The sequence below is a fragment of the Pipra filicauda genome, unplaced genomic scaffold (genome assembly GCF_003945595.2).
Source record: "Pipra filicauda isolate LSUMZ 115617 unplaced genomic scaffold, ASM394559v2 scaffold264_size1072897_pilon, whole genome shotgun sequence".
Classification (NCBI taxonomy): Eukaryota; Metazoa; Chordata; class Aves; order Passeriformes; family Pipridae; genus Pipra; species Pipra filicauda.
Window position 1 is genome coordinate 728,835 of NW_024104381.1, and position 58,843 is coordinate 787,677.

At 55.4% G+C, this 58,843-nt stretch overlaps 5 protein-coding genes across 7 annotated transcripts; 3 read left to right on the forward strand and 2 right to left on the reverse strand.

Annotated features, from left to right (window-relative positions):
- The first annotated feature begins 1,221 nt into the window (after positions 1–1,221).
- Positions 1,222–21,522, forward strand: USP49 (ubiquitin specific peptidase 49). 2 transcript variants are annotated; one of them, XM_039382306.1, is made up of 7 exons: positions 1,222–3,332; positions 10,079–10,221; positions 11,175–12,582; positions 13,221–13,425; positions 15,250–15,358; positions 16,051–16,256; positions 17,224–21,522. In XM_039382306.1, exons 3-7 carry the CDS (start codon positions 11,203–11,205, stop codon positions 17,412–17,414), a joined length of 2,091 nt encoding a protein of 696 aa, XP_039238240.1. In that variant the 5' UTR covers positions 1,222–3,332; positions 10,079–10,221; positions 11,175–11,202; the 3' UTR covers positions 17,415–21,522. The 2 variants fall into 2 exon arrangements, with proteins under 2 accessions (XP_039238240.1, XP_039238241.1); XM_039382307.1 differs by lacking the exon at positions 1,222–3,332 and having other exon boundaries at positions 8,906–10,221; positions 16,051–16,105; positions 17,224–17,340.
- A 1,240-nt stretch (positions 21,523–22,762) lies between these two features.
- TOMM6 (translocase of outer mitochondrial membrane 6) lies at positions 22,763–24,906 on the reverse strand. Its single transcript, XM_027746951.1, has 3 exons — positions 24,764–24,906; positions 23,691–23,792; positions 22,763–23,064 (listed from the first exon to the last, which is right to left on the reverse strand). Exons 1-2 carry the CDS (start codon positions 24,901–24,903, stop codon positions 23,696–23,698), a joined length of 237 nt encoding a protein of 78 aa, XP_027602752.1. The 5' UTR covers positions 24,904–24,906; the 3' UTR covers positions 22,763–23,064; positions 23,691–23,695.
- A 1,732-nt stretch (positions 24,907–26,638) lies between these two features.
- LOC114001693 (basic salivary proline-rich protein 1-like) lies at positions 26,639–34,762 on the forward strand. Of its 2 annotated transcripts, none has more exons than XM_039382301.1 (14): positions 26,639–27,048; positions 29,187–29,306; positions 29,570–29,689; positions 30,705–30,872; positions 30,961–31,113; positions 31,306–31,385; positions 31,572–31,726; positions 31,826–31,965; positions 32,061–32,180; positions 32,449–32,565; positions 32,763–32,975; positions 33,133–33,291; positions 33,814–33,921; positions 34,226–34,762. In XM_039382301.1, exons 1-14 carry the CDS (start codon positions 27,037–27,039, stop codon positions 34,406–34,408), a joined length of 1,848 nt encoding a protein of 615 aa, XP_039238235.1. In that variant the 5' UTR covers positions 26,639–27,036; the 3' UTR covers positions 34,409–34,762. The 2 variants fall into 2 exon arrangements, with proteins under 2 accessions (XP_039238235.1, XP_039238236.1); XM_039382302.1 differs by lacking the exon at positions 26,639–27,048 and adding an exon at positions 27,774–27,975 and having other exon boundaries at positions 32,763–33,023; positions 33,115–33,291.
- A 162-nt stretch (positions 34,763–34,924) lies between these two features.
- PRICKLE4 (prickle planar cell polarity protein 4) lies at positions 34,925–42,175 on the reverse strand. Its single transcript, XM_039382305.1, has 8 exons — positions 41,989–42,175; positions 37,865–38,017; positions 37,607–37,714; positions 37,393–37,530; positions 37,101–37,301; positions 36,664–36,850; positions 36,171–36,494; positions 34,925–35,895 (listed from the first exon to the last, which is right to left on the reverse strand). Exons 2-8 carry the CDS (start codon positions 38,012–38,014, stop codon positions 35,411–35,413), a joined length of 1,593 nt encoding a protein of 530 aa, XP_039238239.1. The 5' UTR covers positions 38,015–38,017; positions 41,989–42,175; the 3' UTR covers positions 34,925–35,410.
- A 2,154-nt stretch (positions 42,176–44,329) lies between these two features.
- Positions 44,330–54,905, forward strand: FRS3 (fibroblast growth factor receptor substrate 3). Its single transcript, XM_027747020.2, has 7 exons — positions 44,330–44,479; positions 46,620–46,748; positions 46,930–47,018; positions 48,009–48,195; positions 50,154–50,315; positions 50,831–50,988; positions 51,954–54,905. The coding sequence occupies exons 3-7, from the start codon at positions 46,953–46,955 to the stop codon at positions 52,815–52,817; spliced, it is 1,437 nt and encodes a 478-aa protein (XP_027602821.1). The 5' UTR covers positions 44,330–44,479; positions 46,620–46,748; positions 46,930–46,952; the 3' UTR covers positions 52,818–54,905.
- Positions 54,906–58,843: the final 3,938 nt, after the last annotated feature.

Sequence of the window (58,843 nt, forward strand, 5' to 3'; positions counted from 1 at the left end):
TTGTAACTCTGCTGACTGGAGTGCAAGAGGGAAAAACACATCCTGGGGCACAGGAATCCCTGCAGAGGGGTGGAATTGCTAAATAGCCTGCTCCAGCTTGGACTTTAAAAAGCAAATAATAGTTTGGGGTGTGGTGTAGATTCGGGAAAACTTTCACACTCAACCTCTGAGCAAGTGCACTGAAAAAGAAACTCCTTCCCCCCCTCCCTCCCCGGGCGCAGCCAGGGCCGGCTTTTCAAAGCCCCAATTTACTGGAGCAGAAGCTTTAGAGCATTTCTGGGCTTTTCAGGCCTTTCAGGCAAACCATGGAAGATCGAGTCAAGAGTTATGGGCCACAGCTGTGGCCCTGCATTGAGGGTTCTGTGGGAGATCAGCTGAGCTGATTAGGGAACGGGGAGCACGGCTCCCGGCCCTCATTCCCTGTGAAAGGCAGGTCCATGCCCTCATCCCGGCCCTCATTCCCTGTGAAAGGCAGATCCATGCCCTCATCCCGGCCCTCATTCCCTGTGAAAGGCAGATCCATGCCCTCATCCCGGCCCTCATTCCCTGTGAAAGGCAGGTCCATGCCCTCATCCCGGCCCTCATTCCCTGTGAAAGGCAGGTCCATGCCCTCATCCCGGCCCTCATTCCCTGTGAAAGGCAGATCCATGCCCTCATCCCGGCCCTCATTCCCTGTGAAAGGCAGATCCATGCCCTCCGTGGAGGAGCACTGCCTTGGGACCATATTTTCCCATTCACTTGCAGTGGGCGGCTGAGATTTGATTAAGAAATACTGTCCTCTAATTCCATTCTGCCCCTTCTCTCTCAGGCTTTGAAAAGCCTCTGGAGACAATCCCGGGGTTTGAAGTTGGGACACAAGTGGTGTGGAAGGAGGGCCTGGGAGGGGAGGTGATGAAGATAAGTGGATTTTAGCTGGAAATGCTGAAAGAGTGGCCTAAGGAGGGCACTCAGAGCTGGCTCCTGGTTCTGCACTGCTGGGGCTTTGTTCCCTTTTCCCTGGGAGGGATCAGTGTCTCTAAGACCCACTCCATGCCAGTAAGTTCCTGACAAACGTGCTTTCCTGTTCTTCAAACAGCAAAACTCTGTTTTATATTAAATCGCAGAATGGTTTGAGTTGGAGGGACCTTAAAGCCCATCCAGTGCCACCCCCTGCCATGGGCATGGGCACTGTCCCAGGTGGCTCCAAGCCCCGTCCAACCTGGCCTTGGACACTTCCAGGGATGGGGCAGCCACAGCTTCTCTGGGCAACACAAACACGAAAAGCATGTTTTGATTTTAAAGACAAACATTCTAGACTTAGAATGGTATTAATTACACCGAAAAAAATCCATGTTAACAGTGTGCTGTTCTTAAAAGAAAAAGAAAGTTAAATCAGCTGTTTATTCACTGGAGTTGTGAGAAACAGCCCTTAGCTTGGATTTAATGATGTTTAATCATTCTTTCAGAAACACAAAGGAGGTACTAAAAGCTGTTCAGCTGAGCTATAAAGAACTAAAAGCTATAACTCAGATTCAAAAGTGATTTAGTTCCAGAGGTAAGTCCATAATCCGACCAGTCATGAGTTAATCTGTCATCAGACTAAGACTAGAAGCAAATCTATTTAACTAAGAATAGTTAATTCACCTGAATCAGAGCAAGGCTGAAGATCCTTCTCACAAGAGTTTATTTTGAGAAAATATAATATTCATGCTAGAGAGTAAAAATAGTGAGTGGCTTTCAAAGGGAAAAAACGTGCTTTGGAATTTGCACTGCTCTTCTTCTGCACTTTTGAGGATGGTTTGACCTGCTGGTTGGACACAGTGGAAGTGAGGCAGCGAATAAGGAAGAAAATACCCTGTTTATCATAAAATTGGAGGGGTTTAGGAGCAGCTTTTTGTGGCATCAAACCCAAATTCACCTCTCCCTCTTTGCTTTCCTTGTCCTGTTGTTCCATCTCAAGGCAAATTGAAGGGATGAACTCTAACCTCTTAGTAGGATAATTTATTAAAATAACAGCTGCTCTAGAATCGGGCCTGGGTTGATCTTCAGTTCTTAAGGAAGATTAACAACCTGAGGGTTCACAAATGGGGTTCTCAGTTCCGACCTCGTGCTGTGGGGAGGACAAAGGCACCCCTCAGATCCTGCCTGGAATTCCTAAAAAAAAAAAGGATTTTGGCCAGAACAGGATTCAAAATATTCAAATTAGGAATAATTCCATGGGGGGGGGGGGGAAGGTGCATTTGGGCAAGTGAAATTCTCCCTCATGTGACAGAAACAGAGGCGTGAACCCCGTGTGAGGCTGGGAAGGTTTGGGACTGAAAACACAAATCTTAGTTTTGTTGATGCCACTTCAGGTCCCCGTTTGCACACTGAGGAAGAGGAGGGTTTGCTGGATAAATTTGGTTTTCCCAGCACAAAACAGGCCCATCAGTCGAGCAGGGGAAGAGGATGTGTAAATCCCTCTAATTCTTTGTTGACAAGAAAACAGAGGAGCCCTTGGTCGAGCCCCATGGTCTGAGTGTGGGGGGTCAGAGATTTGCTATTTCCAGAGCTGGGGATGTGGGAATGCTTATGGATACTATACAGATAAATACCATGGAGCATCCTGGGCTGATGTCTGGGGTTTGTTAGTCAGACAAATGAAATAACAAAGTCCTGGCTGCATTTGGATAAATTGGTCGCTGTGTTTCGCTCCATCGACCCATTTATACATTTATATATAAAACCCAGAGAAAATTTATTGCTGTTCTGTCTCACTCATTTGGGGTTAAAAAAAAAAAACCCACCAATAAATTGATTGGCAAGTGAAGGAGAAGGAAATGATGGAGAGGTGTGTCAAAACCCTTCGTTATTTTTGTCTTGTTGTAATCGCTGCTCCTCAAACATATTAGAGGCACCTTCCCTGCTTAAACCACAGCCTGTGGAATATTGCACTTCTATTTAATGCTCTTTGCCTGTTCATTATGGCTGTGAAGATAATAAGGCACAGCCTGCTGGGGTTGTCTGGTGCTTTATTGCTCTGGAGATGGCTCTGACATATTCGTTTGACTGATGGCTCTCGGCGCTGTATCAGCTGCGGTTTGGGGTGGGTTTGTTAATAGTCTGTCGGAGATTCTGCCAAGATGGATATGAATTAAAATGTGGGAGGAAGAACAGCAGAGGACTACCCAGAACTTAGCAAGTCTTCACTCTGTGCCGTAATCCCTCTTTGTGTCTGTCACAAAGGGATCCTGGAGGAGGCTGTTATTCCGCTGAATCCCGGGGCTGCTCACGGATCCCTGCGGCAGCGCCAGGACCCCGACGCGCCGGAGCTGCCAAACTTCCCCTCGTCCCTGGGCCACCGAGGGCTCTGGGTTTGTTTGCTCCGAAATTCCCTGTGTTTTGATACGGAATTAGTCAGGTTTGGGAACGCTGGGGGGGGACGGGGCGAGGTGCTCCGGGGTCAAAACGTGACCGGCTCTGCCCTTGCAGTCCCAGAGTCACGGAATCGTTTAGGCTGGGAAAGACTTTAAGATCATCAGTCCAAAAATGATCAGCAGTCCAACAATTGCTGATGTTATTGTGAAGGCGGGTGGGAATTGATGGGATTTTCCCTGTCAAAAGGCTGAGTGTGCGATTTGTAATATTTTTAATGTATGATCTCTGAACTGTTGCCGTGAACTCAACTCTGAATGTGCTGTTCCTGTGACAATTGGTAGTAAATGTGATGTACTGAACATGAAAATAATGGTTAAAGAGCGTGGGCAAAAGAAAAAAAATGCTTTCTGCAATCTGGAAAAATGTGGGGTTTTGTGTGGTTGGCTGTGATCAAAAGGATTGATAAGGCAGGGAAAGTGGGAAGCCAAGGGAAAGGCTCTCAATCCCTGTTCCTGCTTTGTCAGGCCACGCTGGGATGGACGGGGCTGCTTTGGTTTAACCTGCTCCTTGGTAATGGTTCTGGAGCTGCCACGTGAACCTGGGCACAGCCCTGGGCCCTCCCTGTGCCTGGAGCAGGAGTGGTGCCCCGGGCAGGGGAAGTGGGGAGGGAAGCAAAGCCCCAGGTTTTGCTGTGAGTCCTGACAGTTTTGGGACGGGAAGGGGTGAAAAAGTGAATTTCCCCCTGATTGGGAGGCAGTGCCACTGATTTTGTGCCCCTTAAAGCTCCTACCCTGGCTGAGGTGTTTCAGGAGGAATGTTTGGAGGCAAACAGGTAGAAAGCTTTAGGACACTATTACATGTAACTCTCTGTCACAGCTGTGGAGACAATTCTTGGGGAATTCGTGGATTCTGTCAAGTTGGTCGCTTGACTGGTGAAGTGAAATTATAACTTTGCGTCGGGCAGTCGGTGTCTCCTTCCAGCCTGTTCTGATTCTGCTCTCTTTCCTGTTTGAGTCTGATAATTCAAATTGTATGTGTTTGCTGTAATTGCTTCAGGCTTCTCCAGATGGAAAAGCCAGGGAATTGCTGCGCTGATTCCTTCCCTTTCGGGCTGGTTCACGAGGACCGGAGGAAACTCTGGGAATTGTTTTAATGTCCAGAGAGGGCCTCTGTGCACAGGGTGTGCAGGTTGTGTTTCTCAGCTTACTGACACTGCAAAAAGCCAGCCCAAAAATAAAACCTCGAAGCCTATGGAAAGAGAGGGGAGGAGGGATTTTATGTGTTGTAATAAATGAAGAAGCATTAACTTCTAGAAAGCTGTGAGCTAAGGTGTATATAGCATTTTAATAATGCTTTTTAACATCCAGAGTAGTTAAATAGTAATTCCCACATTTTCAGGGACCTGTAGCACATGGATCTTGTTTGTTTGTGTGTTTTACAGTGACTCTAAAGAATATATAGTCAATATTGCACATGGACATTGATTCTTAGAGCTAAAGAGGTGAAATTAAAAATACAGGTAGCTGGGATGTTACCTGAGGTTTTAGTCAATTATTTCTATTTATCTCTTAGATGAGAGACAGTGTGAGTTTGGCTCGATAAGAATATTCCTATTTCATCTTTAAAATACTTTAAATTATAAAAACTTCCAAGTTTAGACTGGTGTGGCTGGGTTTGAGTGGCAGTGTGAGCACAGAGCAGCCCAGTCCCGGGGGGAGGGAGGGATTGCACCTTCCCTCTGCCTTGCCAGGATTGTTTGCAACCCCTGAGCTGCAGCTCCATTTGTAGGGAATGTTGGACTGGCTCCGGTTTAATGGGATCTTCCTTGGGAAGGAATGTGGATAGAAGACACATGTGTAGGGATTTGTTGGCCTGTGTGAAGTTGGAATTATGGCTCTTGGAGGACACAGCAGTGCCAAGTCTTTTGTTGGAGTCATAAATTTATTCCAACCCAACCAAAGGAGTTTGGTGGCTTTTCTGGCTCCTTGGAGTTCACCAGAAAGCAGAGAGAGTGTGTGTGTGTGTGTGTGTGTGCCTGCAGGGAGGTTGTTCTGGGGAGTGCAGCTAAACCAGTTCACCAGGACTGAGAAGAGCAAAAAAAGGCAGGATAAGGTTATTTCATCCATTCCAGGCACTGACTTGCTTTAGGAATGGGGAATATTCCTCTAAGGACAGAGGATGGGGACGTGGTGGTGACGTTTTTTGGTGCAGCACTTCCTTTTTTCTAACAGAATATCAATGATATGAGTTTTTCTGCTTGAAAAAATGTCGTTGCCAGAGTCTTTGAGTGGTGAGGAAGAATTCAGGAGGAATTTCCTCATGGAAAGGGCACTCAGGCATTGGAAGGGGCTGCCCAGGGAGGTGGTGGAGTCTTCACTCCTGGAGGTGTCCAGGGAAGGACTGGAGGTGGCCCCCAGTGCTCTGGGCTGGGGGACAAGGTGGGGATGGGGCACTGGGTGGACTCCATGGCCCTGGAGGGATTTTCCAACCTCAGGGATTCTGGGATTCTGTAAATACAGGGCTTTGCTGTGAGTACACCCTTAGAACTGGAACATGAATGCTTGAGCAGGAGTTTTTTTCCCCCATCTCCAGTGCAGCTCAAATTACATGTTTTCATTAGACATCTGGTTCAATAATTGGTTCCTCACAAACGGGGAGGTTAAAACAATCACAGGAATAACGGGTTGGAGTCGTTGTGTGCAATTTTGGAGATCTCTCCTCTCTGCTATCGCCATGTTTGCGTTTTTGGGTGTTTGCAGCAGGGTGGAAAATCCAGAGTTCCACATAAAAATGGGTTATTGGGCAGGGGGGAGTGGAAAGTACTTGGGGTTTTGCATCTAAATTTTTAAACCTATTTCACAGTATCATAGAATCACAGGATGGTTTGAGTTGGAAGGGACCTTAAAGTGCCACCAGTGCCACCCCCTGCTGTGGGCAGGGACACCTTCCACTGGCCCAGGTTGCTCCAAACCCCGTCCAACCTGGCCTTGGACACTTCCAGGGATGGGGCAGCCACAGCTTCTCTGGGCACCCTGTGCCAGGGCCTCACCTCCCTCACAGGGAAGAATTTCTTCCCAGTATCCCATCTAACCTTCCCTCTTGCAGTTTGAACCCATCCCCCTTGTCCTGTCACTGCAGTTTGACCAAATGCTGGATATTCTTTAGGTAGTTTTGATGGAAACCAGGAATACCCAAGGATATTTTTTCCTACAGTGTTTTAAAACAAAGTGAGAAGTTAAAAAAAAAGGCAAGTGTGCTTTATTTAATGTGGGACCAATTCCCACTGGGCTGGTGAAATGCTGCTGTGTTTCACTTCTGCCATTCCCAGGAGAGGGAGGAAGGAATGAATGAAAGAATCATTCAGGCTGAGCTTCCCACCTGTCCTGAAAGATGATTTCCAGGAGTTTGTGCCAGTACTGAACACTCTTGGACAAGAGTGGAATCAACTGTTGGACAAATAAAAGATGCATCATTCCAAGGCCAAACGTGCAGCACCTCTCCTGAGCCCTGAACTGTTCTTTTTGCTTCCTGCAGATTGATTTAGAAACAGAAAGTAGCTGGTGTCAACAGATCCCTACAGATGTCTTTAATCAGGTTCCAAATGTGTAACAATGGGACAAAGAAACGTAATGAAATCATGTGGTTTATTTTAACACTCTTTTGGGGTCAGGAGCCAAATTGTTTCTGCTGCATTTGGTTCTTGAAGTTGTTAGAGGTTCTTGCCATGAGTTTTTCCAGGGTTATGAGCCATGCAAGGAAAGAAAGTAGGGTTTGACCCAGTGTTTAAGTGATTTGCAATGTGAGAAATACTCAAAATGTCTCTAAAATATCATTGGCTAAACTAATGTCCTTATTTTTCTTTTATTTCCTATTACTTTGTTGCAGTTGTATTCATCTTTAGTGCATTGCAGTGCAGCTCCTCCTGCTGCTGGTGCCTCTTCTCCATGCAGAGCAATCAAGTCACCCCTCCTCCCTCCTTTCCTTCCCCCAGCCCTTATCAGGGAAAGATCTAAGTAGGTGAGAAAGGAGGAGTTTATAGAGATTCTTTAAAATGCCATCTACCTTAATGGGAAAAAAAAAATTTGTAAACCCAAGAATGAAACGTGCTGACCTGTAATTGCAGAGAGCAGAGCTCTGTGTGTTTGTTTCCAAGGCTTTTAAAATCCAAGGTGTTGATTCTCCATCATCAAACCCTCGTGTTGCTCATGGTCTGTCACACCAACCACAGCAATTTGTGCTCAGGGCCTGCAGCCTCTGAGGCAGCTCCAGCCCTGTGATCTCAGCCAGCTTTGTTTTCCCCCTTGTTTACAGGTTCTGACTCATGGTTGTGTCCTCCTTTAATCCCAGCCCTGTCATTCCTCCTGGGAGCCTGTTCTTGGAGGAGGTTGTGGCAAAACTGCTTGTGTACCTGTGGAGAAGAGAGGGGGAAACTTCTGTTCTTAGTCATGTGCCAGTGTTTGGTGGCTCATTCTGCTCTCTGGGGTGTGGGGGCTGCAGGGCTGGACCTGCACCCGCTCCAGCTGCCTTTGGATCGTGGGAGAGCCAGTTTTAATCCTTTTTTTTTTTTCATGGAAGGGCTCAAAAATACGAGTCAGTAATAGAAACCTTTAATGTGAGGGTGAACTCTGAAGTGTGGTGGGTGGAGAAGCCCCTCTCTGAGGAGAAATGTATCATTCAAGTGGTTTGGGGTTAAATAAACACCGTTTCTTTCTAACTTTGAGAGCAGCCCAAGGTACAGGGAATTAGGGCTTGGATTTGCAAGGGAATTATCCGTGGATACCTAAAGAGAACCAGGTGGGGAGTATCACATGCAGCATCAAAGATGCTTTTGTGCTGAGAATTACTGACTTAAGGTGTAACAAAGCTGCTCTGTCAACTGACCCACCGTGTCCAGGGTCTCTTTCCCTTTCCAAGCAGGAAATCTCCCGGCCCACACAGGAAAAGCAAAAGCAGTTGACAAAAGGCTGGTGATTTATCTCCTGACAGCCTCCTGCATTGTCAAACACGGTTCCCTAATGCTCTGGCTCTGGTGTGGGATTGATTTCCTGGTAGCCTGTTACCCAGCTGGAACCAGCACCACTGCTTCTTCTTCCTTGGAAACTGGGGATAAATTCGGTGTTTTTTGAAAACCCTGTGTCCTGAGAGCTTGCAGGGCTGGTGAGCAACTGGCTGTTTGATTATTCTCTAGCAAACTGGGTGTATAAGGCCCATTTTTTGTTCCTCAGAACACGCTGGTGAGACTCAAGGGTTAAATTCCCCACACTGTCGCATATGGCAGTGAGCAGAATCACAGATGTTGATGATACAACATAATTAGTATTCTTTTATGTAAATGAAGGCTGTCAATGTTACCATAGTGTCTATACTCTCTCAAGCTGGAATCTCTGCCACTTGGTCTCACCAAGGCTAGACAGGATTATTCCAACAATTTTTTTATCCAGAGCTGAGGAGAGAAATAAAGAAAGAGAGGGGGGGAAAGAGTCAGGGAGGAAGGTGGGGAGGGAGGAAGGAAGGTGGGAAGGGATGTTTCCAACTTGGAAGGAGGAGACCAAACCGATCCTTTGTTTAGCTTAGGATTTCCAAAAGTGCCTTTCCAGGTCCTGGGGTCTGGGAGGGAATGAGCCCAGCCCAGAGGAGGGGTGGGGAGGTTTCTGAGCTGGTTTAATAAACAGCTCCAATGGTTCTTTAGGCACCGTGGGTCCCCCCAGGAGGTGGGGGCTGAAGTGGCCACTTGAGCTTTAATCTGGAGTGGAGGAAAGAACTGAAGAGCTTTGATTTTTTTTTCCTTGAGAGATTCCATCTTTAACAGCAATATCACTGAAAAAGGCAGTGATTAAAGCAAACTTGCATGATTTAGGACCACTAAAAATCTATTTTCTTAGCCTGGGCCAGGTCTCTGCCCACCCATCCAGGTGAGAGCTCAGTACCTGTGCCAAAGCTTTGGCAGCATTGTGCTGGGGCCTTTGTCGTGTTAAACTTTGCCCCTTATGAAATGATTTTTTAACCAAATATTCTGTGTGCCAGGTCCCACACTCTCTGTGCCATCTGTAACCACTTTGTGCCTGGGATTGCTGTCCCCTGTCACTACTTTCTGTGTGCTCAATACCATAGTCGTAGCTGTGGAAGCAACTTAATTCAGTCTCTCCTGGATTATTCCAACAGATCTGTTTTTACAACCTCTTCTACCTTTTGGCAGGTTTTTACCCATTTTTCTCTCCTCTGTAGTTCTTATTTTGCTGCAGTTCACACTTGACAACTCTCCATTACTTCCTTTTTATTGTTTGAAGAATCACCTAGAAATGAAATGTATTCAGCACAGCTCTTTTTTTTTTTTTTTTAATCTTTCCCCCCTCTCCTCCCCCCTCGTTCACCGAGTGATCGAAGCCGCCAAAATCCAAGTGATCACAGGAGGGGCACGTTTTTCCTCACTTTTTTTAAACTCCCATTTTTCCTCTGCCATATGTTGGGTCATCCACTACAAAAGCCTCACGATGGAGAGGCTCCATGTGATCAGCAGATCTACAGCTCGCCCAAAAATGAAAGCAGAAAATGAAATTCCAGAGTGCCTCTTGCGTGTGACGTGCCTGAACATCTGAGAATTTGGGTTCCTGGCTGTGAGCAGGCTTTGGCTCCCAGATAATTCTGGTGTCTGTAATAAAAGTGTGCTGAGGGGGTTAATGGTGCTCCAAAGCAGCCCTGCCTGGGTTTGTTCCCGTGCATCACCAGGATATTCTCTCTCCAGGGCTTTGAAGATGGGCTGCCTTGCAGTGAAGACTTAACTGGTAATTAAATTCTCCCAGAAGCGCCAGGACTGCCGTGGACCATGGGGCTGCCCCGTGCCCGGGATGCTGCGTGGCGGAGGAAAGGATGTGTGACCAGGACTGCGTGAGTGGGGGGGTGGGGCTGAGCTCCTGCCCTGGCATCAGAGCCCTGGAGGGACTGCCCAGCACTGGCACACCAGGGTTCAGCTGGGCCTTTGGCAGGGCTGAGTGTCTTTTGCCAAAATGGGGACACTCTTTGCACTCCTCGGATCCCTGCCTGGGTTTCCCCGCAGTTCCGGTGGTCGCTGAGTAAATCTGCTGCTTTCTCTGTTTGTGTCTCTCTCTTGGACACACACAGATTTTCCTTTAGGTTTCCCCTACACGTTGAATTTTTTTTTCCCATGCTGATTTTTTTTCCAGCACCGGAATGTTTGGGAGGCTGTGGGAAATCAGGGAATTCGGGGGCAGAATGAAAAAGCCTGAGGACAAACGCTCTGGTTACCACCATTAGCTGATATTTCAGTGGCTTCTGCCTGAAGTCGGTAACCTCAGCCTGGTTGCTGATGACATGCATTCCAATTCCAAATTCCTTTTGAGTGTATCAATTTCAAGGGGGCAGCAAAAGATCAAACGTGTGTGTGTGGACTGAATGAATCCTTCTCTCCGTGGATTGGGTCAGACGTGCTGGCAGCTGCCTGGGCCGGCCTTAGGAGACAGATAGAGCTTTATTCTCTAGACCTGGTCCATCCAATATCTTTCACTGGTGCTAAAAACTGCTTTAAAAAAAAACTGTGCACGGAAATAATGTCGTTGGCTGAGGGGTTGACAAGACACGACATCGGTGTTTTCATAGGTCTGGTACAGAAGGAGGGCAGTGGGCACGGCCCCAAGGCTGCTCAAGGAGAGTTTGGACAATGCTCTCAGGCACAGGGTGGGATTTGGGGGCATCCTGTGCGGGGCCAGGAGTTGGGCTTTGATCCTTGTGGGTCCCTCCCACGATGAAAGGAAATCTTACACGCGTGTCGTGGCTCTAAAATCCTTCTCCTTTCCGTTTTTTTTTTTTTCTTGCCTCCCCAGGTCAGAGCGGCGACGACTCCTGTGAGACATGGATAGATGCAAACATGTCGGGCGGCTACGACTCGCCCAGGACCACTCGATCCTGAACCCCCAGAAGTGGCAGTGCGTGGACTGCCAGACCACGGAGTCGCTCTGGGCCTGCCTCAAGTGCTCGCACGTGGCGTGCGGGCGGTACCTGGAGGAGCACGCGCTGCGCCACTTCCAGGAGACGCGGCACCCGCTGGCCATGGAGGTGCATGACCTGTACGTGTTCTGTTACCTGTGCCAGGACTACGTGCTCAACGACAACCCCGAGGGGGACCTGAAGCTGCTGCGGAGCTCGCTGTCGGCCATCCAGGGCCAGCGGCGGGAGCCCCTGGCGCGCAGCGGGAGGACCCTGCGCTCCATGGCGCTGGGCGAGGGCGCGCGCGGCCGCCGCGGGAGCCCCCCGGGGCAGTCCCAGATGCTCACGGCGCTCTGGCACCGGCGCCAGGCCCTGCTGGCGAGGGCGCTGCGGACCTGGTTCCACAAGAGCTCTCGGGGGCAGCTGAAATTGCAGCAGGAGAGGCAAATGGAGGAGCTGGAGAAGAAGAAGGAGGCGGCTCGGCGGCGGCGGCAGGAGATGAAGAGGCAGCTCCTGGAGGAGCTGGCGAACACCCCCCCCAGGAAGAGCGCGAGGCTGTTGTCTCACGTGCACGGGGAGAACTTGATTCCAAGGAAATTCAGGGAGGTGGCCTCCTCCCCTACCTCAAGGCAGGTGCAGAGCAGCAGGTTCAGACAGTTCTACTCCATCCGGCGCCAGCCCCTCATGACCCCCGGGGTCACGGGGCTGAGGAACCTGGGGAACACGTGTTACATGAACTCCATCCTGCAAGTGCTGAGTCACCTCCAGAAGTTCAGAGAATGTTTTTTGACACTTGATCTCTGCGAAACAGAAGAACTCTTGGCTAAAACTGTGAACGGGAGGGCCAGGATCCCTGGCAAACTGGCAAATGGGTCTGCTGCTAATGAGTCAGGGAAGACTGACAAAGTGGGATCATCTGGCACGCAGAGCTCGCCAGCTGGCTTGAATGGGAGCTCCTCCATAAGCCGGAGCTTAGAACTGATCCAGCCCAAGGAGCCGAGCTCAAAGCACATCTCCCTCTGCCACGAACTGCACACCCTCTTCAGAGTGATGTGGTCTGGCAAGTGGGCCCTCGTGTCCCCCTTTGCCATGCTGCACTCCGTGTGGAGCCTGATCCCGGCCTTCCGGGGCTACGATCAGCAGGACGCTCAGGAATTCCTCTGCGAGCTGTTGGATAAAGTCCAGCAGGAGCTGGAGTCGGAAGGAACGAAGCGCAGGATCCTCATCCCCTTCTCGCAGAGGAAGCTCACCAAGCAGGTCCTCAAGGTGGTCAACACCATCTTCCATGGGCAGTTGCTCAGCCAGGTACGGACCTGCTGTGGCACAGGGATCAGTTGGAGCCGTTCACACTGAGGAGCAAAGGCTCTGCGTGTTGAGGACCCCCAGATATGTGAGGAGTGGCTCAGGAGCAACTCCTGGGGAAGAAATCCCTTGGGTTGCTGTGCAGGTGTCAGCATTTCCATATTTGTCACATGCATTATAAATTCACTTGGCTTCTGTCACTTCAGGGTGAAATCTGCACAAGTACAGAAGTTCTGACCCCTTAGATTGAAGTTTTGAGTGTGATTTTTAAAGTGTTTTTCCTTTGGTTTGTCCCTTTTTGGTGGTGTTTCCATGCCTAGGAAGAATACGATGAGGGTCACAAGCTCTGTGACAATTTTTTTGCCAGCATATGAAAGTCATCTTGGGACACCAAATGTGCCAGCTGTGAGTTGGTGTTTCACCTGTAAAGGTGTTTATCTGAGGAAGGAAGTAAATCCCAGAAAGGTGAAGAGAGAAAGAAGTTTTAAATGATTTGCTTTCAGACTGGACATGAGAAGTGTTTCTCTTGTCTCACAGGTCTTTGTGGAACTGCTCTGCCTTTTGGGCACGAAGCTGCCCCGTGGCTGTGACACCCAGTGTGCAGGTACAGAGCAGTGTTTGTGTGTTTGTCCCATCCCCAGGTCACCTGCATCACGTGCAACTACAAATCCAACACCGTGGAGCCCTTCTGGGACCTTTCCTTGGAGTTCCCCGAGCGCTACCACTCCCTGGAGAAGGGCATTGTGCCCGTGCAGCAGGCAGAGTGCCTGCTCACCGAGATGCTGGCCAAGTTCACCGAGACCGAGGCGCTGGAGGGGAGGATCTACGCCTGCGACCAGTGCAACAGTGAGTGGGCTCTGAGGCACCAGCTCTGCGTCTGAGGGGGGGTTTGTGTGCCTGGAAACGTGTCTGGGTGGGAAAACTCTGTCCTTCCGTGCTGCTTTGGTTCCTGCCATTGGTAGATGCTGCTCCTTTGGGCTCCAGCTGGGACCTGACATGTCATTTTTGCATCTGATGTGTCATTTTTTCTCTCATCTCTGCCATTCAGCAGCACAATTCACTACAGGTTTGATACAAGCCTGGTCAGAACTGCCCTCGCTTGTGTTAGAGGGGACTTCCAAGAATTTTTTGGGAGAGAGGGGGTTGGATTTAGAGGCAAAAGAAGGGCTTTGTCCCCCGTGCTTTACTCATCTCTGCGTGGCAGGAAAGCTCTTCTAACACATCCTCTCTATGCTGCTTGTTCTTGATTGAATCCTTGACCCAGAAATCAGAGTTCTCAAGGTTTGTAGCTGTGCTAGGTGAGAGTTTCATCCCTGTGTGGGCATTTGTTGGGAAGCACTGACCTGGCATTATCCAGGGAGGCTCAGGTAATGTGTTATTACCTGTGAGGTGATGCACAGATTTTGCTGTGCTCAGCTAGTAGATGACTTTGCTTTCCTGCAGCAGCTCTGAGTGAAAGGTCATTATATCCCTGAAAATCACTTTAGCCTGTGTATTACCATTCAGCTCAGCTACTCTGATAAGCTGGATTTGGATTCTTTTTCATGCAGGTATTTATGGCAAACGTTCATTCCCTTGGGAGGAAAATGCCAGCGATTTGACTTGCATTGCAACTAAGCAGCTGGAGTAGCAAATACTTGTAGAGATCTGTTCTCTATCAACTGGCAAATCTGTTACCAAACATCTTCTCAGAGTGTTAGGAAATAATCCTTGACTGGATGTTCTTGGAAAAAAGCCAAATATGATTTGAATGGATTCTGATTCACAAATAACGTTCACAAATTGTCGATGCGGATGAGTTCAGCTTCATCTTAACTCAGTTTGCTTTGATTCTTTGTGAAAGCTGAATTTTAATGGTTACTTCAGAATTAAATGGCTCGGGAAGCATTAACCAGCTGGAAAGAGCCAGGGAAAGGCACCAGCCTGAGTCCAGGTGCCAGGAATGATCTGGGCAGTGCGTGTCAGACGTGCCGGAGGAGGAGGCACCCATCTGCTCTGAGCTGGTGCACTGAGGTGCAGAAATCTAATTAACAGGTACATTTCCTATTGGAAGCTCTGACAGCCACCTGTCTTCCTCCTGGGACAGTCATATGTTCAGTGTCCTGCAAAGAGCAAGCCCTGGGAAGAGGAACCGTTCTCCCTCTTCTCCAGCTTTGGTTCAGGGGCTGTTTGCTGTTGGTGGGACTTTGATGGAAGCATTTTCTGCCTTGTATTAATACCCTTGAGCTAGTGCAGGCTGCTACAAGCCTCATTCTAGTGCTGTAAGGAGCTCAAAGTAGCAGACAGAATAAAATATCAGGTACTGCTATTTGTGTGCTGGAGTTGCCCTGTGGGAACTGGAACTGCTGCAGCCTCAGATGTCTCTGGCCTTGGCTCTATCTTAATATTCCTGCTGTATTTCTCAGGGCAAAACATCAGCACGAGCAGCTTGAAGGTGACAACTGATTGTGTGATTATGAGCATCACAAAAGGGGGAGTTTTGGTCCTAGAGAAGTTCCTGTGAAGGAATTCATGAGTATTTACCTGCGTGTCCCTCCCCAGCACACCTGAGCTCGACTGCTGCTGGAGTAAAGAGGCCATCACGTGCTGTTCTTCTCTTCTGGGAATTAATCAAATCCTAACAGTCTTTCCCTTGATTTTTTGGTGGTTTTTTTTTTTTTTTTTTGTCAGGCAAACGGCGAAAGTCTTCTCCTAAACCTCTTGTTCTGAGTGAAGCTAAAAAGCAGTTGCTGATCTACAGACTACCTCAGGTCCTCCGGCTGCACCTTAAACGCTTCAGGTGAGGGGACACGCCCTGGGGTCAGCAGAGACACTGCCCTCTGCTTTTTGGGAAGAACTGTGGGCCCATAACTTCTCCCATGTCCTGCTGAGTGCAGGTGGATCACCTCTTACCCATCAGACGTGTGAAACCCTCTCACCTTGCAACCAGGGGCAGTTTTGTGGCGTGCAGATTTGTTTCTGGCATCTTTTCTGCCACGGCACCCCGTGTAATGTTTTGTAAATATTAGTCCTGATTTCCTTGAATTGTCCTCGAGGGCCTTTGCTGGGTTTGCAGACAGCTTGGGAGGATGGCTGGGAGATGATCAGTGGATGAGCTGAGAGATTTGTTAAAGGTGGGAGGTTGTGAGAGTTAAATGCCAGTATTGTGTATTTACCTGTTGAATAAATGGCAGACAAAGCTCAAAATATTATGAAAAGCTTCTAAAATGGTTAGACCAGGTGTGTGGGGGGGGTTTATTGACAGAGCTGAGGATTTTAAAGGCTGTTTGGCTGTTGTGATCTCAACAGTACCCCCGCTAATGCCATCAGTGACGGAAGGAGCTGTGTGTGAAAGGTGGCTGTAGGAGATTTTCAAGTGAAAACAAGGGAAACAGTTAGTGATGCTTCACTGGGGGGTTGTGGAGCAGTGTCTGCCTGTGCACCCCCCCAGCCCCGAGCAGACCCCGAGTCTCTGATCCCTTGTGTTTGCAGGTGGTCTGAGCGCAATCACCGCGAGAAGATCGGGGTCCATGTCCTCTTTGACCAGGTATTAAACATGGAACCTTACTGCTGCAGGGACTCCCTCTCCTCCCTTGGCAAGGAGACCCTTGTGTATGACCTCTCGGCTGTGGTGATGCATCACGGGAAGGGGTTTGGCTCAGGACACTACACAGCTTATTGCTACAACACGGAGGGAGGTGCGTGTGCCTGGGGACGGGGGACCCCACCCCACAAACTCCCCTTTGATCCCACAGGCGGGGCCTGGCGTGAAGCTTTGTGCTTCCAGAGCTCCTCGGGGCCGAGCTCAGCAGTTTGTTTGCCCCCGGGTTGTGGTTCCTCGTGGCACAGGGGTTGGGTTGTGGTTCCTTGTGGCACAAGGTTTGGGTTGTGGTTCCTCGTGGCACAGGGGTTGGGTTGTGACTCCTCGTGGCACAGGGGTTGGGTTGTGGTTCCTCGTGGCACAGGGGTTGGGTTGTGACTCCTCGTGGCACAGGGGTTGGGTTGTGGTTCCTCGTGGCACAGGGGTTGGGTTGTGGTTCCTCGTGGCACAGGGGTTGGGTTGTGACTCCCCGTGGCACAGGGGTTGGGTTGTGGTTCCTGGTCGCACAAAGCCCCCGCTGCGGCTCCGCGGCCCTCGGGGATCCTTTTCCTGCCCCCTGGGAGCACCATGAATGCTCCATTTTCTCAGGCAGAGTCACTCCGTGGAGCTGCTCCAGCTGGGTGTCTTTGCTCAGTATCCTTGGGACGAGGAGATAAACAGAAAGTGTTTTGAGCCTGGACAGGAACTATTCATGAATAACATCCGCAGGGGGTGGTGAGGCTCCAGCAGCTGAATTAGCATCCACTCTGCCTGCTGGCTGGAGGAAGGGGGACAAATTGGCCATCTCCAGGGGATTCTTGTCTGCCTAATTGAGCTTTTGGGATGTTATATATCACTGATGAAATTAATATTTGGTATTTGTAAAGCACAAAAAAAAAAAAAAAGGGAAAAAAAAAAAGGCTCAGAATGTTTTCCAGATTAGAAACTCCAAAGCATCTGTGGAGGAATGGACAGAGATGCCTTTTTTCCTGCATTGTGGATGTTTCCTATGAACAGTTTCAAAATGCATTCAGGAGGAATCCTGCCTCCCTTCCTAATGCCCTCTTTCTCCCTTTGCTCCCCAGGGTTTTGGGTCCACTGCAATGACTCCAAGCTGAATGTATGTAGTGTGGAGGAGGTGTGCAAGACCCAGGCCTACATTCTCTTTTACACTCAAAGAACGGTGCAGGACGAAGCAGGAATCTCAGAAAAACAACTCCAAGCTCAGGTGCCACCCAAAACCAGTGACAAGGACAGAAGACTGACATTCCCATGACGGGGAGCCCTGTCACTCCATCAGCACGCTCAGCTCTTTCTGGAACCATTGGTGTTCACAAATTCCCTCCCGTGGGGAAGAACACTGGCTGCAGGAGGGGGATCAGAGCAGGATCGTTGCCACCCCGGGTCTGGGAAAGCCCACTGAGCTGGGGAGTTCTGACACGTCAGGTCGTTGTCAGAACCTTGGTTTTAAAGAGTCTCGTTGCTGAATTAGGCTCACAGAAAGGAAATTGGGAAGTTTGATGCTGAATTTCATCTCATCTCAGAGGAGCTGCGTGAGGTCTGTGACAAGTGAGCACAGCCAGGAAAGAGGAGCATCCAGCTGGCTTCAGAGCCCTTCAGTCCCCACCAATCCTGGGCAAACTGCAGCAGGAGCAGGTACAGTCCCTTCCCCTCCAGTGGCCATTCCCACTGCCAGGGGAATCACAGGCACTGCCTGCAAGGGATTGGCTGCCCCGAGAGCTGTTCTTGCTGCAGAAATGTGTAAGTTCTTCATTCTTCCCCCAGGGCTCAGCTGCCCCTGTGACACCGATTTCTCTGCCATCAGCTGGGGGCAGAGCCCTGGCTGAAGCTTTGCCAGCAGCTCTGTGTGTCAGTGCCACTGGGGCTGTGTCACACTTCATGGTTTATTCTCTGGGCTGAACTCAACTGGCAGCTAAATTCACTCAGAATGTGATTTTAATACAGTTCTTCTCTGGAGAAAGTGTGTTCAAACACAAAAAAAAAAACCTGTAATAAACCAGGAACGTACCTGTGTGCCAGATCTGGCAGCAAAACCAAAACCTGTGCTCCAGGTTTCTGCTGGAGGGGCATCACTGTCCCCAGGATTAGAAAGTCTGTGGCTTGCACAGCTGTGGCAGCAGAAGTTGGTGGTGTGGAGGCATCTCACAGTGGCAAATCACTCTTTATTACAAATGTGGCTCGTTTTCCTCAGGGGAGCAGTGGTGGGAGTGCCACAGTGTGGGGCAGAGCTGGATTCTGTCACTGCCTCTGGAGGGGGAACAGTCAGTAGTTGTGGTTGTCACACGAGCCCAGAGCAGGGGAAGGTGGCCCTGGATCCAGGCAGTGCCCAGAATTCCCCCTGTGAGGTTTTTGTTCCTGCTGGGCCATCAAGGGAAGGAATGTAGTTAAATCTCAAAATTCCACGTTGAGTTGGAAAGGCTGCAAAAATGTCTGTATCTGAAATCATCCTGATTTTAGAATCCTGTGAGAAACACAGAGCCTTAGTGGACTATTTGTAGTCACTTCTCAGCCTACAGTTGCACCTCAGGTGTGTTTTTGTAATTTGGGGTTTGGCTGTTCACGTTTCATGTTTTAACCTGAATATGGAACTGCAAAAAAAAAAAAAACAAACCCAAACAAAAACCCAACACGTGATGTCTTTCAATCTTGGTTATTTTTTTAATTGTTAAAAGGTGAAATAATCTAAAATACGAGGTTCTTCAAAAAAATGGTTCCATTTTCAGGTAGGGAAGTTCCCAAAGTGTGTTTCTCCTCCTTTCATCCTTGTCAGTGTTTGCCCCTCAGACACACACGCTGTCGTGGGAGGGGTGAAAAGGGAACCCTCCCAAATCCCACTCCTCTTCCCACTGCCACTCCTGGGACTTTTACCCCCCTGTCCTTGGGCAAGTTGAGCACAGCAAGAAGAAATTTGGGTTGTGCCAGAGCTCAGCATCACACGAGGGCTCTTCTGCCCTTCGAGTTTCCCATTTCCTGTGCTCTTGACCAACATGCTGCTTTTTTGAGCCTAAAAGAATGTCTTTTTGACAGTTCAGTGTCGTTCTGAGACCAGATACTCTTTATTTTTTGGAGACAGTCCTGATGAAAAAGGTATAGTTTTGGTTCTCTAAATGTTGCAAGGGCTGGAAGGATTCATGAATGTCTTTGTGTTTACTGGGTGGGGGACTTTTGGTGCTGCCAGTAAATGAAATCAGTAATGATGCAAAAAATGTAAAATAGGCCAAACTGAGATCCAATAGCAACAAATGGGACTGCAGGGGAAGCTGAGTTGGGCTCAGCCAGGGAGAAGTTGACATTCCTGAAGGAATCAGAAGTGCTTGTGATTGTCAGACACGTGATGGATTCGTTCTGGAGCAGAATATGTTCTGTGAGGCAGAGAAAATTCAAATTAAAGGCAAAATAGTGCTTAGAAACACCTCATCTGAGGTGTTTTCCCCATACTTGTGTCCTTCCAGGCCTGCCTGCCTGCCCTTTAAGGGGATTATTTGTGGTTTGCTCTGCTCCCAACTGGCCCTTGGGTTCCCTCCCTGCATCCCAAAGCCATGCTGGCCCCTTTTTTGGATAAAAATCCCATAGAAAGGCAAACCCACTGCAGCTTGAGTTGTTCCTGCAGCGAGCCCAGGCTCTGTGCCATCAGTGCTCATCTTTTGACTGAGTGTTTGGCATTAATCTTGGAATTCAGCTGGAATTGCAGCTGTCAGGGGGGGTCACAGGGAGCTGGGAGTGTTCCCGCAGCCAGGGTTTGTAGGATTCGAGGTGACATCTCTAGTCATGAGTCTCCAAGGGGCATCAGCTGAGCTGGGGAGATCCTGCAGCCAGGAAAACGATAGCCCTGATAGGGAAGGAATGAAGTAAACTCAGATAAACCTGCCTTTTCCAACACTGTGAGGTTTCTGGAGTATTTAGCTTTTCTTTGGAAGCGACAGCGTATGGCACTTTTGATGCTGGTTGGTTTATAGTTGGCTCCTGCAGGCTTGAGACAGGCAGAGCCCAAGGCTCCCTCCATGTGGGCACTGTTTTAGAGTGTCCTGTTTGCCAGGAAGTCTCATGGAAGTCACCCCCTCCATCAGGAAGGTGAAAATACTGCTTGGAATTCCAGGGAAGCCACTGAGGTGTGTCTGACAAGGGGCGGCCTCCAAAGCAGATCTGCCCCTGCTTAACCATGTGGCTTCCAATTCTGCCCCTGCCCTGATGCAGATTTAGAATTAATTCCAGTTTTAGGCTCTGTTAGAATTAATTATTAGAATTAATACCAGTTTTACAGGTAGATGAGGTGACTCAGCTCCTGTGAGGAGTTCAGCAGTCACAGCTGGGAGTGCAAACCAAGTGTCTGCAGCACAACCCCCTTTGTTTTGGTCCAACTGGGAGTAAGCCTGTTGTTCCATGTGCTGGGAGTCCTGTCCTGGGGACCCACTCTGGCAGCAGGAGCCGTTTGCCTTGAGAGATGCTCGGAGCAAGTGGGAGGTTCGTGGCACCTCCCAGGTTGTTGTGTGAGGAGCAGGAAGTCAGGCTTGGGATGTGCAGCCGTTGGGAGGGAACTGTTCCCAGCATATCCTTATCCCATCCAACCTGTGACTAAATGGGATTTCCTTAATTCTTAAGAGAGAAGAATCTTCATGTATCCATGGCCAGGTGTCATCCAGCATCTGCTGTAGCAGTTGGAAGCCACTTTACTGTAGGTAACTTTTTTCCACTAGCAAGTTGGTTACATAAATTTGCCTTTATTATCCCTTTTCCTGCCTGTATTCCCAAGTTAAACTATGCATTCCACAAAAAAAAAACAGTTTCTCTGCAAAGCACTGAAAAAACCTTCCAATTTTTTACCCCCAAATAAGTCTCTGGTTCAGGTTCCTGGCAGGGGGCTGTTGGCACAGGCTGGACAGGAGAGGAGTTTTCCCTCGGTATGGAATCCCCTGGCAGCCCTCGTGAAAACAAGAGGGAAGTGCTTGTTTGGGTGAGGAGCCAAGCTGGAGCTTGGGTGGATTCCCTGGATTTTTCAGTGGATTTAAGTCAGAACAGCCTCGTGTTTCTGCTCCAGCTCCATTCCTGACATCACTAATGAGTTGAGCTGACTTGTGCCAGGCTGGGAGTGTCCTCCTCAAGGACACTGCCAGGCAGCAGCAAGTGAGAGAGAATCCAGTTAATCAATTAATTAATTAAGGGCTAAAAGGATGGTGAAGGCTCTAGAGAGGCAGCCATGGGAGGGGTGGCTGAGGGCACTGACTGGGCTTGTTCAGCCTCGAGACTGAGGGGAGACCTCAGGGGGCTGCAGGTTCCTCACGAGTCCAGCTCTGATCTCTGCTCCTGGGAGCAGGGACAGGCCCCAGGGAAGGGCTGGAGCTGTGCCAGGGCAGGCTCAGGTTGGATCTCAGGAAAAGGTTCTTCCCCCAGAGGGTGGTTGGCACTGCCCAGGCTCCCCAGGGCAGTGGGCACAGCCCCAAGGCTGCCAGAGCTCCAGGAGGGTTTGGACAACGCCCTGAGGGACAGGGTGGGATTGTTGGGGTGTCTGTGCAGGGTCAGGGGTTGGACTGGATGGTCCTTGTGAGTCCCTTCCAGCTCAGGATATTCCATGGTTCCTGACTGTTCCTGGCAGTCTGTCCAGCTGCCTCCTGATCCCCATCAGCTTTTCTTCCAGTCAGGTTTGTTCCCAACATCCCCCGGTCACCCCTGGCAGCCTCCATGGGCACGGCCTGGCCCCTGCCTGACCCCAGGCTGGGGGGTATTAGTGTGAGTAAATCAAAACTGAGATTAACTATAAAGGGACTGAAATGTTCTAATTAATCCCCTTTTCCTGCAGAAACTGTTTCTGCATAACTTGGATTATCCCGACTTCAGAAGAATTTAGTTTCTTTACAGGATGTCCAAACACCAGCTTTGAAAACAGCATTTTTAAGGATTTTTATGGGGAGTGGAGTGAGGGGTTTTTTTTGGGGGGGGGGGGGGGGGCAGGTGAGGGGCAGTTCTGTCCTCCAGACGTGGGAACAGCTGCTCCAGGAGAATGTCCTGAACTAAAACCCTGTGAAACTGTCCAAAGAATGTGAAGCCATGCTGCACCCCACTGCCACGGCTCTCAGGGCTGGGAGCTCCTCCTGCTCCTCCACAGCACCTTCCAGGAGCTGGTGTGTAACCCGTGAGTAAATCCCAGGAGCTGGTGTGTCCCCTGTGAGTAAATCCCAGGAGCTGGTGTGTCCCCTGTGAGTAAATCCCAGCTCCCAGTGGTGCTTCCCTCGTCCCCCGGCCGCTGGACTGTTCCAGCCTCAGCCCTGGGCACCCCATGCTATGCAACACCAAATGGCTTCTCCTCCCACACACAGCCATCATTCCTCTCCATACCCCAGCTTTATTCCACAGGGACATTCCCCAGGAACCCAGGTGGTTGGAGTTCCCCTCGGGCTCGTCCCAGTTTGGATTTTCCTTTGCAGGATCAGTGGATGGGTCTCGGGTGCAGCCCCAGGGCTGGGCTTGGCCCTTTTGTCTCTCGGGTGTGAAATATAAATCATGTTTTTATGATTTTTTTGTAAATCTTTACTCTTTTTACACCTTGTTTTTGTAAGCTGAAGTTTCTTATTAAAAGAAAAAAAAAGAAGAAGAAATTCCAGAGGGCCATGTCGTTATTCCACAGACTTTAATAAACATCTGGGAGCGGTACAGAAGGAAATTCCACAACCATCCTTGAGAAAACCATTCTTGTTGTGCCTTGAGGAATGAACTGGAAATAAATTCTTCCTCTCAGCCTTAAATCTTTCCCTCTTGTCACTGCCTGGAGCAGGACAGGAGGGACTGGGAGCAGCAGCTCTGCAGGGGAGGAGAACGACGTCCTTCCAGGAATGCAGCGAACCCGTCGCGGCCCAACACGGCTCCGGTCCTGCTGGGAGGGCGAGCTCTGCTCCCTGCAGCTCCAGGAATTCCTGGGACAGGGATTCAGCAGTGTTAGTGGAGGTGGGTTCTGGCATGTGGCAGCTTAGTAACAGCTTTACAACCCTGTGTGAAGGCTGGGTCGTGTGGGCTTTGGTGCTCCTGGGGCCTGGGGCGGGCTCAGGGGTTGGTCCCGCTGGTCACTCCTCATCTGTGTCACCTCACACGGGGACAGCCCCGGCCTGGGGGGTGTCAGGACACATCTGGGGGGTTTGTTCAGCCTCGAGATTGAGGGGAGACCTCAGGGGGCTGCAGGTTCCTCACGAGTCCAGCTCTGATCTCTGCTCCTGGGAGCAGGGACAGGCCCCAGGGAAGGGCTGGAGCTGTGCCAGGGCAGGCTCAGGTTGGATCTCAGGAAAAGGTTCTTCCCCCAGAGGGTGGTTGGGCACTGCCCAGGCTCCCCAGGGCAGTGGGCACAGCCCCAAGGCTGCCAGAGCTGCAGGAGGGTTTGGAAAACGCCCTGAGGGATAAGGTGGGATTGTTGGGGTGTCCTGTGAGGGCCAGGAGTTGGACTGGATGATCCCTGTAGGTCCTTCCAACCTGGGGCATTCCATGATTCCAAGCACAGCTGTTCCCACCTTCCCAGATCCCGCCCAGTCCCCCTGACCCCTGCACTCACCGGCTCTACGGGACGGGCTGCGGGGCCATCAGGTCGATGTCCGTCAGGTTCCGGGCGACCCAGACCCCGGCAGCAAACAGCCCCAGGTTCACCAGCAGGTTCCTGCAAGCCCAGAGTCATTTCAGTTGGAAAATCCCTCCGGGACCATCGACTGCAGCCTGTGCCCGATCCCCACCTTGTCCCCCAGCCCAGAGCACTGAGTGCCACGTCCAGTCCTCCCCTGGACTCCAGCTTTTATATTGTTTTATGTTATCGAAAAAGCAAGTTTACATAGCTTCTAGTGCAGAAACATCTGGTTTCCTTCTCCTCTTGGGTTCCACCCAAAGCCTAGCCAGGGCTCAAGGGGGAAAACCAAGGGAGTCAACCTTGACCATTCATCTCCTGCCAAACAAGGCCAGGCATCTGATTCCATGGCCTTGACCGGCCTCTAAATATGGAAAGATAAATAAATTCTTTCACTAATGATCAGTTCCTTAATGAGCAGATATGCAGACAAAAGTAACGTTTGTTGGAAGGTTCATCAAGAGGTCAGCTTTGGCTCAGGGCCTGTTGTTCAGGCCTCAGAACTTCACTCTTTCCATGGAGAAATTCCTCCTGGTGTCCCACCTGAGCCTCCCCTGGCACAGCCTGAGGCCGTTCCCTCTCCTCCTGTCCCTCGTTCCCTGGGAGCAGAGCCCGAACCCCCCCGGCTCCCCCCTCCTGTCAGGGGGTTGCAGAGCCAGAAGGTCCCCCCTGAGCCTCCTTTTCTCCAGGCTGAGCCCCCCCAGCTCCCTCAGCCCCTCCTGCTGCTCCAGCCCCTTCCCAGCTCCGTTCCCTTCCCTGGACACGCTCCAGCCCCTCCATGTCCCTCCTGAACTGAGTGACCAGAACTGGACACAGGATTTGAGGTTCCAGCAGCGCCAGCACAGGGGGACAATCCCTGCCCTGCTCCTGCTGGACACGCCATTGCCGGGACAGAACCGCGGGCTCCCGATCCCGGTCCCGCTCCCGATCCCGGTTCCAGTCCCGGACGCGATCTAAGTTCCGGTCCCGGACCTGATCCCATCCCATCCCCGCTCCCGCTGCCCCCGCACCTGCGGAAGTCGTTCCGGTCGGTGGCGAAGCGGAACGCGCTGCGGAGCCACGCGCGGAGCCCCCTCGGCGGGGCCGCCACGGCCGCCGGTCCCGATCCCGGCGTTCCCGGTCCCGACCCGGGTCCCGCCGCCGCCGCCATCGCTGCCCCAGCGCGCGCCGGGCCGCGTGACGTCACGGCCGCTCAGTGACGTCACTGCCGGCGCTCGGCGCCACGTGGGGCGGGAGCGGGACCAGGACCGGGATCGGGATCGGGATCGGGATCGGGATCAGCGCGGGGCTTCCCGGCCCCCCCCGGGTCCGGGTTGGGCTCGGCAACCCCCGCTGCGCAGCCGGGCAGCCCCCGAGCTGAGCCGCACGGGGGGGGTGGGATTCCCGGGAGCAGTCGGGGTTTCCTAGGAACGTTCAGGGTTCCCCCCGGGAGCAGTCGAGGTGCTCGGGAAGAGCTGGGGCTCTCCCGGGAGCACTTGGGAGCCCCTGGGAGCAGAGAGGGTTCCCTGGAGCAGTCGGGGTTTCCTAGGAACATTCAGGGTCCCCCCCCGGGAGCAGGTGGGGGTCCCGGGAGCAGTCAAGGTTCCCAGGAACAATCAGGATCCCTGGAGCAATCGGGGTCCCCAGGAACACCCCGCACCGGTGCTGACCGGGGCACTCACCACCTCTGCAGCTGCTCAGGTCATAATTGTGGGCCCCCCACCTCCATTTCATACTCTTGGATTACGTGGTTCCACAGACAATCCCGGACGGAGCCGGGGTCACCATGACGGCTGGTTACAGCAGGACAGGCTGGGAGAACTGGGAGCAGAGCCAGGGCGTTTGCTGGGCAAACTGGGAGCAGATGAACACACTGAGATGGAGCCTCGACCTCCACTGTCCCCTGTGTTCTGCTCCCGAGCTCCTGTGTCTGGGAAATGGGGGACAGACCTGCCGAGGGAGCCTGGCCCAGGCAGAGGGTCAGGGCTGAGCCCCAAACCCAATAGCTGCACATTTTTGGGGTGTTCCGTGTGTCATTTTTATACTTCTTTTCTGTTACTTAAGCCCATTCTTAAATGTAACTTTTACAGTGACTGGTTCCCTAGGTTATGGATCTTTATTCCGAAACAATCCCTGGTCAGTTCCACTGAGCTCTCCTGGTTGGAATCCGTGATACTCAAATCAGGAAGGGAAGGGTAAGGGGGGTCCCAAGCAGCATAAATGGTCCAGTAACTTCTTGGTGGGGTTTCTGTGGTTGCACACTTCCAACACAACACTCCCAACAACCTACACACGGTGCTTTGCCATCTTCCACCTTTTAATCACAGCTACTTCTTCCATACGATCCAACCTCGTTATTTTATCAGACTGTTTGCAACAGTCCTGCCACACTGTCCGTCCACATTTGTCCCTGCTGCTGCATCCCCTTCCCAAATCCCAGCGAGCTAATTGATCCACCCAGCTAGTTAATTGATTTAGGGCTATTAGGGGCTCTCATTAAGGGGCCAGCTGGAGAGCTGTGTGTTATCTGCCCGGTGGGAGCAGCCTTGGGAAGCGGCCAGCTCCGACGGGCCCAGGGCTGCCCCGGCCCCACACCCGGCGCGGCTCGTCTGGATTCTTGGAAGGGTTTTACTCCCCCTCACACTTCGGGTTTTCCCTTTCATCCCCTCCTTCGCTGGCGTTTGGGATCAGCGAGCTCAGCCGGAGCCTCCCCTCTCCGCCCTTATCTCCTCCCCTGTTCCTGCCTGCAAGGTCACGGCACCGTCTTCACCTCGTGCGGATGCAGGAATTTGCACTGCTGGGCGGACCAGTTCAGACCAGTTCGTTATCAGAGCGTCCCCAGGCCTCCCCAGCCAGACCTCCCGCTTCTGCCGCGGGTGTTCTCGGAGCAGGGGAAGGTGATAAATGACCGGGGGTGGGCGGGATGGCTGTACCTGGTACCAACACATCTGCCCACTGCTAACGAGGTCCGGGGGCGTCACTGCCAGCGGGGAATACAGGGAGATAAGGGGGAGGAGAGGCTGGAGGCGCCTGGCAGAGGTGTCCAGCGCCCGGCCGGCGCAGGAGGTGGTGAGTTGGATGGGCAGAGAGTTTGGGAGACCCTCTGAGCCTCGTCCCCAGGGCTGCTGGGGAGCGGTGATGCTGCAAGTGGGGCCCAAACCCGGCTGCAGCGGCAGGAGGGGATCGGGACGCGCTGGGAAGTGACGGACACGTTGGAAGGTGATCGGGACAGGCTGGGAAGTGACGGACACGGGCAGTTCCAGCAGCCCCCGGCCCGTCCGCGTGCCGGGGCCGCTCCTCCCGCATGGCAGCAAAGGTGGGTGCGATGGGAGGGTCCCGTCCTGCCGGGGCTCTCCGGACCCCCTCACCCTTCTCCTTTCCCCTCCTCGACCCTGCAGGCTCTGCTGCAACCCTGCCCCCCCAAATATCCCGGCACAAGGCTTGGAGCATCCCGGGGACTGTGTGGTTGATCCAGGTGATGCTGGACGGTGGCAGGCGCTGGAGGGGGGGGGGGGTCGCACGGTGTGCAGGGAACCTCCTTGGACAGTTGTTCCATGCCCTGGAGGTACAGGATCCGCTCCTGCATGGATGCTCCATGCCCTGGGGGTGCAGGGACGCCCTTTGTGTACCCTGGGGGTGCAGGACCCGCGTTTCAGGGTTGCTCCGCAGAGGTGGGGTCGGGTGAGACCCAGGGGCTGATGGGGCGCCGGTCGAGGGTCTTTCGTCCCGCTCCGCTTTGAGGCCGGTTTGCTGATGGACCCGAGATTCCCGGAGGATTTTGGCTGTCCTGGGGATCAGGGAAGCGGCGCTGCCCGGGGTCTGCGCACCCTCGGGCACTGGGAGGGCTGTGCCCCCTCGGTGAGGAGTGTTGGCTTTCGGAAGCAGAATCAGTGCTTTTAGCGGGATGGGAAGAGGAGGGAAAACTGCCAGGGGGAGGGACAGGAGCGCTCCGGGAGAGCTCCTCGGAGAGGGGATCGGTTCCGCCGGATATTGGAGTGGAACCAGAGGCTGGGGGAGAGCCGGCGTCCCCAGGGAGCGGAGCGGGGTGTGGGGCTGCAGGACTGGGGCGTAGGGGTGCAAGATTGGGGTGTAGGGGTGCAGGATTAGGGTGCAGAGCTGCAGGTCGGGAGTGCATAGGTGTGGGGTTGGGGTGCAGGATTGGGGTTCGGGGTTGCAGGGCACGCCAACCCACCCTCCTCCGTACTTCAGTGTTGCTTTGCAGGACCCGAGACTGCCGTGCCAGGTAAAACCGCAATTTAGGGACAAAAGCGTGTTTTTTGTGTTTCCCTCCGGCCCTGCCCCGGGGTGGTCCCTGCCGACGGTGCCCGGGGCGAGGGTGGCTCTGCAGCTCAGTGCCCGCCGGGGGTTGGGCGGTTTGGGGTCGGAGCATCCCCCGTCCCTGTGGAGAGCCCAGACCGTCCCGTGGGAGCAGGGATGGAACCTGGAGCGGGGCTGGCACCCCACTGCGATGCCAGGCTGGCGGGGGGCTCTGGAGGTGTCCCAGCGCTCCGGGAGCGCCGTGGGTGTTAATTCCTTTGAATGCATGCCCGGAATAAAGGCAAGTACAACAGACATTCAAACACTACCAGGAAAAAAAAAATCTTTTATTGCAGGGACAAAAAAAAAAAACTACTAGCAAAGAGAATCAAAAGCTGAAAAAGAATACAAAAAAACTACTTTATCGGTTGGCATTCATACAATACTACAAACAGCTTTTATTACAGTATTGACTAGTAAAAAGGGAATTAAAGGGATACAGAAGAGGATATAAAACTTTTGGTTTCTCTCAATAAGCTGTGCTTACCCACACAGACAGGCCAGGGCTGCCAGGATCTGCAGCAGCTGGTCGGTGCCCGTGCTTAGCGGGCGTCCTGGTAGAACAACACAGTCTCCATGGCAGGATGAGGATCGCTCACCCCAGCAGTCCTGACACCCTGTTTTAGCAGCTCTACATTGCACCACGTAGGGCCAGGACGTAGTGTAAGGTGGCAGCCAAACCCCACCCGTTCATCACCTGATAGCAACAGTCTGTGCATGCCCTACTTGTAGGGCAAGGGGCCAGCGACCCCTGCCCACATCATCTTCCTCTCACCATCATCTTTCTCACCCCTGTGTACGACCTCTACCACTCTGTTTCAAGGCTGTTTGTGTCTATCTTGCAGTAAGGAGCCAAGCCAAGGAGGAACTCAGCTCTGATAATGGGGGACATCCAGTTAACTTGCTAAAGACAAAATGGGCCTCACAGCTAACTCGTGCAATAAAATAACATTGTACATACTCTGGCTGGTTTCACATCCTAATAGAATTACTTTCTCCCCCTCTATGCTCCATTGATCATCGAAATCGAAAGTCCCCCCCTTACGGGGTGGCACCCGGGTGGCAGTGTTCCCGAGCCGGCAGTGACGTCCTGTGGGACGTGCTCACCCTGTGCTCACCCTCACCTCTCCCTTCCAGCGGATCCCACACCCCCGAGGGCCCCTCTCCGCCCCTCTCCCTCTCCTGGGACAGGGGCCAGGACGTCCTTCGGGCAGGATGTTCCCACCGCCGGGCTGCAGGAGGGGCTTCCCCAGGGAGGTAGGTGGGTCTGGGCGCTCTGGGAACTGCCAGGGCGGGTGGGAGCGGAGGAGCTTTGGGGGGCGAGGGTGGGCACCCGCTGCTCCATCCCTCGGGGCACGGAGGAGGGTGGGGAACATCGCTGCGGTTTGGGGAAGAACTGGGAACAATCTGGGCCCTCGGCCAGCAGAGGAGGCGGGTGGGCTCCTGCCTCCCCATCCCTGCTCAGCAGCCGGCCGGGGCAGGGGTGCAGGGGGGGTCTCACCACTCTCTTCTCTCCACAGCCCTGCCCGTGGGGGGATGGAGCAGGAGCAGGGCCGTGCCCCCCTCACGGCCCCGAGGACGCCTGGGATGAGCCGCCCTGGAAGCACCGGCGCAGGAGGGGCCGGGGCGGATGGTTCCGGGTAAGGGGCTGGGGGATGTGCCACGGGCAGAGTGGGACCCTCAGCCAGAGTTCCTCAGGGACACGCTCCCCTGGAGCCCCCAGGCACAGAGGAGTCTGGACACACGTGGATCCAGCCCCAGACTTGGTCAGAAGCTTGTGCCTGAAGGATTATGCGGGTGTAATGGAGGCTTCACACGACTTCCCTCCCGCAGGGTTAAGAATGGCAAAACAAATACATTTACATAGGTAAAATAAATTATTTATTTCCATTGGTGGTAATGATTAGACTGAAGGGCCTTAATCATGTTATAGATGGTTGTAACCATTGCTGTAGTGCATTGTTTATTAAATCAATGGTTTCAAAGTTAAATTAATAATTATTAAGTAGAGATTGATGTTACTCACCCAGACCAACACAAATCTCTTTGGCTCAGCCTCGGGGAGGGACCTTGAGGGGTGTCCCTGCTCCAGGGAGGAATCCACACGCACTCCTAGGAGGACTGTGCTGGAAATCCCACTGTTAGAAGGTGGGGTTGAGCTTTTATAGGATGAAACCACGGAGTGTCAGTGAGGCGTTGCTGGGGGAGCCCTGCCAGCTCAGCACAACTCCACTTATCCTTAAATAAGTTATTTCTGCTCTCTGGTTCCTCTCAGGAAACATCTGTCCCCCACATCCCCTCCAGTGCCAGCTGCTCTCAGGACACGCTGGGTTTCACATCCTCGTGGTGTTTAATTTTGGGATATTTGAGCCAGGCTGCTCTGAGCTTTCCTGGACACCACCAGCAGCGTGACTCCCCCTCCACCGCTGGTAACTCTGCAATTAGGTGAAATTTTCACCTGTTTCACCTAATTGTGTCCTGCTACAAGAAGGTGTTGTCGAGGTTCCCCTACAAATCCAGGGTAACCAAAATCAGGGGCTCCCCTGGGAGCAGGAGGGGCAGAAAGAGCTGGAGGTCTCAGTGGGGAGGGGGAACAGCAGGAAAGCCAGAACATCCCAGTGAGCTGCTGTCCTCACCTACAATTCCCCATTGCAGCCCAGCCCCAGGGACCCCAGACCTTTCCCTGGCCCTGATGGCATCCCTTGGAATGAGGAGGAGGAGGACAGGATATGGGCACCCCACGACTACCCCCCAGCACCCCCCTGGGATGACAGAGAAGAAATCCGAGGACCTGTGGATGACTTTGGAGAGGGCTGGGACCCGGTGAGGGGCAGATGGGCTGAGGGGGTGGCAGCTTTGTGAGTGTCCCCAGTGTGCCACCATCCTCATGGGCAACCATTCCTTGTTGCAGTGTCATCCCAGGGGTCCCAGACCCTTCCCTGGCCCCAATGGCATCCCTTGGAACGAGGAGGAGGAGGACAGGATATGGGCACCCCACGACTACCCCCCTCCCCCCTGGGTTGGCAGAGGACCTGAGGAGGACTTCACACAGGACTGGTTCCCGGTGAGCTTGTGGGTTGGGGGGTGGTAGCAGCTGCAGGACTGAGGCTGGGGAGTGGGTAAATGGGGCAGGGGCCACTCACTGCCCTGGTGACAAGGACAGGGCGTGGGGACGGGTTTCCCAGCTCAGCCTCCGCTCTGCTGTCGCAGGATTCCCTGTCCCATTCCCCGTCTAAACCCACCCCCTTTCCTGCAGGAGTGGCAGCCTGGCCCCTGTCCTGAACCCCCCTTGGAGGAGGAGCAGCCCCCACCCTGGCATCCTGCTGGCCCACCAGGGTGAGTGCTGTGCCCAGGGGGGTCCATGTGGCTGTGGGGTGGCACGAAGGGGCGCTGGGGGTGGGCACTGCGTGGGGGCACAGCCACGGGGTGACACTCCTGGCCCTGCTCAGCGTAGAGGGGGATTGCACTGGAGACCCCTTCCTAAAGTGCCCCCCGGCCCCGGGGCTGTCTTTACTGCTGCAGGAGACGAGGGGGGTTCCATGGTGGGGGCCCCCCCTGGGACTGTGACCCCCCCTGGGACTGTGACCCCCCCAGGGGGAGACACGGCCGACACCTTCGCAGGAGCCGCCGGGAGCTGACCCTGATCCCGTGTGGGTGGGGTCCCAGACCCCCCAGAGGTTTGTACTGCCCCCGTTCCTGCTTCCTTGGTGCTCTCCAGCATCTCCCTGAGCAGAGCTAGGGATATGCTGGCTCTGCCGTTGTTTCCCGCTCTGCAGGGCACAAACCACCCTCCAGGGCCTCTCCTCCCCGCCCCAAGACGAGCCAGCCGGCGGCCAGGAAAGAGCTGCAGCCCCCTGATCCTCCCCAGCCACCCGTGTCCCCCCAGGGTCCTGTGGAGAGGCCGGAACAGAGCCAGGTTGTGGGGTTTTACCTGCCCCCCCCATCCCAGTTCCCAGCAGTGACCCGAGGGGGCTCGGTCTGAGCCCTGTGTGGTGTTGTGGTTTCCCCCAGGACCTGCCAGAGGGGAGTGGGGAGGTCCCCAAGACCCCTGAGCCGGCCAGGACCCCTCCAAGGAGCCCGGCCACTGATCCCTGCGCTGCGGGGCCGGAGCAGGCGGCTCCGGGGACACCGGTAGGAGATTCCCCTGCTCCCGGGGCAGGCAGGGGGCTGCACCCCCAGGGCTCTTCGGCCACTGTAATGCTTCCCTCCTCTCTCTCGTCCAGCCCTTTCACTCTCCACCTCGCTGTCTCCTTGCCAGGCATGGGAGTTTTTCTGGACTCTTCTCTGGGGCTGCAAAGCCTCATGGTTTCCTTTGGGGTTCAGCACCCCGTGGGTCCTGTCCCACAGCTCCTCTCCCAGGACAGACATGTCCCAGTCTCACGCCATTGCCTGTCCCCAGGTTGAGCCAGGAGCTGAGCAGACACCTCTGGGCAGCCAGGACCAGGATCCCTGTGCTTTGGGAGCGGAGCCAATCCCACTGGAGGAGAACTCTGCCGGGGCAGGGGAGCACCTCGAGGTATGGGATTCCCAGGGAGCGGCACAGAGTCAGCACAGGGCTCCCCAGATCCTCCCCACCAGCAGCACGCTGCTTCCCCTATGGATAGTTTTTATTCCCACCCAAATTCAGTGCCTGGGAGGAGGCACATTCCCCTTTCCAGACCCTTTTTCGCCCTCGCCGTGGGCTCTGCAGCGCACCTGTAACTCCTTGCACAGGTAGAGCGGGGCAGTCCAGCTGTCCCCGAGGCTGGCACAGGTGATGGGTCACATCCCCACAGCCCACCAGCCCCTCTGGATCCCACTGAGAGGGAACACCCGGCATCCAGCTGCTCTGCAGAGGTGGGTGCTGAGCTGAGCCCACATTCCCAGGGAGAGCAGCGTTTGCCAAGTGGAGCTGGAGAAGCCGAGGCAGAAGCTGCCCACGGTGGGGTGGGTCTCAGAGCATGGGGCAGCTCTGTGGCGTGTCCCCCTCCCCAGGTGAGAGCCCCTCGAGGCCTCTGCTGCAGGTGGGGCTGTGCTGGCAGCACTGGCTGCCCCCTCCTGCACAGCCCCTGCCTTTCTCCCCCAGCCCCTCTCTCTCCCACAGCTTCTCGAGAGCCTTCAGCCACCTGAAAACTCTCAGGTCCTGCCAGGACCTGCAGCAGAAGCTGATGCAGAGCCCAGCCAGGCTTGTCCTGATCTCTGCACCTCACCAAGGACCTCACCGGAGCCCCAGCACTCTCCTGGCTCCAGTGAGACAAACCTGGTACGGGGTCCGGGTGCCCCCCACATGGGGCTGGTCCCCTGGGCCTGGGGGCACTGCCACAGCAGGAGCAGTGGAGTGGGATCCCTCTGGAACCCCAGCAGGATTCTGGGCTGGGGTTAAAGAGCTGCTTTGTCTGGAGGCAGAGCCCGTATCGGCCCCTGATGCCAATAAATGGGAGAGGGCTGGAGAAAGGCCAACAAAATAACGAATTATTTTGTGTGGGGGAGTGTGTGGAGCATGAACAACCCCGGGACTGGAGCTTTAACAAAGCCAAGGAGAGCACTCCAGAGCAGCTTAGTTACTGCCTAATGGGGGACAGAAATCTGCTGGAAGCTCTCCCTGCTGGGGCTGGGGCAGAGGGGGCACCCAAGGGAAGGGGGGAAACCCTGGGGAGCCAAAGTCCCAGCAGGTCCCTCAGAAGGTGACCAGTCTCTGGCTAATCAGTACTGGCAGCCCCAGTTTGGCCCAGTCCCTCTCCCTTGCCGAAGTATCTGATCTTTCCTTGCCTTTCCCACCCCCCAGGCTGGGGATGGACAGCAGCAGCTCTGCTTCAGCCTCCCGACGCCCTCCCCATCCCGCCAGGATCTCCGCTCCGCCGCCGTCCTCGCCAGGAAGGAGGCCATCGAGCTGGTGAGTCCTGGGGGCCCCTGGCTGAGGGGTGTGGGGGTCTGGGACCTGCTGCAGGATGAGGGGGACTCAGCCCAGGACCTTCTGGAGCGATGCTGGGTGACGGGATGTGCACTTGGCATTTTGGGGGGCAGTGGGAAACCCCTCCTGGTGATGGTCATTGCAGGGGAAGCTGCTCGGAAGGGGTTTGCAGGGGCTCAGGTGCTGCCAGGAGGGTTGTGGACCAAAAAATGGGCGTGGGGGGAGGAATATCCCTCAGGGGAGCTGTGTGCTGCTGGTTTGGGGTGCTGACCCCGTGGCCCTGCAGTCGTACCAGCGGTTCAGCCTCAACTTCGCGGTGGTGGCCACGATGCTGCTGCAGAAGGAGCCCTCCATGGAGGCAACCCTGGGGCTGGCACTCAGGGCCAACCTGCGCCAGGGCCGGATCCACCACCTGCAGGAGCTGGAGAATTTCATCGACAGCTACGACTCGGCCACCCCCAGCCCCTGAGGAGACACCCCCCCTCCAGCCAGGCTGGGAGGGATGGGGGGCCATGTCAGGGCACTGCTGTGCTCAGGTGGTGCTTAGCCTGCCGGTCAGGGTGGCATGGACATGTTGGCAGTCCCATATCCCTTGGAGAGGGAGGAAGGTGGGGGTATGCTTAGTTTTAGCCCTGCCCAAACCTCTGTGTGCAGCCAAAGGAGGAGCTGGTGTTACTGGCTGGTGGTGGGAGGGAGGGAGAGCAGCAGCCCCTCTCCTCCCATCCAGTCTCCTCACTCAATTCCTGATTCCCCGGGATGTGCCCACAAACCCCGGGAGTTGTTCTTGGTTTAAAATCTAAAAATAAACCCTGTTCTTGTTGCAGCCCTCTCTCCGCTGTCATTCTGATCCCGCTCTCCTGGGGTAGGTGAGGGAGGGTTCCTACGGTGAACCCAGCATGGGGGGTGTGGCAGAGGGCAGAGGTCACCCCTGGGGTCACGCTGCCCTGGTGGCACGGTCGGTGTCACAGTGGGTGACCCTCCTGCGTTCAGATTTCAGCCAAACTTTATTGGAGCTTCGTCATTGGCAGCAGCAGAGCTGCCCCCCTGGTCCCTCCCCACGGCGCCACCAGGACACGGTGGCACCAGAGATGGAGAGCACGTGGCAGTGGTGCTCATCCTGCAAGGAGGAGTCCCAGGGAAGGATCCAAAGGATCCAACCCTGGCCCAGAGGTCTGGTGCAGGCAGCTGCCCTTGTCTGGAGCACCGGCCGCTCTCCCTGGAGCTGCTGCCGTGTCTGAGGCGCTGGAGCCCAGGTGAGCTCTGCTCCCTTCCTGCTTTACCTGTTCCTAATTGCGGGAGAGGCCAGCAGGAATTGCAGGCTGTGCTTTGCCAGCAGCTGCCGGGGGGGAAGGATCCCAGCAGCTTCTCCCACCAGCCTTGGGCCACGTCCAAAACGCACTTGGAACATGTTGAGACCATGGCAGCACCCAGCAGGGGCTGGCAGGATGTCAGGGACCCCATGTCCCCACTGCTAGGACACACTGCAGTGTTTGCTGCTGCCCCGGGGCTTGGCCGTCCTGCCCCCAGCCTTCCCCGGGGGCTCCCTGCCCAGGGAATTCATCCCAGGCTTGGGGATGGGCTTCCCAAAAAAGAAACCCTCTTCCTCCGAGTCCGAGTCCGAAGATGAGGAGCAGGTGGGACACCAGGAGTCCTCCTCCTCCGTGATGTCCTGCAGGTCGATGTGCTCCGACCGGGGGCTGTGCCGGGGGAAGGATGTGCCCGCTCGGGAGGGGGGGTTTCCATGGCCCGTGGGTGTTCGGGGGTCAGGGCCCCCCAAAACCGGGTGGCCCAAGGCTCCAGGCTCGCTGGGCCCCTCTGGGCTGGGCTGGGGGGCGGAGGGGTGGGTGGCTGGTGGTCCTGCGTGCACAGCATCGCTGCTCCGCTCCTTGGCAGCTGCTCCATGGTCCTCTGGGCTCCTGAACGCAGGATGCACAGGGGCCTGATCCAAAAACGCCTCTGGAAGAAGGAAAGCAAGGGTAAATGAGGAAGGAGAAGGCTGAGCCTGCCCTCCCACAGACCCTCGTGCACCGAGGGCTGCCCTGGGACATCAGGGGGGTGGCAGCAGCCCACCCCCAGCTCCCACCGCTCGCCCTCCCACGGGAGGTGGGCTGGGGGCTCATCGCCGCTGCTCCAGCCCTAAACTGGGCTGCCCCCGTGGGACGTTCCCCATGAAGCACCCAGGGGCTGAGCAGAGCCTGGAATTGCCCCTGTTCCCCCCCATAGGATCCTACCAGCCCCTTCCACGTGCTGCCTGCAGCCCCCTGGAGCCGAGGGGCCGCCGGACCCCGGCGTGGTCCTGCCGGCCGGGCCAGCTCGGGACAGGGGCGTCGAGTCCGGGGACGGAGCCGAGGCGAAGGCCGAGTCGGAGGAGTCGGAGGTGCTGGAGGAGGAGGACGAGCCCTGGCACAGGCTGCAGGCGTCGGAGCAGAAGAGGCGGCCGCGGCGGCAGGTGAGGGGCTGTCCCCGCAGCGGCTTTCGGCACAGGCTGCAGCAGAAGCAGGCGGCCCGGGCGTGCCAGTGCAGCCCTTGGTGGGTGGCCCCCTCGCTGTCAGCACCTGGGGGGGCAACCACAGGTGAGGGGGAGGCTCTTCCCGCACCCGTGTGCCAAAACCCCGTGTGCCAAAACCCCGTGTGCCAAAACCCGTCCTCTGCAGCCCTCCCAGCCCACCCCCCGCCCACCCGGCAGGGCCGGGCAGCCCCCCCGGGCCGGGGGTCGGGCCGTACCGATGGGGTCCCCGCAGGCCTGGCAGGGCTCGGCGAAGAGGCTCTCGAAGCAGGTGCGGCAGCAGGGCCGGCCGCTCCTCATCACGTAGCGCTGCCCGCGCAGGGGCACGTCGCACTCCAGGCAGCAGAAGTGCTCCAGGTGCCAGCGCCGGCCCTCGGCCTCGATGCACTCCTCCATGAAGATCAGCTGGAGCGGGAAAACAACCCATCCTCAGCACCCAGCGGGAGAACCCACGGTCTGGAGGATGCTTTGCTGTGCTGAGGAGCGAGGAAGAGCCCCCATCCCGTGGCGTGGGCACGGGGATCTCAGCAAGGCTCAGGAAGGAACATTTCCTCCTGCCCATCAGCGGTTCTTGCTGGATTCGCAGCCCCCAGCCAAGAGCAGGGGCTTTGAGCGGCCGAAGGGAGGTCAAAGCCACCCCCTGCCCAGCACCCACCTGGTCGCAGGAGGCACAGCGGGGTCGGAAGAGCTCAGCGTGGTGCCGGCCACAGTAGATCCTCCCATCCTGCTGGAAGTAGATGAGATCCACCAGCGGCTGGTGGCAGAAGTGGCAGGAGAAGCAGGACGGGTGCCAGAACTGGTCCCCCAGCCGAGACACTGAAATCCCCGTGTCGCCTTTGTTCAGCCTCCTGCCGCACTGCAAGGCAAAGGGACGCGGGGTTCGGGGCCAGGCTGGCTTTTGGGGACAGATCCCCGCCAGGGAACGGCTGCTGGGGGGGACACCTCACCTTCCTGCAGGGGCAGCCATGGCAGGGACCGGGCACGGGACGTGCCAGCCCCTGGCCCAGGGCCTCCCGTCTCCGGCGGGCGCTGAACGCTCGCAGCTGCCGCCGCTCCTCCTCGGCGAGCTCGGGGCAGTACCGCTCCTGCACGGGGGCACAGGGTGAGCGGGGCACGGGGGGGAACCCAGGGGTGGGCAGCACCCAAAAATAGGTGTCTTACATCGCAGTCCTGGGGAGGCAGCTGCTGCAGGAGGGCTCTGGCGCGGAGCCGCGTCCTGTCGGAGGGAGAGCCGGGCTGCGGCGAGCGGGGGCCGAGGCACGGCGGGGCCTTGGGGGGGGCACGGGAGAGAGAGACAGGCAGAATTTTAGGGGGGGATTGAGCTGCATTGCTAGAATGTGTTTAATCCCAGGGCTCTGCTGTGGGAACCTCCCATGCATGGCACCCGCAGAGCTGGGGGAGAACCGGGGTGCTGCCCACCTCGGGGGGTGCGGGGTCCGCAGGGGGTTCCGGGTACTCTTCCAGGGCACAGCCGGAGTCGCTGTCGGAGGAGGCCGGAGGGAGGCCGGTGGTGGTGCCGCAGGACGGGGGCTCATCTCGCTGGGGCCATGCAGGGCGAGGCAGGGACATGAGCTGGGGAGAGAGGGCACGGGCTGGTGAGACCCTTGGTGAGGCAGGGAGGAGAGACCCATCCCCAGGACACGTAATCTGTCTCCACGTGGCAGCAGGACGAGCAGCCCCTTGACCCAGGGAGGGACCCTGGAGCAGGTCCAGCCAGGAGGATGCTCAGTGTCACCACGACCTCGAGACCTTTGGCTGAACCACTGCAGGAGTTCAAGGGCTTCTGGGGGCTCCTTTCTCTGCGGGAGTTACAGCAAATCCACACCCAGGGTGCAGGCACTCAGCAGGGCTGGGGCTCTATCTGCCAAGCAGGAGGCACTGGGAGGGGATGTGATGGTGATGGGTTGAAGCCAAGTACGGAAGACCCCAGGTGTCCGAGCTCAAGCTGGAAGAGGCTTTGGAAAACAGCCCCGGCTTTTTGCTCGTCCACAGCAGGAGATTTTCCCCAACTGCCACCAGTCCTCTGCTGGGTGGTGGCTAATCCCTGGTCGAGTGGCCCAGCCCTGAGCGGGGGCAGTGGGAACAGACTGAGGTTTAGCCCAACTCAGTGGAAAATAATTCCTTCCCCCTGGGCTGCCATTGTTCCGCCCCGGGCGGCTGTTCCTGCCCGGCTGGCCCAGCCACCACCACCACGCCTGGCCCGGGGTTACGCAGTGGAAACCCGTCCCCAGCCGTCCCCTCCTCCCCGCGCGGGCGCTTTCCACCACGCGCTTCCTTCCTGCCCTGGCTTTCCAAAACAAAGGCGAGATGGTGATGTGGTGGCTCCTGGGGTTCCCTGGACGCCAGCCCAGAGCCTGAAGCCCTCAACCCATGATTCCTGCCCCGGTGGGATGCAGGTGGGCTGTGGGTGGGATGGAGCTGAACTGCTGCTTGGGGGGTGTGTGACCAAACGGCCCCAGGGCACCCCTGGATTCACCCAGTGCAACGCCCACCATGGATGGATCAACTGCTCTGGAAAGTGTTTCCATGCAGAAAAAGCTCATGTCAGGCTCAGGGCTGAGGGGTGGGAACCCCCAAACTGTCTACCTGGGTCTTCCTACTCCTCTGCCACCATGAGGACTCATTCCCTTCTCCGCACTGGGATGGGACCGGTGTATCCCCCCTGCCCGCACTGTCCGGGACATCCTGGCCAGCACCAGCATCCCCACTGCTCCCACTAAACACCTTCAACACCCCCAGCTCAGCCCCTGCTGCCAGTGTGCCCCTTCCTATGCAGCATCTTGGGGTGCTGGGATGTGGCAGCTCTGGAGCTGGGAGTGGGTGGGCTCAGCCCGGGCAGCTCAGGTTTCCCTGCCCTGCACCTGGGTCAATGATTAACGATGCACATTGGCTAATCAGCGGGATAAAACAAAAGGGCTGCTTGCTTTTTCCTGGGCTTTGGGGTCTGCCAGCCCTGGGGCAGCACAGGAGGGTGCAGGGCTGGGTGCAGGGTGCTGTTCAAAGCTGCGCTTTGGGATAGGGATGAAATAATCTGGCCCAACTCTGTATTTGCAGCTCAAGGAGAGCCCTGGCTTTGCTGGCTTGGTGAGGGCCCACTGCTGGGCCAGGAAGCAATCTTGGCTCTACAGGAGAAGCAGGACTGTGTGTCCCTGAGGATGCTGAGTGGGGACTTCTGCAGGCTCAGTGTCCGGCCCCAGCTCTGTTTCTGCCTGGTTTGGGTAACGTGTCCCTGTTTCTCTCTCCCCAGTGGGAGGCATTCCCAGGCTGTGCTTGGCTCATTAAGCCTCCAAGCTGCATTTGTCTAATCTGCTGGGGCTTTGCTGTAATTAGACCCCGCTGATGCTCCAGGGACTCAGTGGGGCTGGTGGTGCCAGCGTGGCCCCAGCCCTGTGGCACTGGGCACCCTGTCCCAGGGCCACCGGCACAGTGGAGTGATGCTGGGGGAGAGTGGCTTGGGCAGGGCTGCTGGCTGCTGTGGATCCATGGGGATGTGCTGGAGAGCCCAGCCCAGCCCAGTTTGATGTGATTACGCTGGCTGGCAGCCGTCTGGGCTGTAAACAAGTCCCTGTAATTAGCCCCAGACGGTGACACAGGTACGCGCCTCCCATGCTAAAGAGCCAGGCAGCCCCAACAGGTCTGTCTCCTCTGCTCCCCATCCCTGTCCCCTCTTCCTTCCTGCCCTCCCTCGCTGCCTCCAGGCACTCCTGCTATTGCCCTTCCCTGCTGGGATACAGGGATGCTCCCAGCCTGCCCCTGCCCTCAAACCCAGGGATGGGAGAGCCCGGACCAGGCATCAGGGGCACAGTGGCACTTTGGGGAGTTGCTTCTCCCTGCCAGCGAGTCCCCAGGAAGGGACATGTGACAGACCAGTTGGACGGGCTGGGTGCCACTGGCTGTCATTTGCCTTTGCTGTAAAAGCCTCTGGGAGCTCCTCTGGATGTGATTGCTCTGCTCCCTTTGCTCTCCCAAGGATCGGAAGCAGGCACAGCTCCCTGGGTACAAGCGGCTAAAATTCCTGGGAATATTAATCTTATTTGGCTCCCCGGGAGCAGCCCCTGTCTCCAGCTGGCTGAGGGAGCATGTGTGGGCTCCCAGCCTTCTCCTGCCAAGGTCACACATTAACTTGGAGTGCAGCCACCCCAGCCCATTCGGAATTCAGCACAGGCTCCCTGTTCCCAGCATGACAGGGGCTGATCTGCATCTCTGCCACAGTTTTGCTTTTCTAGAACCACCTCTCCACCTTAGAAGACCCACTTCCAGACCCCCTCCAGCCAATTTTTCAGAACCACCAAACACTCCCCAGCTCCACAACCCCCAGGAAACACAACATCTCACCGTGACCAAAAAGCCCTGATCCCCTTAGAGCGCCCAGCAGCACTGGCAGCTTCCAGAGGAACAGCTCCGTGTTCGCCCCACCCACGGGATAACCTGTTTTTGCTTGAGCTCCTGTCAACACAGCTGCGATGAAGGTGCGTGGAACAAAGATGCAGAGCAATAAAGATGCATCTTCTGGGGCGAGATAAGCTGAGGTCTGGCAGGGTGAGCTGGAGCAGCGAGTCCTGCAGCACAGCCCGAGCCAGGCTGGAGACCTGGAGCCAGTCTCACGGAGGAGCCTGCTGTGCCTCTTGGATTTGGGATGGCCCGAGGTGCAGCAATGCTTGGTGCCACTGGCTGGGCACAGCAGATCATGGGCCAGGCTCAGTGCAGCCCCCCAGATGTTGGGGGGGGTCTCAGCATCCTGCTCTGCCACACAGCACCGTGTTCTCCATGCCACCAGAGGGGACGGTGGCCAATGCTGTGGCCTGTTTGCTCACCAGATGATGTGCCAGTGCTGCAAAGGGCTTTTCTCGGTGTGTTTTCCCCCACCTCACAGGCATGGCTGGGTGTCCCAGCTGGGCGGGGAGCAGTAACCCCTTAACCCACCCTAACTCAGCCTTTGTACATCCGCAGGTATGGACAGAGACCCCCAGCCCTCCTCTCCCCGCGGCCACCAGGATGAAGACCCACCACCTTCGTGTCCCCATGGCCACCAGGATGAAGACCCATCACTCCACTTCTCCCCACGGCCATCCTATCATGGCCCAGCACATCGATGTGTGAAGGGGCCAAGCTCCATCTCCGACCCCAAAACATCCCATTCCCGCCGGATCTCGGGTAGAGGAGGGATGGTGGAGCCAACGCCCCTTCCCGGAGCCCCTCGTCGTGCCGGGCAGCCCTGCCCGCCCCCTGCCCGCGCACCTGCCTGCTCCGGGCTGGCAGGGTCTGGCACGATGGAACAGGCGTCACCTCCCGCTCTCAGGGGACGTTTTTCCGAAAACAAAGGCCGCGGGGGCAACGATATCACTCCCGGCCCCAATTATTTCTCCCGGAGAAGAACAGCCAAAATCCCCCCGTTCCCCTCGCTCCCGTCCTCTTCCCCTCGCAGCGATTCCCGACCGGGCACCCTCCCGCCGCCCCCGCCTCCCAATCCCCTTCTCCCGCAGCTCCAGCTCCACTCGTAGCTGGGGGACCCGACCCCGGCAATCCCTTCCAGCGGCACGTACCTGCCCCTTCCCGGCGCTGCGGGCCCCGCGCTCCGCCGCTGCGGGCTCCGCCGCCCGCTCCAGCCCCGCGCCGGCCGCCGCCGTCCCGCCCTGCTCCGGAGGACGCGAGGGAATGGAGCCCGGGCTGGGAAAACTTTGCAAAGCGAAAGGAAAACATCCAAGCTCACTCAGGGAAACGCTCTTTTTTTTTTTTTTTTCCCTCTCTCTTTTTTCCCTGCCTGCCCAGGCACTGGCTCCGCGGCAGCCGGGGTCCTAATTACAGGCTTTTTAGCCTAAACGTCGGGAGCCAGCCAATGGCTGGAATTCCAGGGCAGGCAGGGAGGGGAAGGGGGGGGTACATTAACCCTACAGGGGAAAGAGCTCCCGATGACATCTGGTTTGCTCCTACCTCTCATTTTCCGAGCGCCCGCGCCCTTCCCTCCCTCTGCGGCTCGGTTCACCCCAGGTTGCCGTTTGATGGCTTTTATGATCCCGCGCGGTGATTTATTTTCCTACCGACATCAGAAAGAGCTGAAGCTTCATGAAAGAGGGGGAAGTGTCATTACACCCCAATTTAGAGGTGGAGAAACTTTGGCTGGGCTCTCACAAAGGAGTTAGCCAGCGGCAAGTCAGGATGTCCTAGTTTCCACAAGCCCTGAACACCTGACGAGGTTCCTACAAGCCATTCCGACCGGCTCCGGCTCAGCAATTCCACCCGGGCAGGAGCCAGGGCAAAATTTATCAGAGCCTGACGTGAGGCAGAGCGTCTTTGTTGTGCTTCTGTGGATTTCTCACATGCTGTAAGATTTTCCTGCCTGCTGATGCGACTTTGGGGATGAGCACAGACACCCAACCGTCCGTGGGGGTCAGCCTGGGTCTCTGCCACCCATGTGTCTCAGGAGCTCTGGCTTGTTTTGGGGCTCCGTTGGGAGCCCTGAGAGGTGCAGGTGGCTTGTGTAGATTTTGGGATTAGGGTCAGGACTGTGGCCTAAATCCACAGGGATGGTAATTTGTCAGAGGACGTGGCCGGGCTGGGCGAGGCCGCGCAGGGCGGTGCTGGTGCACAGGTTATAGATGCTTTATAGAGGCTGTGGTTGCCCCATCCCTGGAAATGTTCAGGGCCAGGTTGGACGGGGCTTGAAGTAACCTGGGCTAGTGGAAGGTGTCCAGTGTGGAACAGGATCTTTAAGGTCCCTCCAACCCAAACCATTTGAGGATTCTCTGCCAAATCACCTGGGCAGGGGTAGAAGGAGGAGGAAAAGATGGGGCAGGTGACCATCTCCACTGTCCTCCTCCCCCACACAGGGGTCCTGTCGGGGCTGTCCAGCCAGTGCTGTCACTCCCCAGGGTCCCTTTAAGGTCTCAGATGTGCACTGGGACGTTCATTCCCTGTTTGGCTTTGATGGGAGGTTGGTTTCTGCAGCTTTATCTCGGCCCATTTGCTGCAGTGGACTTTGTACCCCCGGGTGGTGGTGGGGCCCCCCCCGCCCTGCACTCCCCCACTCCTCCATCCCTCCACAGGGCAGGAGGGTTAATGGGCAAAGTCCTCGCTGGGAGACACAGGGGCTGAGTGCACAGAGGGGTCACCTGGGGCTTTCCCAGGTGGGATCAGCCACTGCCCCATGGGAACATCCCCTGGGTGCCAGGTGAGCCCACACCTGCACCAGGTGTGTGTGAGGGGCACGACACCAGCCTGAGGGGTCCCTGCTGCCGGAGCATCGTGGGGTGACCAGAGTGTGACCGGCAGCATGCCTGGGCCCCATCTGTGTCCCATCCCAGGCCACACGCCCTCCGTGGGTGTTATCATTTATTAGATCACATCAGGAGTCCTGGGGCTGAGTCGAGATCCTGCAGAGCCCGGCCCTGAGCAATCAGGTGCCCATCGAGGTGGTCTGGGGGTGCGGCCGCCTGTGGGACCCCAGCACTGAGCTGCCATTGCCTGCACTGGTTCAGTGCTCCGGTACTGGTGGGGCTGGGAACCAGGGGGCTGTGACTGCTTAAGTGCCCCCCAGCAGCCCCCCCTGCCCCCGCGCCCCCTGACCCCCTTTCACTGACCCCCCTTGAACATCCCCCTAACCCAGATCCCTCAAATCCCCCTTCACTGACCCCCCTTGGGCATCCCCGCAACCCAGACCGCCCGAATCCCCCCGCACTGACCCCCCAGCACCCTCTCCCGTCTCGCACCCCCAAAATCCCCCCCACTGACCCCCCAAACCTCTTCCCTCGGCTCCCCTGGCCCCGCCCCCTCTGACCACGCCCCCGATGGCCCCGCCCCTCCGCCCCCCTGGCGCCCCCTGGCGGCCCCGCGGCGCTGCGGTGTCGCTGCTCCGCCGGGCCCGGCCCGGCCCCGATCGCTCCGGGCCCCGAGCGGGGACCCGGGACCCGCCGGGCCGGGCAGGGCAGGCAGGGCCGGGCCGGGCAGGGCCGGCCAGAGGGCCCCGACACGCTCCAGGCCCCGGCAAGGGGGCCCCGGGCCGCAGCTCCCGGATGGCGGAGCCGGGCAGCGCCTCAGGTACCGACCGGGCATCGCCCGCCGTCCCCTCCCCTCGTGCCCCCCGGGGTCCCCTCGTGTCCCCTCCGCACCCTCTGCCCCGGGACTCGCCCCTTCCTCAGGCCCCCCGTTCCCACGGGCTGTGCAGGCCTGTCCTGCTCCCTCCCTCCCCTTCCTCACCCCTCCCTCCCCTTCCTCACCCCTCCATCCCCTTCCTCACCCCTCCATCCCCTTCCTCACCCCTCCATCCCCTTCCTCACCCCTCCATCCCTTCCTCATCCATCCCCTTCCTCAACCCTCATCCCCCTCCTCACCCCTCCAGCCCCTTCCTCACCCCTCCATCCCCTTCCTCACCCTCCCTCCCCTTCCTCACCTCTCCCTTTCCTTCCTCACCCCTCCATCCCCTTCCTCACCCTCCCTCCCCTTCCTCACCTCTCCCTTTCCTTCCTCACCCCTCCATCCCCTTCCTCACCCTCCCTCTCCTTCCTCACCCCTCCCTCTCCTTCCTCACCCCTCCATCCCCTTCCACCATCCCTGTCCTCCTCCATGCAGCCCCTTCCCCGTCCCTGCAGCCCCTCCTGCCTCCTTCCACCTCTCTCCATCTCCTTCCACCTCTCACCATCCCTTTCCTCAGCCCCCATCCCTCTCCTCCTCCCTCCAGCCCCTTCTCCTTGCCCGTGCCCCCCGTTCCCTCGTCCCTTCCAGGAGGGCGGTGGGTCTGTCCCTGCCTGTCCCAGGGGGTTGGTTTGGGACCAGCTTTTCCACACAAGGCATCCCTGTGCCCCTGGGCAGGGGGAGGTCGGGGTGCCCTGGTCCTTTGGGATCGTGGGGACTCTCTTCTCCAGTCCTGGGTTTAAGAGAAGGGCTTGGAGGAGGGTGAAGGCACGAGGGGCTTCTGCAGGCTGGGGGGGTTTGGGAGGAGAGGAACAACCTGGCTGGGAATTCGGGAGAGGTGAGCTGTGCTCTTGAGAGGAGGCCAGGCAGGGCTGTGGAGGTCTGAGGACGATTTAGGTTTGGATCCTGGAAGGTGGGAGGCTGGATGGGGCTGGTGGTCTTAGGAGGGACACACTCCTGCTGCAGGGAAGCGTGTTGGGCTCTTGGAGTGTTTGCTTTGACTGGCTGAGGCTCTGAACTGGCAAACAGGTGTTGGAAAGGTGTGTTGGAAGTGCTGAGACTTGGGAGCCCCAGTCTCTGTGTGAAAGGGATGCTCCTGAAATATTCACCACTGAGGAGCAGTGGGAAGCGCCAAGGGAGTGTTCAGGGAGCTCACAATGGTTTTTTTTCCTCATTTGTTCAGCTCTCACCATAAAAACTGCTCAGGATAAGCCACAGCACTTCAGCCTGACCCCTCACAGCTGCAGGTGGAGGAAACACCAGAGGGAGAGAGGATAAAGAAGAAAGAGGGGACAGATTCTGGCATGGCAGGGGGAGAGGTTCCCAATGGCCTGTGCCTTTCATTTACTGCTCTGGTGCCAGGCTGGTGGTCCTGGGGGCTCAGATGGAGGGAGCACGAGCTGCTCTCACCAAGGGCAAACATGGCATCATCCCGTGGAGTCCTTCAAGTTTCCAGAGTCCCTGCCCTGGGGTGGATCTGGAATCCCTTAAGTTTCCACCAGAGATAGCAGTATTTCATATTTCTCACTACTGGTGAGAAAGCCAGGAGTATTTCTCACTGCTAATGCACACAACTCCTGCCTGGTTGATACCTGCACTGACGGTGTCAGATATCAGAGCTTTAGTGTTTTCTGGCATTAGTTACTTTTCATACTCCAAAGTAGAACAGCTGCTGGTTCTCTGACCCTGAAGGACCTTCCCTCCAGTGAAGGCACCTTCACATTCCTCAGCAGCAGCTGCCTGTGGTTCCCCATGTCCTCACCATCCTCTGTGTTACTGTTGTGTTTTATTTGCCCCACTCCTGCAGGATCCCAAAGCCAAGAAGTAAAATATCTCTTATTTAATTGCTTTTGTAGCTGTTCATTACGTATTTTTGTGCAGAATTTTCTCTATTGACATAAGTGCAGGTAGTTAATTAAAAAAAAAAACCAAACATCTCCCTTCCTTGTGATATTTGAAGGGGACTTTAGTCACACCCCTACCCCCATCCCCTGCTTTTTAGTCTTTCCCGGTTTTATCATTTATTTAATTGTGTTCTCCTTGTCAGGTGGAAGATGGGACCGTTTCCCTCGTGTTTTAGGTGAAACCTGGTGACCATGAAGTCCCGAGGGAGATAGAGGGACAGCAGTGGGAATTCCTTCTCACTCCTCTGAAAAAATCCAACAGTTGCCTGATGGTAAGAAAGCCGTTGCTTTTAATTAGTGTTATATTTACAGTGCTCATTAATCAAGGAACAGATTGAAGAGTTTCAGCTCCAAACCCAGTGGGATGGAGGAGGACACAGCTGTAAATGCTGCGTGTCTGGAGCGGGTGGGAGGGTTGGACTGACTGTGCTGTGGTTTGTGCCCTCTCCCCAGGGATTGCCCCTTTGGCTGGCGTCATGGGGAGCTGCTGCAGCTGTCTGTGCACAGACAGCATCCCAGACAACCACCCCACCAAATTTAAGGTAAGTGTTGCACCTTCAACCCCGTCAGAGAGTCTGTGACAGCTCCAACTGCTGGCAAAGCCCAGCGTGGGCTGGACTCGGGCAGGAGAGGAGGGAAAGGCTCTGCTCCTGCACACAAGTGTCACTTGAGAGGATTTGAAAATGTGTTAGTTTTGGTTTGGGTTTGTTTTCCTTTCCTCAAGGAACCTCTGCTGCAAATGTGTTTGTATTTGCTGTGGAAATTGCCTCTGCTTGGGAAATGCAAGGAAATGGGGAACTGGAGAGAAACCTTTTATTGCTGAGGGCTGTGTTCCAGAGCCTGGGCTCAGACACATCAGCTGAGCTGCCAAGCTCGCAGTCTCCAGGGCTGACAGCTCGGCGCCTGCTGCCAGCCATGAATCCCTGCTCTCAGCTGGGAAAAAGGCATCAGTAAATGGGGGGAATCCATGGAATTACAGTGCTTGGTGGGTGGGCTGCTTTGGATACCAGTTGCACTGGTGAGGGGCACCTGCAGTGCTGTGTCCAGTTCTGGGCCCCTCAGGATGACATTGAGGGGCTGGAGCGTGTCCAGGGAAGGGAACAGAGCTGGGAAGGGGCTGGAGCAGCAGGAGCAGCTGAGGGAGCTGGGGGGGCTCAGCCTGGAGAAAAGGAGGCTCAGGGGGGACCTTCTGGCTCTGCAACCCCCTGACAGGAGGGGGGAGCCGGGGGGTGTCGGGCTCTGCTCCCAGGGAACAAGGGACAGGAGGAGAGGGAACGGCCTCCAGCTGTGCCAGGGGAGGATCAGGAGGAATTTCTCCATGGAAAGGGTGGTCAGGCACTGGAAGGGGCTGCCCAGGGAGGTTTGGAGCCCCCACCCCTGGAGGTGTCTAAGGAAGGACTGGACGTGGCCCTCAGTGCTCTGGGCTGGGGGACAAGGTGGGGATGGGGCACAGGGTGGACTCGATGATCCTGGAGGTGTTTTCCAGCCTCAGTGGCTCTGGGATTCAGAGTTTGCTGCCGTGGGCTCCGCAGGTGACGAACGTGGACGATGAAGGGCACGAGCTGGGCTCTGGGATCATGGAGCTGACGCAGCGGGAGCTCATCCTGCACACGCACAAGCGCGACGCCGTCAGGTGGCCCTTCCTGTGCCTGCGCCGCTACGGCTACGACTCCAACCTCTTCTCCTTCGAGAGCGGCCGGCGCTGCCACACGGGGCAGGGTGAGTGTGGCACTGCCTCCTGGAGCCAGCCAGGCTCAGCCTTCTGTTCCCAAACTTCTTCCCAAACTCCTGCCTCTGGTCAGTCAGCAGGTTCCCCTGCAGCCCCTTGCCCAGGACACCACAGTGTGTGTGTGCACATCCAGTGGATGCTCCTGGTTCAAACACCCACGAGACAGCGTTGGGGCCCAGGGCCTGGGCGTAAATCTGGTGGTCTCGTTTTGCTGGTGTATTGGTGCTCACAAGGGGGTTGCTGAAGCATTTCTGGGGTGTATTTAATGCCACAGAGGTTGTTACACTGCCAGCGCTGTGCTTTGGTGCCAAAGGACGCCCAGCTGGTAGCAGGACCTTCCTGAGGATCTGGAAAGCACTTTTTGCAAGACTGAAGCTGTTAAGCATCTTTTAACTCAGGATAAAGCAAAAGGGCATCTCCCACACCTTTTTCCAGGTCCCTCTTAGGACTGTTTATTCCACAGAGCACGTTGGTTTGGGCACATTTTGTTTTCCTTGGTGCTTTCCCCCTGCCTTGGTCAGTGCTGGTTCTGCCCAAAGCTTTGCATTTGGGGTCTGGCAGCACTTTGTGACAGCGAGGGAAAGGAGTCCTACGTTTCACTGATGTTATGCACGGGGATGCTGTGCATGGAGGAGGGAAGTGAGTCACCCAGGAGTACATGCCAAGTCATCAGCAGCACTGGGAATAGTCTCCAGTTTTACAATGGTGCCTGTTAGTTCCTTTACCAGTCTGTCTCTCTTGCTTTTAAAGAGCTGAACATTTTCTTGGCATCTGCATCCCCGGGAAAAAAAAAGTTGTTTCCTCATTCTAACAATGTGTTTGTAAACTCCTTCGTATCCAGAAGGACTCACATGAGTGTTCAGGGTCTGTGCAAATCTGCAGTGGCATATGCTCCTTTTTAATATTTATTTAAGTGGGGGTTCCCTCTCCTGGAGCCATGTGCTTATCAGTGGTGGGAGACTGGATTCTGTTTTGCCTATTGCAGGGTGAGGATCAGTGATTACAATTGAATCCAGTGATTAAAATTCTGCCCCATGTGTGGCTTGCTCTGCTCAGGTCCAGGCAGAGGTGAAGAAGCAAAGCTCTTCACATACTACAAAATTTGTAGCCGACCCTCATCAGTCTCAGAGCAGAAATGAGAGGGATGATGTGTTTTGATAAGTTTTCTCCCTTCCTTGTAGGATTTTACTCTGCTTATTGATTTTATCTGAAGGACTCCTTCCTGATGCTGCTTCCTACCTGACTCAAGGCAGATCCAGCTGGTTTTTTTGGCCAGAACCTTGCAAACCTGGTTCTTTGGGAGCAGCCCTTGTTGCCATGCCATTCCTGTTGCTATGGCTTTGGTGTGTGTGTGTGCCAGCCTGGGATTGGTTACTGGGCTGGGCTGCTCCTTTGGGGAGACACTCTTTAGTTCCAGGGATTTTTAAAAGTGTGATGTCCTTGTCCCTCCCTCACGTGCACACACCCCAGGGCCCAGTCCAGCTTGGAGGAGGCACTGCCCAGCCTTTCCCTGGCACTGAGGACTGCACTGGGTACTGGGGGAGTTCACACAGGTCAGAGGTGAAAGGGGACCAGTTCACCTGTCCCTGCACACCTGTGGGCTTGGCTGTTGTCAGATAACACAATGCTGAGGTGTCCAAGGCCAGGCTGGATGGAGCTCTGAGCAACCTGGTTTAGTGGAAGGTGTCCCTGCCCATGGAGGGGGTGGAATGGATGAGCTTTAAGGTCCCTCCAACCCAAACCATTCTGGGATTCCATGATTTCTGGTGATTATTTCATGAATAATCCACCAGTTGTTGGTTGTTTTCCTGCAGCTGTGGGTTGGTTGTGTTAAACACAGCAAAAGCAACCAGAATTCCCCGTTTGTTTAGAGCCAGGAATTCCTGTACTCCTGTAAAAGCAGGATCACTTCCTTGCTCCTCTGAGCCTCCTCTCTGTCACTGCACAGGGATTTTTGCCTTCAAGTGCTCCCGAGCAGAGGAGATCTTCAATCTGCTGCAGGACCTGATGCAGTGTAACAGCATCAACGTGGTGGAGGAGCCTGTTGTCATCACCAGGAACAGTCACCCCACGGAGCGGGAGCTGTCCCGGACCCCCCAGGCCCCCAACAGTAAGACCCCTCAGTGTCTGGGGAGGAGTGGGGGGCACACAGAGATGGGGTGATGTCTGCAGTGCTCCCATCAAACTGCCCTGTGCAGCCCAGGGGTCTCTCCCACGTGCTGTCCCATGCAACACGTTTATTTAGAGGCCCCCACTTGTTCCTGTGTGGAATTTTGTTTCCGAGGAAACAGCAACAAAAACCCCCTTCAAACAGTCCCCTGAGTTGTCACCCCTCAGTTGGGTTCTACTGGGCCACTACCAAGTGGCCTTTCCTAAGTAGCACCTACAAAGGTCAGGTAGTTTCTCCATGAAACCACCTCTGGAATAACTCAGATTGACTCAATTCCTGTCTCCATGAAGTTTTAAATGAGGTTTAAACGAGGCCCTGGCCCTTGTGTTTGTGCTGGGTTCTTCGCTGTCGGGATCTCCCCCAGGCAGGCTGGTTCTGCCTTCCAGGGTGCAGCAAAGTGAAATAACTCTTATTTTGTACCAATCTAATGCTCCTGTGCCTTGGTCCTCTCCCAGGTCTGGGGTACACTGTCCCAGGATTTCCCAATGGATTTCACAGCTTCCCTGGAGAAAGCCTGTCCTATTCCTCAGCCCGGCACCCCTCAGCGAGCAGCCTGAGATATTCCTCCGTGGGGGAAGACTCCACTCATCCCCTCCTTGGGCCTGAGGAGCAGGTAAACCTGCCTGTCCTAAACTCTGCTGGGTGCAAGCAGCTGGTTTTGCTCTGCAGTTCTGGGTTTCTCCCACTCAGAGCTCAGGGGATCCTCACACCTTGTCATTCCGTTTTTCTCTTTACTTCCTTTTGCTCTTGGAGGCTCCTGCTCTCTGACACTTCACTAGAACATCAGCCTGGCAAAGCCAACTGAGTTGTCCTAAATCCACTGGTATTTGGGTGGCAACTATGTGTCAGCTGTTACACAGCCCCTAAACTGGTGTGCAAATGCACCCCAAATTCAGACCCGTTTTATTTTCATTTTTGATGTTCAGATCTTTGTTTTAAGTTCTAGAATTTAGGATTTTCCCCTGCGAAATCCAGCTTTGTCTAAACCACCCCCCAGGGGGCCTGGGTAGGTGTGAGGGCTGCAGGATCCCCGTGGGAGCCACGTGAGGAAATATTTTGCAAGTGGCTTTGCTTTTTGCTCGGTGCCACATGCATTGAGCGTGACACAAACAGAATTCCAGAATCACAGGGGTCAGAAAAGACCTCCCAGACCATCAAGTCCAACCTGTGCTCAATCCCCACCTTGTCCCCCAGCCCAGAGCACTGAGGGCCACGTCCAGTCGTTCCTTGGACACCTCCAGGGGTGGGGACTCCAAACCTCCCTGGGCAGCCCCTTCCAGTGCCTGACCACCCTTTCCAGGAAGAAATTCTTCCTGATGTCCAGCCATGTGGACACATACATTATGTGTCTGCAGCTGGACTCCTTTTTGTCTCTCCTCCAGCCCACAAATCCTAAAATGGCTTTTGCGTTTTGCTTCCCAAAACCTTCTCGACTTACAAAATTCTTCCATTCTCCTCCTGCTTCATCAGCCACTGATGAATTTTCCCCTCCTGGTGGTTTCTCAGCTGCTCTCGGCCGCTTTGCTCTTGCCTCTGCTCTCTTCTCCTTTCACTGTCCCTCTGCTTCTCTCCTTGCAGTCCCACACCTACGTGAACACGGCCAGTGGGGAGCAGGAGCCGAGGGGCCGGCACTGTATGCACTCCTTGCCTGAAGCCCACCCTCCTTTCCCCCCTAGGAACCACAGCTGCTCCCTCGAAGACCGCAACCCCCAGGTCTTCCTGCAGCCAGGGGAGGTTAAATTCGTGCTGGGTCCCTCCTCCGGCTCCCGCCGGGTGTGCCGGCACCCCCGGGAGTGCGGGGGTCCGCTCTGCCCCCCCAACAACAACAACAACGAGTGCGAGGGGGGTTGTCCCTCGCCCCAGTGCGTCTACGAGAACCTCAACGGGCCGGTGCCCGGCGGCAGCTCCTCGCGGTGCCGGGCCGGGCTCTCCGGGCTGTCCCGGCAGGACGGCGGCCGCTCCCGGCGCCGCTCGGCGCTGCTGCACTACGAGAACCTGCCGGCGCTGCCCCCGGTGTGGGAGCTCCAGCCCTCCCGGCGGGACGAGCCCCCCGCGCCGTCCCCCGGCGGCTTCTCGGAGGCGGGCGAGGAGGACCCGCTGCAGGGCCGCCCCACGAACTCCCGGCGCAGCGCCCTCCTGCCCCGGCCCCGGCGCGCCCGCCTGCCCGGCGTGTTCGGCTTCGAGCTCCTCCCGCGGCCCCGCGCGGAGCCCCCGCGGCAGCTCAACTACATCCAGGTGGAGCTGGAGGCCGAGCCGGGCGAGGGGCACCGGGAGCCGCCCCGTGTCCCGCCGCCCGCCCCGCCCGGCGCCCGCCGGACCGACTCGTACGCCGTCATTGACCTCAAGAAGACCGCGGCCATGTCCAGCTTGCAGAGGGCCCTGCCCAGGGACGACGGGACCTCGCGGAAAACGCGGCACAACAGCACTGACCTGCCCCTCTGAGGGGGCCCCCAAGTGCCAGCCCCGCGTCGCGGCTTCGGTCCTGCCCCTCGGTGCCCTGCCCGCCGTGACTTCCATTCGCCATTGCCTTCTGCTTCCCTGCCTGCCCGATCCCTGCAGGCACGGCGGGGCTCCTGCAGCTGCTGTTGAGGCTCGTCCGTCTGTCTGTCTGTCTTACCCCTCTCCGTCTCTGTGTCGATCATTTTTGAAGCCTTGTGGGATATTTGACGACTCAGAAGGTTAAATCTTGGGCAGGAGATGCCAGGAATAACACTGTGGCACTGTGTGGGCACAGACTCGTGTGGGTTAGGGCAGTGCCAGGGCAGGGCAGTGGCACGGGGGAGGCCTGTTCCCAAAAACGAGCTGCTTTAGGAGCTCCACTGCAAATCCAGCCTGTTCCCTGTGGATTTGACACCTCCAGGAGAGCTCTGCAGCCAGGCCACTCCAAAGTCGGGACCTGCCTTGTGTTTTCCCTGGTGATGAGGGAGCTCATGCCGTGGCCTTTCCACCCTCACTGTTAACCTGTTTTCTTGAAGCTTTTTATACTTCTGTCCTTTTCTCAGATTCAATTTAAATTGGGCAGCTGAAATTAAATGAGGAGGACAGAGAGCCATAGGCACACACTGTGATCACAGAAACCTGATTTCCTAAATCCTAAAATTCCTTTTCCTGCTCTAAAAGAGGAGGGAAAGGCCACAACCGTGAGAGAGATTTGAGGTTTGGTGTAGAAAACTTCACTTGTGCCATACCCTGGTGTGCTTTTGAAGGGTTCTTTTTGGCAGCTGCTCAGAAGTGTTGTCGATTTATTTATTTGTTTACCTATTTATTTATGAAATGCTCCTTTGCCTCCCAGTTAATTGCCAAACTGGTGCCAATATGAAGCGTGTGCTCGCTGTGGCTCGCTCCGGTCTGGGGGACAGGTCTCAGAAGAGGTTGGTGGCTTTGCTGAGACACCAGCTGGGGAAAAAAAGTTGGGGAAAAGATCATCTGGGAATCAAAAATGCATTAACCGGGCCTGCCTGTCACAGGGTGGGTGGGAAATGGTATGGGAGCCGTGGGAGTGGGAGCGGAGCCGCCGGGCAGCCGAGCTTGGAGTGGTATCAAAGTCGGTGCCTCCACCCACGTGCCTGGCTGGGCCTCGAGGAATCTCTGTTCAGTGTTGTGAGTGAATGTGCAGTTTGTTTCCTGCAACTACGGACTTGGAAGGGCTAAATTTCGGCTCTCGGGTAAATTTTGTGGCCTTTGATGTGGATCTTTGTCTTGGTACCGGGGCTGGGCTGAGCTGCCTCTGCACGGGGTCTCTGCTCCTGTCCTGCTCCAGGATGGCCCCCGAGCCCTCTCTGTGTGTCCTGCTGCAGCTCAGTCCCTCCCTGGGTTACTCTGTGCCTGTTTCAGTGGAGAGAAGTGCTCTGGGATGCTCTGGGTCCCTCCTCCCTGCTGTCTGTATCCATCTTCCCCCTGGCTCGGGAGCTGGATCCAGTCTCAGCGAGGGTCTCTCTCCCTGCAGAGATGTTGCCAAACCTTGTGTTCCCCTTGTCCTCGATGTTTTCTGGTGTTGACGTCCGTGAAAGAGGAAAGACCCCAATCATCCAGTTCCAACCTGCTTCTGAGGGCCAGGAACTTGATTTCCAGATTTTGGAAGTTCAGCCTTTTTGGGTTTTGGTGCTGTAATGTCCTGTTGAGCCGTGACCCTGTTGGGAGCAAGGACGTGTGATCCAAGTCTGAGTGATGCCATGTTTGTGTCGCAGAACGTGGAGTTCTTGGCTTGCTGTTGCACTATAAATTCCAAGTGTGCCACATGCTTAAATTCACTGGTTTTGTTTTTATTTTTGGAAGTCCTTGTGCTTGTCTTCCATTCTTTTGTCCACCCCAACCCTCGTGTCACTTATAACTGAAAGGAAACCCAAGTAATATATTTTTATATGTATAACAAATGACTTTATTTGAAGGAAAAAACAACCCCCCAAGTAATGTATCCCCCTAAATCCAGCTTTCATTTAGGGAAGTGAGAGAAGAAATTGTTTATATCTATATATATATATATATAAAAGTTAACTGCGTTAAGCTTTAAATAAAGTATTTAAATAAAGAGTTTCTGAGCTGTCAATGTCACCCTCTGAGAGAGCACCAACAACTCCCCCTGGAGCCTCTGTATGAACCTGCCTTTCCACTGCCTGAGCTGAGAAATGCAAAATACTTATTCCCTTTTTCCCCAGAAAGGGAGGTGAGGATGAAATGCAGTGAGGATTTCCATGGAGGAGGAGGTGAGGGCCCTTTCCCACCCCCACGGGGGGTTTGCAGGTGGGTTGAATTCCAGGGAAGGTGCCGGTGGGTGGCTGTTTGTGCCTTGGGTGGCAGCAGCTGAGGGCTGGGGCTGATTTTGGGTGCTGCCTGTGGCCACCAGCCTGGCCATGTGTCCCCAAGGCTGGGATGAGGCTGCTGTGAGGGTCTGTACGTCTGTGAGCTCCCAGGAGCAGGGAATTCTCCCTGGTGTTCCTCAGAAACATTGAGCTCCCAGCTGCAATCCCATTTCAGTGGTTCCCGTGAGCTTTGTGTTGGGAAATCTGGCTTGGATCGTTTGAACTGCTGATTTTCATGTCCTCCAGGTTTAGGTTGTCCCACTTGGGCCTCTCTCTCCTCGTTGGCAAATCCAGTGCTCCCAAAGGGCACTGAAAGCAGCAGTGCCAGGGGGGTTTGCTCACACAGAAATACGTGAGGGCTGTTCTCCGACACGTCCTTTATCCCAGGTACACCAGAGATGCTGCACCTCTTGAGGGAGGGAGAAGAACTTCCTTGACCTCAAAGATGAGAAAGCATGGAGCTGATGTTGGCTGCATCCACTGCTTCCCTGTGGAGCATCCTCTGCTCCATCTCCCCCTGTGTCCTCCCCCTCCCCGCTGGGGCTCGGCTCTGCTGGCTCAGCAGGCTCTGCTCCAGAGGTATCCCAGGCTCCCCGGGAAGCTTTAGGAATGAAAAGCCAGTCACAGCTCATTGTTCACAGTGGGTTGTTCCATGTTTAAGCCGTGGAAGTGTCGTGCAGGCAGCCGGGAAAGCAGTTGGCATTTATGGCTTTTGGGGTGCACGTGTTCACATCCCAGCGATTCTCCCACTTTTTTTGTTTTTCTGGAAAACTTCCCAAGAGCTGTGTCTGCATTAAGTCGCCGGGACTCTTTGAGAACTTCTTCATATTCGGTTTTCCAGGTGGTGTGAAAGTGCGGGGAAGGACAGGTGACACATTTGGGATTCTCCCGGCGCGGTGTCGCAGCTTCCTCTAGTGGCCGCGGGGAAAACGGTTCCAGAGGAGAATCCAGGTTTGGGACGGAAGGTGAGGGGGGAACCCGAGTCCCTGTTCTCTCACCCCTTCGGGGGCTCCTTCCTCCACTCTGGGGTTGAAGTTGAGGGAAGGCTTGGTGAACAGCCAGGGGCTGTGCAGAGAGAATTTGGCTGCCCTGACCTTTTTGAGTGATTCTTGATGAAGTTTGAGTTAATCAATCAGATTTCTTCCCCTGATGAATGCATAAATAGATCTTTTCCCCTTCCCTTTCCCAAGAACCTGTTGTAGGAATAGAGCTTCTCCCAGTGCTCGTCGTGGGAGGGTTTGTTTTTTCTTTTAACCCATTTTAAGTGCCTGCTTTTCCCCCAGGGAAGGAGGTTGGAATAGCTGTGAGTGTTCCTGCCTTACAGGGAGAGGGTGGCAAAGGAGAGGCTGGTGGTGAGGGTTAAAGGATCGATATCTCTGCAGAGAGACTCAAATGTGTTCGTTATTTCTGAGGCACTGGTGGCTTTGTTAGCTAAGCCCTGCTGTTCACTGGGAGACAAACCAAGCCAGGGGTGGTATTGCAGCTCCCTGCTCTCTCAGCCATTTTCTCCTGGAATCTTTCCACTGTCCCTCCGTGTGATGCTGCTCAGTCCTCTTGGGTGGTGTCTTGCCTGTGAAAAATCATTAATGACAGGTTATTAATGAGCCCATTGCCCAAATCCAGCCTCTGGGAGGGCTGCCCTCAGTCTTTCTGGGAAGTTTGTCTTTCCCCCAACCTTGGCTTGTCTAGAAATTCCACACACAGGCAGCAGAACAGGTTTAGGTTCCTGTTGCTGAAGGTGAATTCATTAGTGAGAATTCTGAGAGCTTTGAAGTTGGCAATTACAGGCCAGGGAGTGGAAAAGGCTAATTGTAAAGAAGGGATCTAATTTGTTTTTCTTCCTAAGTGAATGTGATTTTCCAGTTGAAAGGCCCAGATGCCTCAGTGTTACCTCAAACTCCTCCCAGCTCCCTTGGAGACCCTTTAGGTTCTCATCATCAGGAAGTGGCTGATCCTCACCTGGTTTGGGATGTCAAATGTCCGAGCTGGAGCCCAACCGTTTAGTTCAGGTGCTGTTCTCATGGCCGTGTAGGAAAAGAGGAACCTTTATTTTAATGTGGATGGAAGCTGTTCACCTGTGTACTGTAATCTCTGTTTTGGAAATAAAGCACCAAAACCAGCTCCTGCAGCACTGGGTAAAGGATCCAGGAGCTTGTGTAGGTTCGTAAACACAGCTGCTTCAGGGAGACACGTGCCATCATGGCAAAGCTTCCCCCATGGCTTTCTTCATGGAATCACGGAATCACAGGATGGTTTGGGCTGGAAGGGGCCTTAAAGTTCATCCCATTCTACCCTCTGCTATGGGTAGGGACACCTTCCACAATCCCAGGTTGTTCCAAGCCCCGTCCAGCCTCACCTTGGACACTTCCAGGGCTGGGGCAGCCACAGCTTCTCTGGGTAACCTGTGCCAGGTCCTCCCCACCCTCCCAGGGGGGAATTTCTTCCCAAAAATCCGATCTAACACTACTCTCTTTCATTTTGAACCCAGTCCCCCTTGTCCTGTCACTACAGTCCTGATGAGGAGTCCCTCCCCAGCTTCCTTGCAGGCCCCTTCACATCCCGCATGGCTGGGGGGGAGTCGGCCGTGGGATGGGGAGGGAGATGGGATTCCCTGGGCTGCAGCTGTCGGTGTGTGGGCTGGGCCGTGGCACCAACACAGAAGAGAAACCGAAAGCAAAGGAGGGGAGATGCCCAGGCCCTGCTCCAGAGGGATGTCCTGCCTGGGAACGAGGCGTTGGCCGAGTCCTGCTCCACGTGGGGACACTGGATCTGATGTTAGAAACTGCAAATCCGTGATTCCCGTTAGACTAAACACCTCAGGGCTGCCCAACTTTGGGTCAAGAAGTGCCAAAAGGTTTGGGCTGTGTGGGTGCTGCAGAGGGCACCTTATTCCTGTGTCTCGTGGCAGGGCCGAGCCCCGGGGGGGCCGTGCCAGGAGCCGTCCCTCTGTTGACGTTCTGATAACCACACTTTGCTTCCAGCCAGAATTTGCTTTTTAGCCAATCTTAATAAGTTGATCTTTCTATCAATCCTGCTGGCAAACAAGATAATTGCTTTATTATAGTCTCAATATCCAGCAAAGGACACACTCCCGGGTGCTCCCGAGGGAATGAAATCCATGCGGAGCGTTGACACGGGATGAGCAGCAGTAGTGATGCTGGAGGATGGAGAGGGTGATTTCCCCACTGCGAAGAGCCAGGCTGCTTGGACTGGGGATGCAAGCAGGGCTGGAGGAGCTCTGGAAAATATTTAGGCTATAACTGAGAGGATGAGGGCCCATTTACCAGAAAATATTTAGGTTATAACCAAAAATGCTTTGGTTCTTTGCTAGAAAATATTTAGATCATGACCAAACCCATTTTGGTCCATTTCCTGGAAAATATTTGGGTTATAACTGAAAACATTTTGGTCTCTTTGGATGTTTGTTGGCAATCTGGGAAGTCTGTGTTTGTGGTCCTCTTTTTTTTTTTTTTTTCCACAGGAAAAAAAGCAAACAGGGAATTTTCTGACTTTCTGGGCTGGTGTGAGGAGGCGGTGGGTGGGTTAAACCCCGAGGGCTTCCCCTGTGGGTGAGTTACACCTTCCCACGCAGGGAGGCACAGCACCTGCCTTTGGATGCTGGATGGGGAGGGAATGGGGTGCTCCAAAATTTAAAAATAAATGGAAAAA

Excerpts from the sequence above, each read along its gene's own strand:
- USP49 (XM_039382306.1), top strand. The coding sequence starts at position 11,203 with ATGGATAGATGCAAACATGTCGGGCGGCTACGACTCGCCCAGGACCAC. Across the intron at positions 15,359-16,050 it reads CTGCACCTTAAACGCTTCAG|GTGGTCTGAGCGCAATCACC; the intron begins GTGAGGGGACAC and ends TTGTGTTTGCAG. Across the intron at positions 16,257-17,223 it reads TTGCTACAACACGGAGGGAG|GGTTTTGGGTCCACTGCAAT; the intron begins GTGCGTGTGCCT and ends TTTGCTCCCCAG.
- TOMM6 (XM_027746951.1), bottom strand. The coding sequence starts at position 24,903 with ATGGCGGCGGCGGCGGGACCCGGGTCGGGACCGGGAACGCCGGGATCG. Across the intron at positions 23,793-24,763 it reads GACCGGAACGACTTCCGCAG|GAACCTGCTGGTGAACCTGG; the intron begins GTGCGGGGGCAG and ends CTGGGCTTGCAG.
- LOC114001693 (XM_039382301.1), top strand. Across the intron at positions 31,386-31,571 it reads CATCCTGCTGGCCCACCAGG|GAGACGAGGGGGGTTCCATG; the intron begins GTGAGTGCTGTG and ends TTACTGCTGCAG. Across the intron at positions 33,922-34,225 it reads GGAAGGAGGCCATCGAGCTG|TCGTACCAGCGGTTCAGCCT; the intron begins GTGAGTCCTGGG and ends GTGGCCCTGCAG.
- PRICKLE4 (XM_039382305.1), bottom strand. The coding sequence starts at position 38,014 with ATGTCCCTGCCTCGCCCTGCATGGCCCCAGCGAGATGAGCCCCCGTCC. Across the intron at positions 37,302-37,392 it reads ATGGCTGCCCCTGCAGGAAG|TGCGGCAGGAGGCTGAACAA; the intron begins GTGAGGTGTCCC and ends TTTGCCTTGCAG. Across the intron at positions 35,896-36,170 it reads GCAGCACGTGGAAGGGGCTG|AGGCGTTTTTGGATCAGGCC; the intron begins GTAGGATCCTAT and ends TCCTTCTTCCAG.
- FRS3 (XM_027747020.2), top strand. The coding sequence starts at position 46,953 with ATGGGGAGCTGCTGCAGCTGTCTGTGCACAGACAGCATCCCAGACAAC. Across the intron at positions 48,196-50,153 it reads GCGCTGCCACACGGGGCAGG|GGATTTTTGCCTTCAAGTGC; the intron begins GTGAGTGTGGCA and ends GTCACTGCACAG. Across the intron at positions 50,316-50,830 it reads GACCCCCCAGGCCCCCAACA|GTCTGGGGTACACTGTCCCA; the intron begins GTAAGACCCCTC and ends GTCCTCTCCCAG.